The following is a 72,089-nucleotide window of genomic DNA, read 5'->3' as shown; positions in this document are numbered from 1 at the left end:
GATCCACGCCCAGCCTGTCTTGACCGCAGATGTAGGCCGTCTGCTGAGGTGTGTCACCTTTGACAGGCCATACACATCCGGCCCCTGTGCCCGATGACACCCGCTCTGCTCAGGGCACAAACTGCCACTCATCCAGGCGAGACTGTCAGCCTAGTGACAGAGAAGACAGAAATCAGAGGCCTCAGCTGGACCCAAGCCGGGCCAGAGCCCCTCACAGCCAGGAATAGAAGTCTTTACTGGGATTAGCCTTGCCTCAAAAGCCCCAGGGGTCCAGTAGGGGATAGTGAAGCAATCAATCACGCCAAATTAGCGTAATTATGTGCCCTGCAAGACCTGCCGCAAGCCCTGGGCACGTTACCCCCACAAAATGGCATTTAGCTCCCTAATGGGGACTGCCCTCCCTTCCTATCAGTAGCCTGTTAACAATTCCGTAACAACAGTGATTAGAATGAAATGCTGGGGCAAGAGAGACGACTGGTGTTTTAACATGTATTTTAATAAATAAATGAATGTTATCTGTCTGCTAGCTAGAAGTGTCTAAACAGTGTTCGGGAGACCTATCAATCAGCTCTCTGGAGCCTGAGATGTGTTGAGCTCTCCCCCAGCCCTGAGGCCCTCGGTTGCTATAGCAACCCCAAACCAGGAGTGGTAGCTGTAAACTTAAAAAATATGACTTTTCCCCTGCCAGCCACGCTTCTCTATCAATACCGGAACCTTTGCCTGAATTCCAAGCAAGCGGGGGATTTTTTTTCCTGTGGAATCTATAGCAACCAAAATTAGACTATAAATCATCTTAATGGTGCTTTTCAGAGAATTCTTTACTGGATCAATTCAGATCATACAAGGTGGCAAGCTTGTGAACCCAGTCACTAATAATGGTCGTGTCAGAGATGTATGGCAGGGAAGAAAGGGATCGGGGTGGATGCTGTTGGAGCTAATCCCCGATGATTGGCCACCAAGCTTCCGCCAAGTAGTCCTTGCCTCAGCTCAGCCTGCCTTTCAGCTGCGGTCTGGAGTCATCTCTCCACCAGCTGCCTCAGAGTCTCAGAAATAACAGAGCCTTACAATCTCTGAGATCCTCCAGCACATCACATGGTTGTGGGGTCATGAGACAGCCTAACCCAGTAGTCAGGAAGCCAGGCTGCTACCCAGCTCTAGGTCTGAATCCAACACTTAGTAGCCGTTTGAATTTGGAAAGTGGTGGAACCTCTTTGACTTTCAGTTTTCTCATCAGTGAATAGGAAAAATAACAGTGTTTGTCTTCTGTGCTATTTGTCAGGACTAAACAAATAATATTTGCCAAGCACCTACCAAGTGCTTGGTGTATAGTAAGTGCCCAAACAATGTTTGCTATTATTTGAAAAATATAGGATGTAAAATATTAACAGTTGTTGAATCTAAGTGTCTATTGTATGGACCTTTCAACTTTCCTGCTTGTTTAGGAAAATTTTATAATAAATGTTGGATGAAAAGAAATATAGAGTCAAAATGGCAAGAGGGTAGCCCTAGCTGTTTGGCTCAGTGGTTAGAGCGTCGGCCTGTTGGCTGAAGGGTCCCAGGTTTGATTCTGACCAAGGGCATGTACCTTGGTTGCAGGCTCCATCCCCGACCCTGGTCAGCACGCGAGCGGAGGCGACCAGTCGATGTGTCTCTCTCACATCGATGCTTCTCTCTCTCTCTTCCCCCCTCCCCCTTCTACTCTCTCTGAAAAGCAATGGAAAAAATATCCTCGCGTGAGGATTAAAAAAAAAAGGCAAGAGAGTAGACTTTCAGTTCCTCAGATATGGTGCTGACAGCTTACCATGTTCCAGGCACTGTGCAGGTGCTAAGAGGTGACAGGACAGGTGAGGTCCCTGTCCCCATGGAGCCAGCATTCTAGTGGGGGAGACAGAAAGTAAACCTGAAGACCTAATGCACTGTGTGAGAACTATTCCCTGAGTGACAGGAAAAGTACTTTAGGAGCACAGGTGAGGGACAATGAACTCAGACTGGAGACAGATCTCTCTAAACAGACTTGAAGGCTGAGTGATGAAGTGGGTCAGCCAGTGATGGTGGCAGATGGGACAGTGTGTATAAAAGGCCCTGGTCTGTTTGAGGACCTAAAAAACGCCTTCCATCCTCTCCCAGCCCTGCCCAAATGTGACCCACCTTTCAAGGTTCAATTTTATTCCTCTCTATTCAATAAACATTTACCCTCCACTCTCTCCCAGGCTCTGTTCCAGGCACAGGGAATTGAGTTTAGTGGATGATGGGTCATATTAGGTTCATCAGGCTATAATTTACTGATCCCAACTTTAGAGCATATACAGTGCCGTTGAAGTACATTCCATGCGGCAGGGGAATCATCTTTTGTCTGTGAGATCCTCCTGGGTAGATGAGCTAAGGGCCCTCTCACTCCGTACTTGTCCCCCAGCCCCGTACACACTGGGTGGTCTGTCTGGCGAGTTTGTCAGCCATATGCCTAGATGTCCGGGGATCTTCTTCTCTGTGTCCAGTCAAGATTCTGATTTGGGTTAAGGAGAAGGTAAATATTAAGTGCATGCTACTTGGACCAGCCTTTTCTAAAGAGTCCAGCTTTGTGGTATTGGGCATTGGCCCAACTAATAACAATGCAGCTCGTTGCTTCCATTTGGCTGAAGTCCTGCCTCCTGCAGGAACTCCACTGAGAGAGAGAATAAAAGGTGAGCCAGAACCGGGGACATAATTGGCCCCCTATCACCAAAACAGCATCAAAATGCACCTTAAACCCTAATAATCTATTCTGTTCAGCTTGATGCAGTGTGGGGAGGAAATGCTTGGAGAGCACTATCCATCTGAACGCGCCACTCGGGACCCTCCCTTTCTGAGAGGCGGTTCAGCTCATTCCTGGGACTGCGGAGGTGATTAGCCCTCTCCTCCCAAGAATGCTGCTGATTTCCCAAGGAGGAGGCTGGGGGGCACCTCACAAACTGGCTGAAATTAGTGGCACCTCCTCATCAGAAGATCTGCTCCCTGCAGGCCTGGGAGGGCTTGGCTTCCAGCGTTGGATCTGCCAGCACGCAGACAGCTCCTTGGAAGTGAACTCATTTCCCTTCGAAAGTATTTAGAAACAAGCTGTCAGGGAGACCACCCACGCCCTCCCGGGCCTGCTGCAATGCTTGTTTTTCTGAGCTTGTGTTGGTTGACCTCCTAAAGGCTTCATTTCCATAGCCTCCCTCACTGTAAAGGGGAAGATTGGAAAGTTCAAGTGTCCTTTGAGTCTGGGTGGGGTCACGATCGCTTCCAAATACGGGGGAAAAGTCCAACAGTATCTTCTTTTGCTGGTGATGACAGTAGTGATCTTAATAAGCAATAATGCCCACTCTGTGGATGAAAGAGCAAGTCAATATGCCCAGCCCAGAGATGTTGGGCCCCACTTGCTGTCTGTGTGTGACTCTGCTCAATATGAATGGACTTTGCTCTGGGGAAGCAGCCACCAAGTCCCATCTCTACTCTGTCTAACCTACCATGTGAGAGAAGTAAGAATAAGGACTTTTTGAGAACCAATTATGTGCTAGACATGGTGCTCAGAACTTTAAATATTTCATCTTCACTTTAGAGGAATACTAGACCTATACTACAGATGAGAAAACAGAGTCCTAAAGAGGGGAAGTGGCTTGCTTAAGGTCACATAACTGGTAAGGGGAAGGAAGAGGTGAGCCCAACTTTTATCTGTCCACACAGATTAATTTATTTTAATTGGGGGTTACTTGAATCTAGTGGACAGAGACCAGCAACACTGCTCAGTATCCTGCAATGCACAGGATGGCCCCCCACAGAGAATCATCCAGTCCCAGAGTTCAGTGGTGCCAAGACTGAAGAAGCCCCCCGTCAGCTGAAACATCTCAGCTACCATTCTTTGGCCCACCTCTTTAATGTTGCATTAAATAGAGATGCCTTTAGGTACCACTAAGAAGATTTACCTGAGGGAAGTGAGCCCCCTCTGCAGTGGGCAGGGAAGGTGCTCCTGCTCTGGGTGGGCACATTGGTTCACCAACCCCCCCCGGTTTCTCTTCTGTCCTACCTTACAACATGGAACCTGGGCAAGATGGTCCCTGCTGGGGCGGGTCGTGTGGACATGCTCTTATGTTTCTATACGCACATGTGAGCCAGGACAGGGAGGGCGCAGAAAAGCTGAGCCACTTCCCAAAGTGACCCATGGTGTGCGAGGGAACCCAGCTCCACACCCTGACCTTCCGATGTCGATTCAGAGCATTACCCGACCCGCCACACTCACTCGGGTATTTTGAGACCTCAGACCAGAGCATGTGACATAGCCTCTGTCTTCTTCTTCTGGTGACCCCCATCTGTGGTTATTATCCTAACGGCCTCAGGTTCACATCCATACCTTCATGGGACCAGGGACATTTTACAGATGGAGATCCTAACGCGCAGTGAGGTTAAGGACTTGCCCAAGATCACACAAGCAGCTTGAAATCCAGGACTATCCAGCTCCTCTGTGGTACATCCAGGGTTTTTAGACGTCGGTGCTGCAGACACTTGGGGATGGATGATTCCTTGTTGTGAGGACTGTTCTGTGCATTGTAGGATGTTTTGCAGTATCCCCAGCCTCCACCCACCAGACTCCAGAGCATCCTCTCTCCCAGTTGTGACAACAGAAATGTCTCCAGATGCTGCCTAATGGCCCTGTGGGGGCAGAAATGTCCCCAACTGAGAATCACTGCTCCAGACGATGAGACCTGAGGTAGCATCCTTGCCCCATCTCACGCTCAGTGACCAGGTTTTTCCAGGCGCTGGGATTTAGCTCCCACTCCCCTGAGACAGACCTTTCCATGTTTGCTCTTCCATGTCCTGCTCTTGTGGGAAGGACAGTCGCTCACCGCACACAGTATTGTCTTTCCTCAGATGTGTTAATGCTGATGATTTAATGACACTTGGGAAGCTATTCCCATGGCTCACTCCTTCCTCTCACCACCAAAGTCTTTAAATAGCTCATCTCTCCCGAGGGCCTCCTTGCCTTCAGGTCCTTGGTGGATCACCTCTCTCTCACCCCCAACCCCACTCACGTTCGTCACCCCCTCCCACAGTCACCGGATCTCTCATCCCTCACAGAGTCTAGCACAACGCTGAGTTATCGACCTAATCACACGGGTCTTTAAAATGTTTAAATCAGACCACGTCGCCTCTCCACTTAAAACCCTCCAGTATCCTTCCGTGCGCTCAGAATAAAATCCGATCTCCTTCCCACGGCCTGAAAAGTCCTGTGTGGGCCAGGACTCCTGCCCTTCTCAGACCTCATCTCCCACTGCCCACGTTGCTCATCAGTCATGGTCTGTGCAGCTTCTCCCTATCCCTTGGACACGTCCACCCTAGTCTTTGCGCCGAGGTCCCCTCCCTAGGGCACTCTTTTTCTAGATTCTCTGCTTAAATGTCACCTCCGCAGACAGATCGCACTCAGTCCCCAATATAAAGTAGCCCCTGGCTGGTCTCTACTGCACCTCCTGCTTAATTGTCTTTAGGAAATTTATTGACCGTAGTCCGTTCATTCGCTTGTTTATTGCCTGCCCATTCGCCCCACTCACAACCGGCATTTCACCTTCGCAGGAGCAGAGGCCTCACCTGTCTCACTGACCTTTGCACCTCCTGTACCTGGAGCAACACTGGCTCCGGGTTGGAATTCAAAAAAATACATGTCGAATGAGCCTGTCACGTCAGTTTAGCACGCAGACTTCACTCACCGGCAGTACCCGAGGAATTTGAGTTGTTGTTATGGGTTAACTAAAGCACGCGAGTGCATACTTGGCTCTCCCTGTCCAGTTTCTTTCCAACACTTGAGAAGCAGCATAATATATTCTGATTTTTTTTGATTGAACTGTCAGCATGATTTATTTCATAGCATCTTCTTCCCTCTCCCTTTGTAAATAACGGTGCCTCTGCAGAGCCCTTTGCTAACATTTGTCTTGCTAATTTGCCTTGGGGGGAGAGGGGGCTGTTGAGGATGGTGGCATTTTTCCCCCCCTTATCGTGGGTTCCGAGGAGAATTTTTTCTTCATGGCATTGGGACTCTAAAAAAATCAAGGTTATACGGTGCATTGACTCCTCGCTGTTTTCCAAACGGGCTGAGGCTCATTTTACAACTTGAGAACAATTCACATTGGAAATCACCTTCTTGAGAACCATCAAATTAATGGTATTCCCATTACATTCCCTACCCAGCCATGTGAATGACGGGCCCGCGCTGCAGCGACCGGGATTCTGCGTCAGAGTAAATAATGCACTAACGAGAGGGCAATTTCGTCCCTCCCAGAGAGCTCCGCCGGCATTTCTCCTTCCAGAGGCTAGATGGCTTTGGTGCAAACCCCTCGGGGTTGTGCAGGGGGGCTGCAGTGAGTTTGGACCCCTGAGTTTGTAGCACACCGTATGCTTTCTTGAATTATTGTAGCCTTTCTGGACTCTCGCAGATAACTGCCGGGGGTGGAAAGCATCGTAATTGCTCATGGGCTTGTTAGAATCTCTGGCAATATTATGTGTCATATATATGTATGTGTGTGTGTGTAATATATATATATATATATATATATATATATATCTCAAGTTAAAAAAAATGGAGCGCCTCCTCCCACCTACTATTCTCTCCCTTCTCTCTTGGCTTCCACATCTCATCAATCACAGGTGTCAATTTTAGCTCCTAAAATATTGTTGTTTTGAATCTGGTCCTTTCTCTTCATCCAGACTCGACTTCCCCAGCATGAGCCCTAAAATGCTGTTCCTGCCTCTAAACCAGTGGCCTGGATCCTGGATGTGCATTGGAATTGCCTGATGAGCTTTTTGCAGATACACAGTGCCTGGTTTAATTGTTCTGGGGTGAGGTCCTGACATTGGGTTTTTAAAAATGCTTCCTGTAGTCAGGGTTCAGAATTACTGCTTTAGACCTACCTCACTTTCCACAGCAAGCAGAGGGCTCTGCCATAAAGCCCACTCATCTACCTCATCTCCTGCTCAAGCTCCAGACTGCTTCCCCGTGCCTTCCGATCCAGCTCAAGATCTGCCAGAGTGACTCCTGCCCTGGAGTCTTATTCCTCCCCTTCCCCTCATGCACACAGGATCACCCGCACGGTATCACACACACAGGACAATGCACACAGGATCGTACACACAGGATCACACACACATAGGATCGTACACACAGGATCACACATATACAGGTTCAGGTACACAGGACCATGCACACAGGATCACACACACAGGATTGTACACACAGGATCACACACACAGGTTCACACACACAGGATCGCACATACAGGATCACACACACAGGACCATGCACATAGGATCACACACAGGTTCAGGCACACAGGATTGTACACACAAGATCACACACACGGGTTCAGACACACAGGACTGTACATACAAGATCACACACACACACACACACACACACACACACAGGTTCAGGCACACAGGATCACACACACAGGTTCAGGCACACAGGATCACACACACAGGATCACACACACGGGTTCAGGCACACAGGATCGCACATACAGGATCACACACACAGGCCCATGCACACAGGACCATGTACACTGGAACTCGCACACACAGGATCATGCACACACTGTACTCCAGCAGAGTCAGCCGCTGGTCCTTTCCGAGACCAGGGCGCCTGTCCACACCTCTGTGACTGCATATGGAATGCCCTTTCTCCTCAAATCTGCGTGCAGGTGTTTAATGATCTTCCAAAACTGGCCCTCAGCAGTCTCTTTGAGTTACCCTCGCTCCTCTGTGTGCTCATGTTTTTGTTATGTCCCATATTTTGCTGTGTGTTTGAGGCTATTGTAATTGAGTTATAGCAGGTGCTGTTGGACCCTGGTGGCCTCAGAGACAAGGGCCACCTCTATCTATCTCCATGCTTCTAGTACTAAGCACTACTTTTATTCCCATTTTATGACTAAAAACCTGAGGCTTTGAAAAGCTCACAGAGGTAAAAAGGGGAAAGATGGGAATCTAAACCAGGCAGAGTTTTATTTCCAGAGCACATCCACACTCTTAACATATCCGCCACTTTCCTTCAGGGAACTGTGTCGGATTTTGTTTCGCTGACAAAGAATAATAATGGAAGCGCCACCCGACTGGTTGTCAATATGAAATGAATCGATTGTTCGTTGTATTATGTCTTCCCTCCTCATGCCACACCTTGCAAACATTTGCACGAACCGACAAGCAGCACTGTGAATTGACAATACTTCTCGTTAGTGATTAGGGCACGGTAATGTGCTCTGCTGGTAATTAGTGCATTAATGTAGCATGGATTATATTGCGCACCGTGATTGAAAGGAATGGCAAGCTCAGAACATCAGTAACATCTGAAGTTGCAGGCTTGAGGGTGCTGGTGTAGTGCGGCGGGTGGGAGAGCTGGAGGGGAATCAGAGGGCCCGGCTCCTTGGCCTGACTGTGCCACTTACGTGCTGTGTGGCTTTGGACAAGTCATTTCACCTCTATGGACTTCAGGTTTCAGGGGAAAGGGTAAGAGATCAGATTCTGGTGTGTGAAGGAGAGAGGAGAAGGGGAAGGGGAGATGCTAAGAGTGAGGACTGTGGGTAAAAAAGGGGAGAGGTTGACTCATCCCTGCTGCCACCCCTGGGAACACAGACCCCCCTGAGTGATGTATTTAATCAGGATGAGCTAGGCTGTGCATACTGACAGACCAACCCAGAAATTTAGTGGTTTGGCAGAACAGTGGTTTCCCTGTGGCTCGTGCAAATTCCACGGCGGGTGAGGGTACCCTCCAGGGCTGTCTTCCGGCTGGTGGCTCCAAAATTCAAGCGGCTGTGATCTCCTGGCTTCCAGGTGGCTGCCACAAGGGGATGGGCTGCTGCAGCATCTTGCTCTGGCTCCTGAATGCTCAGCCAGGATGTGACACAGGTGACTTCTACTCGCATTTCATTGGACGATGCTAGTCACATGCCCCCCCCCCCCCCCCCCAGCTTCAGGGGCCTGGGAGGTGTGGGGAAGCTCCGGGCTCTGAACTGGGCTCTAAGGAGTGTCCCTGATACAGGGACATGGAGCGTAGCATTGGGCTTGTGAATCTTACAGGGGAAAGAGAGGAAATGAGCACTTACTGAGCACCTCCTTCCCGCCAAGACCTTGGTACATATAATATCTATTTGTTCTTCATTACCCCTGTCTAGCGTCATGCTCACTTTTCACATAGGGACTTTGAGTTGCAGAGAGAGCGTGAGTGGGGAAATTTATACTACTAGTAACTCGCTGAACTGGAGCTTTAGCCTACCTGTCTGATATCAGAGCCCAAGCCCTTTACACACCACAGCAATGCTTAAATGTAGTCATAGGAACCTCCTGGTCTATGTGATCACTGGGTCGCCTGGTCTGTAAAGCCCTGTACCTCTTACATCCTAAACAAAACCCCTTTCAAGAAAGAAAAACACAACTAATTTCCTCGGTTAGGTTACATCTCACTGACACGGATTGCAGCTCTCACAATTCGGCGTAGTGTACTCTTTATGGAGATTTAGTTTGTGCAGATATTTTCTCATTAACGTGAAGGACCTGCTGCCTCATCAGAATGTTTTGTGATGTCCTATAAGATTAGGAGAGAAAAAAGAGAGAAAGTCACAGCTAGGACGCATTAATCTCATTGGCAGCACACAATGGGTTAAAACTGGGGCTGGAGGGAGAGCATGTGATCGTCCCCATCGTAGAGGGATGAGAAGCCCAGGTCCCTCGTCCTTTATCTGCAGGGCAGACGGCAGTGCCCAACGTGCTAAGGGAAGAACTTTGAGATGGACAGGATCAAACGCCATGGACAACCCCAGAGATGGCAGGAGGCCGTTGGACATGCAGTAGAGCGGTCATTGGTGACTTTCTGTAGAGTGGGCTTCAGTGGAGTTGTAGGAACAAAGACCTGATTTTAGGATGAGTGAATAGGAGGAAGGGGAGATGGTGGCTTTCTGGAAATTTGGTAGTGATGGGGCGCAGAGGAAGGCGGTGGGAGCTTGAAGGCAAAGTAAGTGCTAATTCAATTTGTTGATTGAGTGCTGAGCCAGTTTAGTTCTTAGTTACTTCCTGTCCATTAGTTTGATTGCTGCTTAGGGAACAGGAATCGGTTTTTGTCACTGGCTATTTTAAGTGGTAATTTACGAAGGTCAATCTACTGAAAAAAAAACCAACCCCATATGTATCACCAAGGCCACCAAGGATTATTTCACAGTTACTCACGTTTTGGATGATGCAGGCCACTGCTTTAAATCATTAACACAGATAATTAAATGCTGGCTGTAAAAGATCAGAGTTCCATTCTTAGTTATTCATTATAGTGTCGTGGTTGAGAGCATGGACTATGGGACTCAGTGGTGCCACGTAGTAGCCACGTAACCCTGGATATGTTATCTGGCCCCTCGGTGCCTCTGTTTACTCATCTGTTACAATGGAATATTGCGAAGGGATATTGGGGGAATTGATGGGCTAATTCATAATATGAAAGGATTTGAAGCGTACCTGGCATGTAGAAGGTTCTCGGTGAAATGTTAGCTACTTTGTAAATGTTTACTGAATACCTAGTGAGGACCAACATTGCTGGTGGCACTGGGGATAGGAGTAATGACAAGATAAATGGGATCCTTGCCTTCACAGAGCCTGTAGACTTGGATGTTACCGAGAAGTAAACAGGAAATTCCAATAGACTGTGACACGTGTTGACATGGGGCGAGTGCAGAGTGCAGCGGGGCACACGAGGGCACCTGAAACAGACTTGCAGATTCAGAGAAGATTTTATGAAGGAGGCGGTATCCAAGCAGGTGCCAAGGAAATAGCAGGAGCGTGTATGGACTCCGTCCCTCCCCAGTTCATTTCCCACACCACTGAGAGGAAGTTTTAACACACAGTGTGAGCCCGCTGTGGTACTTTCGTGATTTCCCGTTGCTCCCAGGATGAACGCAGACCCCTCAGCGTGCCCTGGGGGTCCTGCCCCGGCCTTCTGCCCTCCCTGATTTTCTCTCTCCAGCTCTCTGTCTCTGGGAAGTTCTGACCATCTTTATTTCCCAAAGGTGCCGAGTTTCCTTTAGTCACATGTTTCCTCCCTCCCTGTCTCTTGGCTAAATTAGTCTTTACTCGTCCTCTGTATTTCAGACGACCGGTGCTTCCTCAGTAGCCTCTGGACCAAGGGACAAGGCCCCTGTTTTAACCTCGGTTCCCTCCCCCGTCGGGGCATGCGGCTGCTCCTGCACGTCTGTGGGTGATTCTAACCCTCAGGCCACCCGCCCGCCCCAGGGGGATGCGAGCTCCGGACAGACATGGATCTCGTATGTTTAGATCCCCGTAGACCCCGGCACTTAGCACCGTGCTGTGCATGGCGGGCACTCAGCAAGCCTTCAGAGAATGAAGAAGCCCCCTTGCAGGTGAGCATGCTCTAAACCTGCACATCCAACAAACCCAAGTTCCATCAGAGCTCATCGCTGTCCGATTGCGGAGTCAGCATCCGCGTCTGCCTTCAGGGTGGTGGGTGTGGGGCCGAAGCAGCTGCACACTCTGCAAACTCTGTCCCGGCCAAGGGGCCAGGGACTCCAGAAGGCCACGTCCTGGGGCTTCTGTGAAGGAATCTGAATGGGTTTGGAGAGCAGGACACATGAGAGAAAGGCACCTTGGGCCTTAACGACCCAAATTAATACCCCCAAATTTAAATACATAGACCCTTGTCTTATCACTAAACTATGACAAGAAGTAGTAAGAATTACGAAATATTCTGTGATGGGAAATTGAAATGTTAGAAGCTTGTTATCTTTGTGTCAAGAGAACTTCTGTTCATGGAATTCACTAGGATAATCCAAAAGTCTAGGTGAGTCTTAGTAGATAGAATGAGAACACTGGAGTCACACTGCTGGGTTTTCCTCACTCTCATCAGCCGTGGGACTCAGGCAAAGTCTTTAGCTTTCTCCATGTGCCTCAGTTTACACACCTGAAATATGCAGATAATGACATTTACTCACAAGGCTGTTGCAAGGGTTAGAAATAATATAGGTAAGTGGCTGGCACAGGACAGGCACACAGTAAGTGCTCAATAAATGGCTGGCGCCTGTTATCCTCCCCCTCATCATCATTAATTTACCAGGCTTCAGGAACTTGCTGACATAAAAAAATGTTTAGTGGAAAATATTATTGCACACAAAAAACCCAGTTGAGAGAATTTACTACATGTCTGTTTATGAGGTAGGCCCTAGGCTAAGATTTGGAGTCACAATAATGAAGGAGAAACAGGGATTCTGGCCACATAGAGCTTAGAGTCAGTGATGTCTTATTTATTTCTAAAAGGACTTTTTCAATTAAAAAAGCAACTGGGCAGATATATCTGTAAGATTTTGAAAAGGTAGGAAGAGGAATTATTAGTAGAATCACTACTTCAAAACAGCCATTGTAAACATTTTGGTGTTTTTTTCTTCAGTCCCTTAGTATATGCTAATTACTTTTACTTAAATCTGTGACAGAAGTGTATTTCTGCGTTGTTGATAATGCTCTGTGTAAGTAATTTTTAATTACTGCATAATGTCCTATATAATGAATGAATTTACTAAACCAATCACCTATCACAATACATTGTGGATAAAAGCTTTTCCCCCCTGTTTTTTGGAATGTTTCCTTAGGCTAGAGTCTCAGAACTGAAATATTTGGGTAAAAGCTACAGAGATTTTTTTTTTAAGGCTCTTGAAACATCTCGCTCAACTCTTTTTAGCAGCGCATAAGCAGGTCCCACCTATGTTTTAGAAAATATTTCTTTTAGTGTCCCTTTAAAAGGAGAGAAGATTGAAAATTCTGCAAAGAAGATACAAAGTTAAAGGCATATTAATCATCCCGGCTTAGCTTGCAATGCTAAATATTAATGTCCCTCTTTAGTATGTGTGGCGTATTATGTACAATTCATCTGAATATAAATAGTCCAGATTGTGACATTACATTATTATGATGAATCAACTGTCCATGCTCTGCGCGGAGCATCACTCAGGGATGCAGCACTCTCGCTAATTAATCAGCAGGTAGAAAATGGATTGTGTTCTTCAGGAAGAGGGAGTGAAAAGGTCTAATGTTTATTGAGCATTTATTATGTGCTAGGTGCTTTATCTAAATCATCTCATTTAATGAACAGCCCTTGAGGTTGGTAATTGATGTGCCATAGGCTTGCCTTCCACTTTCTCTTCCTTCCCAGGCTGCAAACCCCCCTCCCTCCTCTACCCTATGTCTTTACTAGCGACTTCCATTCTTCAGCGCCCAGGGAGGGGGCTACAGCATGACTGGAAGTGCATTATTCTTTCTCGTGTGATTGGGAAGGTGAGTTGAGGACAATGAGAACATGGAGAGCTTGGGAAGGAAGCAACAGGTCAAGTGATAGTGGCCAAGATAGAAATTCTAGTGGTGAGTTTCAATAAATGTTTTTCCTCTAGCTATGGCAACTCAAATAATTTCTTTTTTTTTTTTTTTTTGGTGTCACTTAGCACCAGGGACCTCTGCTGGGTGTCAGAAGAGACAAAGGGATACTGCACGGCCCAATTACTCTTTCAAAAACATTGAATTAGAGTCTTCAGAGAACTTACTTTAGTTCCTGTATACTAGAGTGTATAATCCTGTATCACTCATTTTGGGGCTTGTAGGTAATTAGCCTTCAGTCGTATGCGAAAACATAGAAGTCTGTGGAATTTTGTGCCATTTAACAAAAGACATGTTGTTGCGTTTAAAAAAAATTTTATACAAGGTCATTGCAATTTTTGATTAGTTTATAGCCATTAGGGAGGCCCTTAAGCTGAGTTGCAGAGTCTGGATGTGGCAGCTTGTACTGGCTGTGAGAGGAGCAAGGAGCCAATTCTCATCTGCTTCTGGGTGAGAAAACGTCTTCAGCGCATGATCCCTAACACGGCACATACACTTTTTACCCTATTCTGACAACCCTCCAAACTCCTTTCAATCATAAGGCTTAGGAATAGGGGAAATAAAGAATGGGCGTCCCCCAGACCATTTGGGAACCCCATCTGCATTTTGAATTGGGAGGGCTGGAACAGATGCCAGACAACAGCTGATTTAAATAAGCCTGACCTCAGGACGTGGCCAAGAACAGCAGGTCAGACTCTGGGAGTCTGTCACTGCAACCAGTCTCTGGAAGGTTTGAGGAAATCTGAGCATTTAATTGGTCCAGGTAGAAGCCTGTCTGTGTCCTCGTGTGCTGCCACCATGGCAGCGGGCGGCACTGAGGAACTGTCAAAGTGGCAGGAGACATGGGACAGACTCTGGTTTCCTGAACTCTCCGGGAGAGGGAGCCTGCTGAGCTGGGAAGCCCGCCATCCTGCTGGTGTTCAGGAGAATCACCGGCCTGTGGATGCGAAGCATCCCGCTAAACGCTGTGATGTTCTCATTTCTGTTGCTATTGCTACTGATTCTGCTACTGCTGTTATTGCTATTACAGTTACTATTGCAATCACTTTTACAATTACTATTATTTACTATTACTATTCAGAGTGATGGGGCAAGGTCAGATCCCGGCTGTCCCAACTATCGCTTGCAATTTTTGTCAAATCCCTTTCCTTTTGTTTTCTCATCTGTAAAGTGAAATAATAGTGCCTGCTGTGTCTATTGTGCAAAGATGAAATGAGTGTGGGGAGAGAGAGAGAAGTGTTGAAGGTCTTTGAGAACCTCACAGCTAAGAAACATTTGTGATGTTTAATGGCAAGATGAGAAATGTGTGCATTATAACCCAAAAACTCCGAATTTCTGCCCCATGAATTTCTGTTAGAGAAACCAGTCATGAATAAATTGCTGCCCAATAGGAACCAAAAGACCAGTCAACTTAGTCATTCATCTTGAGTCTCCAAGTTCTAAATCAATATTTTATGAGATTCTCATAAAATTAAGTATGTGAACCTCAGTCTCAGCCTCACAGCAAAGCCTTCAGAGTTCCTACTTAAGGTTATATATTGTTTTAAGGAATATTTCCAAAGGTTTCTCCATTTGAACAATGCTTTCTTGTCTTTCTGTTAAAAAAAAAAAGCCAAAGATACTGTTCACTGTTAACATTCCTTAAATAACATGGGGTAGCTTCCTATCAAGTTACCCAGGAAAAAGAAATGTTTACCCCTGGAGATATATTTGTGTGCAATCTTTGATCTGAAAGCAAGTGCTGTTGAATATACGATGTTTCCCCCTTGGCTGTGGCTTACAGGACACAACAAATCCGACCCTAAGCTATAGCTTCAGTTGGTCTCAGGGTCCTGGTGACAGCCGGTAAGCTCTTTTCCAGATTTATCCCTGATTGTCTTTTCTTTACATTTTGTTAGGCTTAAAAACACAAGGCGTGTTCCAAAAACAGGGAACAAATCAGGCTGCAGGAGTTGCTGGAGGTAATGCTTTAAGTAGGTTGGGGTATTTCAGGTACTTATTTACTTATTCGAAGTCTCAGTAAGTCCCTTAAACTTGCCTGGCAAGTGTTGCTCAGTGGTGGAGAATCGACCCACGAACCTGGAGGTCATGGTTTGATTCCTGGTCAGGGCACACGCCTGGGTCGTAGGCTTGATCCCCAGTAGGGGGCCTGCAGGAGGCAGCCGATTGATGTTTCTCTGTCATCATTGATGTTTCTATCTCTCCCTCCCCCTCTCTGAAATCAATAAAAACATATTTAATACACCTATTCCATATTTATTTCCCCTATTCCTAAGCCTTATGACTTAAAGGAGTTTGGAGGGTTGTCAGAATAGGGTAAAAAGTGTATGTGCCATGTTAGGGGTCATGCGCTGAAGGCGTTTTCTCACCCAGAAGCAGATGAGAACTGGCTCCTTGCTCCTCTCACATCCAGCACCAGCTGCCACATCCAGACTCTGCAACTCAGCTTAAGGGCCTCCCTATGGGCTATTAACTAATCAAAAATTGCAATGACCTCTTATAAAAATTTTTTAAAAATGCAACATGTCTTTTGTTAAATGGCACAAAATTCCACAGACTTCTATATTTTCACATATGACTGAAGTCTAATTAACAACCATGCTCGACAATGTCTAGTACAGTGGGCTTTTTTTAGCCCTCTAGAATTAGATAGAGATTCTAGAACAGAAGATAACTTCAAAGATCGTCTTTTATTGAGTGTTAAAATGCATGGTCTTCAAAGTAAAGAAACTCTAGGTTTTGAACACTGGCTTTGCGGTATAACAGCTGTGTAACCTTAAGAAAATTTCTGAAACTGCTTGAACCTTAGTTTCCTCATCTGTAAGGCAGTGATCCTGTCTCCTAAATCATAAGATTGTTTAGAATAATAATGATAATTTATTAATGCACTTAGCATAGTAGCTGGCGCACAGAAGTTACATAAAACACGGTAGTCACTCCAGGAAATATCTGAGGAAATATCTGAGACAACAGCGGAGTTTGAGATAAATTAATGGATGTTAAATGAATTGTTGGATTAAAATATAAATACACCATTATGAGGGTCACATGCACCTGCCTATTTTAAAGGCTTCTCAAGTTCACGTGTTGATTTTTCATTTTACTTAACAGGACAGGATACGGGGAAGGACCTTGAGCTTTCAGAAGTCATACCAGGGGCGTTATGGGTTCTTTAAGCGGGAGACAAAGTGGGAAACAAAGTTTAAAAAAGAACTTATATAGCATATATGCATAGCCCCTGGACACAGACAATAGACAGGTGAAGGCCTGGGATGGGGTGGGAGATGGGTGGAGGGCAAAGGGGGGAAATGGGGGACATCTGTAATACTCTCAATAATAAAATACATTTTTTTAAAAAGGACCTAAACAGGGCAATGAAAGGATGCTGATCACCATTTCATCTCCCATAGTTATTTGATTCAAAGACCTATTTTCCTAATGCTTTCTTACGATAATTTCAGTATATAGAAGGTTGAATTTTATAGTGAACACCCATATACCAACCACCTACTTCCTAGAATTTTATTTTACTCTGCTTGCTTTATCATATATTCATCCATCTATCATCTTTTTATACATCTATCTTTCCATCCACCCATTCATCCGCTCAACTTACATTTTTCATGCACTTTAAGGGAAGCTGCAGTCAGCATGCATAACATTAATTAGAGTTCAATATTTGTTTACAGTTCTTTGTTCTTGTAAAATTTTCATACAGTGAAATGCACAGTTCTTAAGTGTAGCATTAAATGAGTTGTGACAAATGAACACACCTGTGTAACCCAAGTACTTATGGAGACAGAGGCCTTTACTCCCACCCCAGAAAGTTCCCTGGAATCTCTTCCCCGCCAATGCCCGCTCCTTTTTCCTCCAGAGGCAGCAACTCTTCTGGTATTTTCTCACCATAGCTCAGCTTTGCCTGTTGTAGTTTCCTAGAAATGGAATCATGTAATAGCTGCGCTTTGGTGTTTGCCTTATTTCACTTAGCATGATGTCTGTGAAATGCGTTTATATCACTGCACGCAGCGGAAGTTCCTTTTGTGTATTGAGTGGTTCTCCACTGAATGGAGATACTGCAGTTTGTTCACTGATTCTTCTGCTGACAAACAAAGGCACCAGCTTTTTGGCTGGTACAAGTAGAGCTGCTACTGACATTAATGCACAAGTATTTCTTGGACATGTGCTTTCATTTCTCTTAGGTAACAACCACCTGGGATTAGAAGCGCTGGGCTACAGGATAGCTGTGTGTAGAGTTTTATTAGAAACTGTCAGAACATTTTACTTTCCCACCAACAGTGTGTAAGAGTTACAGGTCCTTGACATTCTCGGTTACATATGGTGTCTTAGTTTCTTTAACTTTGGCCATTCTGTTGGGTGTATAGTGGCATCTTGTTGTGGTTCAAAGATATAATTTTATTTCCCCCCCACATTTACTATTAGTTGGGGTGCATCTTGCAACCTGTGTCAGCACTTAAGTTGGTTTACTATTTTTTATTCTTCCCCTCCCCCGAAAAAAAGGTCTTATTATATCCATGGTGCTAGTTCCAGTCAAGAGCATCTTTTATGGAGGAAACCCCAGACTCAAACTATTGCTGCCCTGAGTTCCAACAGAGGGAATGATGACTGTGGTGTTCACGACAGTGAACCAAGGGCCTAGGACAGTGCTTGGCACACAGTATCAGATGAATGAACGAATTAACGAATCGTCAGTCTTTATGAGGCCACTTTGGATTCTCCGGGCTTTGGACTGAGCCTGAACAGCAGAATAGATGCATGGTCTTCATTATACGCCCCCAGAAGCCCTCTTTTCTAATTATTCTGTGCAACCCAGACACCCAAAGAGGCACAAATCACAAGTCAAGTCTACTGGAAGGTCAAAAGGCTTTGACTTGAAGTGAAGTCAAGCAGACTTCACGTAGACATTGGAAACCACGTCCACGTTTCTGGGAGCCAGTCAGTCAGTACTTGGAAATGCTCAAAAGGGCAGGAAACTAATCACTTGGTTTTGATCCATTAGCTCAGCTGTAATGTAGCAGAGCTAATGCAGTCACAGACAGCAGACAGCTTCTCTGGCAGGAAAAAAATAGAGATCTCCTCTCACTCTTGCAATGAAAATTAAATGTGGAAATAATTCCCTGCTCCTTTTTGGAATATTACGGTGCTATTAACTAGGCTAAGATCATTAAAAAGTAATGACATGAGGTTGCATGCATCATTATTTTAAGAGAGATTGAATGAAAATATACTGTCGGTCTTTTCTAGCTTCTTACCTCATCCCTGGCTTAATAGGCAGGGGTAAAGCCCACCACGAACATATATTTTCATATTAACATGATGGCTTTGGCCTTGGACAAGGAAATCGGGGTTATTAGAAAATGGACTGACAGCCCTCCTCACATGTCTTTCTGATTCTTTTAAATGGTGTTTTTATTAGCACAAGATTAAGAGTGGCTCTCTCTCTCAAACATTGAGTTGCTCAGAGAATGGGGGTGAAGTTTACCACCGGCTTGAAAGAAGTACACTGTCCTCATTGCTCTTTTCAGGAAAAAACAGTCCGTGGAAAATTACTTGGATCTTGTTACAATTATCGGGACCTACTTACTTGTTTCTGTAGAAGTGATGGCTTCTAAAGTCCTATGGAAATGCAAACTAAGATGGGCGCTCCGCCCAACAGAAACTTAGGAAATCTTACTGGCCACGTGGCATATCCCAAGATCCAGAATGTCTGGATGGGAGGGAGGAGAGGGTTTGCTTCTGAAGGGAAAGCTTTCATGAAGACGTTATGAGTTCGAGTGGTGCCAACTCCCCACAGCTCCCCCTCCCAGCACACCACGGTGACTACCCAGGTGACAAATAGTGTGCCTGTACCAGGAACATAATCAGGAGGGATTGCAGTGCTATCCTGAGCCCAGAGAGGTGTCATCTGTGCCCAGCCTGAATCTATGTATCAGCTGGGGAAGCAGGTGCCCCTCCTTCCTGGGCCGGGAGGAGGGCTGAAAGTGGCTCCCGGCCTTTAGATAGGATTGCTTCACACCAGCCTTCGAACTCCATTGTCTCTGAAGGAAAAGAACAGGAAGAAATATGCAAACAAAATGCTCTCTAATGGTGAGTGGGCACAGGAGCAATATCTGAAAGCTTGACTCTCCTTTCAAGTTCGCTATCAAATCTAAGTTAGACTCCATGTACGTGTTAATGTCATAACCCAGCAGGTTGTAATTGCTCAAATGTTTGTTTCCCCCTATGACAAAGGCAAATATTTTCATTGAGGAGAATTTGGAAAATTCAACAAAGTATAAGAAAGAAAATTAAAAGTCTCTATAATACCATCTATCAGCATCATTGTTAGCATTTTGGTTCGTTTATCTCCAGGTTCTCCATCCCCACACACCTTTGAGATAATTTACATAATTATGATCATACATTATGTACAGTTTCACACCTGCTCTTCTTTTCCTAACACGCTTTCATAAGAATGTTCCCGTGTCATCAAAAATTAATTCTTCATGAAATGTAAATGGTCTTTTGAACTTTATACTCTAATTAAGGAGTTTTGCATAATTTTATTTGCACACACAATTAAACATCATGTGATTTGTTTAGGATTTCAACTACCCTCTTATGGGAAATTATTTTTTCTTCAATGTGAGAGAGAAACATTGATCCGTTGCTTCTCCTACACACCCTGACGGGATCGAACCCACAACCTAGGTACGTGTCCTGACTAGGAATCGAACCCAAAACCTTTGTGTGCCAGGTGAATCTCCACTCCAACCAACTGAGCCACCAGCCAGGGCTTATGGGAAATTCTTAGCACTCACCCAGAAACCACACTGGTGACCTTTAATTAGAGAGCTTGTTCCTTACAAGTCCTCAAAGATAACCAGAAAAAAACTCTCCCGTAGAGCCTCCCCCAGTAGAATTCTTTACTTGAAAAACTGGATTTCCAAATCAGAGAAAGTTTTGGAGTGGAGAAGCAGTGGCTTCTCTGGACCCATAAGCCCAGAGGGGCCCTGGGGCAGAGCTCGAGCCCAGGACTTGGCCTCTGAGCCTGTAGCCTGGCATGGCAGGAATGAGAAAGTCTAGAAAGTGCAGTGCAGGATAGTCAGATGCAACCTGGGCACTTGGTAAAAAAAATCAACATAAGTCTTTGGGAAGACAAAGTAAGCTGCTGCCTTGATACCCAGGTGAAAAGTCACCTGCTTTGGAGTCAGAAAGATGTGAGTTCTATTTATGATTCTGCACTTACAAGCTGTATATGCCCGGACAAGTCCTTAACCTCTCTGAGCCTCACTTTTCTTATCCCTAAAATAGGGAAGATAACTGTATCGACTTCACACGGTTAAGGGAGAACTGAAGGAGATGATGTGCGCAAAGCTTTGAGGATGCTGTCAGTAACTGGAACTTGTTGCTGTTGCGTATGAGTAGGATTATCACTGTCTTCCCCAAGTTCACCCAGAGGTGGAAACGTGCGACCAGAGTTGGGTACAGTGGTTCAGTCCATAAGCTCTGGATCCGGTCTTCCGGAACCATTCTAGCCTGTACAGCACGTGCCCTTGAGGGCTTATTTCTTAGCATCCCTGAAGGTCAGTTTCTTTTTATCAGAAGTGCATATAAGGAAGAGTGTGTTGCTGTGAGGTTGTGAGGATGGAATGATATAGTCCAGAAGTAAAAGGAAGGCAGATATTTCATTTAATATAATACGTTGTGGCAGCAGGAGTGGTGCGATGTGCATGCTGGGGGCACCTCTGTGAGACTAGCAGGCCCATCCGCCCTCACAACGTTCATCCTGTTTGCAGGGGTGCAGGTCGTGTGTGTTTATATTTCTGCAAATCTGTTAAAATGTTCAGTTCTGGTGAGCTGCGCAATTTCTTGAAAACTGTGCTTGGCCTTCCATCCAGAATATGGGCACATTTGAAGGGAGCCATGGGTCACAGGCAATCAGGACATCCCAGTGGGGGCTCTGAAGGGGGCAGGACAGGATGCTGTGGGAGAACAGAGGAAGACTGGACCCAGGAATTAGATCATTGGACAGACTGTCTGGGGCCAGCAATATCAACACTGAAAACACCTCACACTCTTCCCACAGAGCTGTTCACAGCCTTAAGTGATCCTGGGGTCTCCGTTGCTTATACGGATTTTCCTGGGCACTGAGTACACTGTAATTTGGTTTGTAGGCTACTCCCTTTCAGAATGATGCATCGTTTCTGGATAAGTGTCGCTCTTTCAAGAACAAGATCAGGAAAGAGAAAAGACTTGTCTAAAACTGCAGCTTAGCCCAGGAGGAATGGCTGAAAAATAGAATGGAGTAAATATTCCAAATGAAATATTCATGGGAGCAGGAAATGGGATCTGCTCTTAATAAAATGATCGCACTAGGTTTCAGGCCCCCTGCACTTCTCTGCAAATTATGCCCCCACCACCTGTCCCATGTGGGCATTAAAATATATAATTAATGTTCACTGTTAATAATACATTTCTAATTTCCAGTTGCAAAAATGTAGCTTTTTCCTCTCTTGGAGGATCACCTATATTTTGTCATTAACATTTTGTCGTAAGGGGCACGGATGATTTAAATGGACAATTAAATCGACAGGCAAGCTGTTGCTTTGGGCTTGGGCCAGACTCCTCGGGAAAGGGCTTCATTCATCACCTGGGACTTAGCGTGGCTCTTCCGCTGATTTATGGGGAAGGGAAGGAGAGAGGATCCTGCGGAGGGGTCTCAGGCCCTGGAGGATTGGTAATAATAAATCGAGTACCCTGAGGACTAGCTGTCAGAGTCAGAGCAGCTCTGCCGAGAGAGGGAGATGTCTGGTGACTGGTCCCGTTCCTGAGAACACCTGGCTGGACAGTTCTGAATGTCCAGTGACCTCCTGCACACCTCCACTTGGGCATCTCACTGGCACAGGAAACTCAGCGCAATCGCATCGAGTGCTTTCTCCTCCAGTGTGTTTTGCTTTCAGGGTCTCCTGTCTCATCTACTTAGTTTCTCAAGCCAGAGATCTGGGAGTCATCTGATGACCTCCTGCCCCCTGCCTCCTACATCCAAACAACCACAGTTCCTTTCAAACCACTTCCCTTTCTGTGAGCTCATTAGGTCCCTACAAAAGTCTTGAGATGCAGGTGGAGCAAGATCTTTATCCCCTTTTTTTTTAATGTAAGAAATTAAGATGCCACAACCACACTGGTAGTTAATGACTGTCAGGATTTAGGAGTGGATGGGCCATGGAACGGAGCTCCAACTGTCGGAGCCACACCAGCCAGGGCCTGTTTCCTTCTTTACCCTCCACTTCTCTTTTTCTTTTTTGTGCCCTATAGGGCTTTCCTGCTGGGAGAAATTCTATTCTCTCTCAGGGAGAGAAATTCTAAGATGATCTTTTTATCCGTCTCCATCAAAACTTATCTGCTCTGCGTCCCATTCTCTTAGAGATCTGTTTTGAATTGGTTAATGTGGTAATTTAATGAAGATAAACTGACAGTGATTCAGCATATTGTCCTTCCCTCAGTGACATTTTCAGAATGACATCTGCCCAAGCCTCAAACCCGTTGACTCCAGATGCTGAAGTTTCAGTCCTGCCTTGGGAGAAAGATGCTCTTGAGAGTATGGTCAGGGAAGACCTGTGCTGGAGAATTAGATTAAGACTTATCTCAGGCACATCAGAAGTATTAGCATCTTTTGTGCTTTTGAGCACAAAAGCACAACAGATTGACATTTCAGGAGGAACTGTGCCTTTAGGAAAAGGCAGTCCACTTGGCCCAGTGGAGGGGTGGGGATCGATGAATGACCTCAGGGCCTTCCATTTTTGGATGACTCCGTTGTGCAGTGCACATTCTTGCATATAATTGCTTTCAGGCTGCACAAAACCTGTTGGTGGGACTTTAATATGGATGAATAATTTGATTCAGAGCAGTTAAGTAGCTTGCTTGAGTTCACACAACAGGTCGAAGGCAGGACATGGGCCAGAATCTGGTTCCTTGGGTCCTAGATACACAGTATTGGGGTGAGGTGCAGGGAGAAATCAGAGTTTGGGGGCACCAAAGTGTAAGAGGTTCCAAAGATGGGTGGTAAGGTTGGGACTCTAGGACAGACCAGGCACACCTGATTCTGCACTGTATGTGAGCTATGAGATCTTGGGAATGAACTATTTAATTCATTTCTCAGACTTTCTGTTTCTTATCAATGAGGTTGGGGTAGCTACATCAACAGTCCTCCTTATTTTTAACTTCTTAAGTCTATAGGGACCCCCAGTTAGTGATGCTAAGAACATGCTTGCGAACTGTTCAGTGTGATGCAGATGTCTGGGCGCAAAAACATACTTGGAGAAATTTTATTTCTTCAAACAGAGAAGCATGTGTTTGTAGGCATTTTGCAGCAATGGGAAAGAACAAGACAGCAAAGACCAGGGACTTTTAGGACTTTAAAATTGTGTCTGTTCCATTTCCTTGGCTGCACGTAACAGAATTCAAGTCTAAGCAAATGGCAGTCTATAGGAAATGGGGCACCTCAGGACGTGCGTTCAGTAATGCTTGAGAACTAAGTTGGCAGAGGCTGAGGTAAGTCTGGAAGAAGGGGTGGTGGCTGTGTAGGCAGGTGGTGGATCAACGCCTCCTTTTCAGCGTGTCTGACTCCCTGGGCGCCCATAACTCTAATACTCAAGGCTTGTCTTCTTTCTTTTGTCTCCAGGGTGGGGTCAGGAATGGTTTTAGTCTCATGCTTCTCCGGGAATAAGCATGAGATGAATTGTTCAATGATGCCTTTCGGCCTTAGTGTCCCTTTATAGATCAGCGTACCAAGCTGGGAAGGTTTTTTCCTGCAGAAAATGTTCGTCTCTGTGACATGGTTGTGCTTCTCCGGCGGGTGTAAGGACTGATGGGCCTATCTGAGTTCCCTGCATGGGATTCCTGTTAAACAGCCCATCCCATCTCCTAATGGACCGCTCTGGCCCCTGGTTGTGAAATTCCATCCCCAGATGGTCTTGTGTGGATTTTGGAGCTCTTTTTTCCCCGAACGAACTGGTTAACCCTTAAAGTGTCTACACCCCAACTGCCTGATTGGACTGGTTAGTAATCAGAATGTCTAAGACCTCCATCCTTTGAGTGGATTGTTCCAGTTGAAGTAATACCCGAGAATAGACTTATTTAGCATTTCAAAAATCTGAAACCCCAGTCTTGTGACCTCAGGTCTGGCCCTTAACTCGAGTGATTCAGATTTCCTGGAGCCCTTATGCTCTAAAGTGAAGTGTCCATCTCTAGAGGCAGAATTGCCCTAAATTTGGTGAAGGGGCCTTGTTTCCGGAAGACAGTGACTTCCATCAGATGAGCTGTCCTGCAGAGGAAGTCGTAGGATGGGAAACTTTTTTTTTTTTAACTTAAAAATATTCTTTATTTAAATATTACAGAAAAATTTAAATACACCTCTCTTTAGTAAAGCAAATTCTACTGCAATTGTTTGAAATTCTGTAATACAAGTTTTAAGACAAAGCCTATTCATGTGCATTTCTTTCCTTCGTTGAAACCTCCACGAAGCTACCCCTGTTTGGAGCTGGCTATAAAGCTTGCTGCTGGTGCTGTTGTGTGGGCTTCCTCAAAGGCTGCATCTTTGCTGATGTTGGCTCTTTAACAATTTATGCTGAAATTAACATCTTTTAGCTTAATTGCTGCTGTTATTTCCTATTGTAGATCTCGGGAGGAAACAAAACTGTGAATGTGTGTTATGATGGTGCAGCCAAAGATCTGATTCCATCTATGCTGAAGAAATGAGAAATACACCTGGTGGGCCAGGGACATGGTGCTGTTCATGAATGTACAGGGCCTTTGGGGGCTCTCTGGGGATGATTTAATATAGAAATTTATACTTAAAACTCTCAGAGAGGCTGGCAATATTTTTATGATGACCAGATTTACCTCAGCCCTTCCCCAGCCCTTATCTCTTGCTGGCTGCCAAAGTGAGCCACAAACACAAGCTGATGTTATAGTTCAAGGTTGATTTGTGTCCAAACATACCTTAAGGTTCTTCAGAAATTCTCCGAGGGTGTTCCTGGGGCAGGGGCAGTGTGTGTCATGGGTGGCAAGCAGCCTGGGTCTTGAATCCCAACTCCCTTCTTTATCCAGAGATATTCTGGGGTTTGTTTTGTTTTATTTTGTCTTAATATGTGTTAAATATAGAGATCTCTTATTTTGGAAGAATCTTATCTCAGGCTTTAAGACACAGAAGCAGACTAGCTTACTTAGGCAAAAAAAAAAAAAAAAAGGAATTTAGTAAAGAGAAATAAGGGGACACAGGAAAGCAAAAGGGAAGCTGGACAAGCAGGCTGCAGGAAGCTGAGACCTGGGACAGCTCCGGGATCTAGCTGGAGGAATTAATGGATCCACTTTTCAGGGCTCCAATGGTTCTGGGTCTTTGTGTTAGAAAGTGGTTTTGGAATTTGTGTTCAGATTTCCAGGAGCAAGAGCCTGATTGGCTTAGATTCTGAGTGTGACCGGGTTGGGTAAGTAGGCTCATTCTTAAGCATTTAAAAAAAATTAAGGTAGTATATTGATAGCAGTGATGAGACTATATTGGAAGTTTCTGAAAGAAGCAGGACCTTGAGATGCATGAAAAGTGATCAGATTATGGCAGCGTTTTGTGCTCATCTCCCGGCAACAAGCAATTCAATCTCTGCCATCCTGCCCCTCCAGGTTGACCCGCCGCCCGTCTCTGCTGGTAGTGACAGCCAGGCCTCTCCATGGCTTGGATCAGGCACCCACACCATGCTCAGGGACAGTTAAAGTACCTTGATGGACGTTGCGACCAAGCCAGGGTGGAGGAAGAGTTCACTAAAGGACGGTTGAGATGATGTCGCCAAAGGATATGACTGTGGATGCCGGGTGGGGACAAACAACCATCAGGATGACACTAGAGATGTCATGCCAAAAGGATTTTCTGATAAAAAGAAGCTTACCGACCCTGGTCTGAGTATTTATGCCAGAGGTTCTAGGCAAACCAATGGTCTTGGCCAGCGGTTCTTAAAGTGTGGCCCCTGGATCGGCAGCACCGCCTGGGACCTTGTTGGAAACGCAGCTTCTCGCTCAGGCCCCACCCAGACCTTTGGAACCAGAATCTCTGGGAGTGGGGCCAGGCCCCTGGTTTAATGAGCCTCCGTGTGATTCTGCTGCGCGCTGAAGTTTGAACATCACTGCTGTGGTCATAGCTCCGAATGTTAAGCAAATGTTCAGTAACTCTTCCACTCCTCCACTTCCAGCATTTGCTTTGTCTTAACTCACCCCCGCCCCGCCACACACACACGCACTGGTTCTGCACTCTTGGCTTCACCAAAGAGTCAAAACTCTTTAGAACATAATGCTCTCCTAACCTCACACACACTTGCAGGAGCATCTCCTGCAGGGTTTCTGTATTAAACTTACCTCATTGGCCTCAGAAATAACCTTTTATCTGGGGTAGAGGGAATACTATCGCATCTCATTTCCAAAGAATTCCATTTTTCTCAGAAAAGAGAGATGTGGACATAAGCTTGGGAATCCGGAGGTTTGGGGAGTTACTTTGATGGGATTAGTTCAAGAAGAACCACTAGCTCCCTGGGCTGAATGGTAGAGGCTGCCGAGTGGGCCCGGCCCTGCAGAACTTCTCAGAACGTTTAATAAGCTTGAGAGGGTGGAGACTCTCCAGGAAGGGAATATAGTATGAAATGTTAGCCAAACGCACTGAATCATGGAACATATTCTAGGAACATATTCTGACTTGGAGAGTATCCCCAGACACCAGCTGTGACCCCCCCCTAAATTCTTTCTGCTGTAAAGGGTGCTGAGAATTTTTCCGATGATTGTTTCTGAAATATTTAAAGGTGTCAGTGAAGTTTGACATTAAGGGTAGAAATTAAGTCATCCATTATAAATATGTAGTTCTTTCACTGCAGGTTAATGAGTGAGTTCACTGGCCTGAGAGTCAAGGAATTTGGGTTGTGCCTCAGTTTCACCAATTTGGGGGATTCATAGATGAGGCCGTTGGAGGACATCTCAAGGGCTCTGTGCAGTTATGATCCCCCAGGGATATTAAAATTCTGAAAGAGGCGATTTTATTTTATGGCATTTCAATTGCAGCAATTTCTCTTAAAACATTCAACTCTCCTTTTTTCTGACCATTACTGTTTGACATTTGGAGTGCTTTAGAACATTCCAATACCATCTTAGCGTCTTTTTAGCTCACAAGCAAATTTCTCTGGACATCTTTAATTGCCTGTTTCTATTCAGAGTAAAATAAAGCAAAATTTGGACTGAAAATGCCTGACCTGAAGGCCCCAGAGACTGAATCACCTGATGCTGTTTTTTCCATAATAAATTTCAATAGGTCATATCCTGCCTCCTGGTTGCCAACTGAGAATCTGCCTGAAGACCACACAGCTGGCTTGAGTTGGGTCCCTGTGCGACAGGACCTGACCTATAGGGACTGGTCATGCAGGTACCTCTGCTGCTCCATTTGGGGTCCTCAGAGGAGCTCTGTGGTTTTTTGCTTGTGGAAGCACTGAGGGTTGTTTGGGTGCCTTCTCAGAGATGAACTGGCTTATGGGATTGTCCCTGCTCAAAAGTCATATTGGCCTAATTTGGTACCTACATCCTGAGCACTGGTTGTGCAGAGATGAGGCTATAAGAGCATGAGCTCCAGGGTCAGGGAGACCTGGATTCCAGTCTTATCCCAGCAATTTATAAACTGTGTTACCTTAATGATGTTAATATGCCTTTGTAAGCTTTGGTGCCTGGGGAATGAGTGCTCTAGAATCCTGGAGTGCTAAGGCAGATATTTTTTTCAAGGAGACTAAAAAATTGCCTTTGCTCTCCCCCCCCCCCCCCCATTACTTCTGGTGAGGACACAGCCTTGCCAATACTGAATTTGGTTTTGAGAACCAGAAAAGCTTTTTTGTTTGTTTTAACAAAAATGTCCTTAAATGGAAGTCTATGGTTTGTCAGTGAAAGTTGTTTTGTGATTCTGATGTGTACCTTGAATATATAAAAATTAAGGATTGTAATGAGAATGGGACTTTTCAAATGTGGTGCCTGTAAATGTGTACCTTTCAGAGACTCTGGGAGCCAAACTGAGACACGTTTAAATGGCCCTGTTCTGTGTGGCCACCTTGATTCCAATAGGATTCTGTATCCTTAGCTAAATAAATTAGTTACATCTGGAGGAGGGAGGGAGAAAAAGAGGGAAAGAAGAGAGATTCAATAGAGATAGATACAGAAACAGGGAGAGGAAAAGGGAGAGATGAGGCTATAAGAGCATGAGCAAACCCATAACCCACTCCAAATGTTCAACTTACACACGGGGATATGAATACACATTATAACCCATGTAAAACTAGGGCCATATGTGGCCCTGTCTTACATACTATGTCATTTTTATTAGAGAACTTAATTGAAAACAAAGCAAAGCTTCATTCAAATTCTTGATAAAATGATAAAGGGAATAAATTCCAATTTCCTACTATTTCTTAAAACTTCTCTGTTTCCCTGTCTCAGTCTCTTTCATTCTTAAGAATGAGTCCTTACAGAATTATCTTTCCCATTTCTTTGTACTGCCCCGAATGCTTCTTGATACGTAACCTAGGAACCTCTGCTCTTTTCCCACTTCTCTTTCTGCTTTAGTATTTTAAAAATTATTTATATATAATAATCCTCTCTTATTAGCATCATTCAGATTCTGCCTGTACTAGTCATGGCTCTCCAGAGAAACAGGAGGATATATGTACCCTGTTGGTTCTGTTTATTTGGCAGAATCCAAATGATGTTAAAGATAAATAGCGATAGATAGATGATGATAGATAGATAGATAGATAGATAGATAGATAGATAGATAGATAGATAGATAGATAGATGATAGACAGATAGATAGATGATAGATGGATGGATAGATAGATAGATAGATAGATAGATAGATAGATAGATAGATAGATAGATAGGAAGAGACTAACTTATAAGGAATCAGCTCACACAATTATGGAGGCTGGGAAGTCCAAGATCTGTAGTTAGAAAGCTGGAGACCCAGGACTGCTGATGCTGTAAGTTCCATTCCAAAATCAGGCAGGCTTGAAACCCAAGAGCTTCTTTCAGTTCGATTCCAAAGACCAGAAAAAAATCAATGTTTCATCTCAAAATAGGCAGGAAGATTTCTCTCTCATTTTAGAGAGGGCCAGCCTTTTTGTTCTATTCAGGCCTTCAACTGATTAGATGGGAACCACTCACCTTAGGGAGGGCAATCTGCTGTCTACTGATTCAAAAATTAATCTCATCCAGAAGCACCTTGACAGACACACCTAGAATGTGTGACCCAATGTCTGGCCAACTCATGGCCCAGTCTAGTTTACATATGAAATTAACCATTAAACTGCCCAATAAACAAAAATCTCACAAGCTAGAGCAAGATTTCTTCACCCTCTCCCTTAACAGGCAGGGAGTGGGGATGAAACTGGCTACTTAACATCTCTTTCTCTCATTCCAGTCTCAGTGACCTTGCAAGAGCACTGTGAGAATTAGAGATGATATATGTGAAATAGCTAGTACATAGCATAAGATAGGGGCTCTAAAGAAGGAAGCTGTATGTTCAATTATTCTTGGCTCCTCTTAGGTTTGTACAGATGCTCTTATGCCGGGTGTGAGACAATACACACAACAAAAGGAAAAGAACAGCAGCAAGTCTGCTCTCCGAGACATGCCCCCTCCAGGTGGTTGTGTGCACGAGTGAGTGTTAATGCAGCTTAATGCATTCAGCTGGCAAATAATGGATTATCGTACACTGTGGGGAGACAGCCAAAGACCCCGTGGATACACACAGAGATGAGACAAAGCCTTTTCCCCGGAGGAGCTCACTTTCTAATAGAAAACGTAGTCTGGTAAACAGATTTTAAAAACAATATGAAAAGTGCTAATTAGAAATGCAAAGAGTTCCCAGCGCACAGAAGATGGAGTGACAAAATCCACTTGCAACAAAAGGAGATTTTGATCTGGGTTTTCTAGGATGAGTGTGTGTTCTCCATATGAAGTAAAGAGAAGAATAACAATTATTATTATTATTATTATTATTATTATTATTTTGCTTCTTATGTGTTAGGTACTCCCATGTTGTTCAAATTTTCATGCATAAAACTTTTCATTTAATTTATTCCTAATGAGACCCCCTAGGAAATAGGTATCAATGCCCCCATTTTACAGATGAAGACACTGAGGCTCAGAGAGATTAAGTGACTTCCCTAAGTTTACACACCTTGGAGGAGTGAAGCCTAGACTTGAACCAAGGTTTTTTCTGATTCAGTTCCTCACGTCATAGACATAGACGTGAAAAAGTCTGGGCACACCATGAATGTGTTTTAGGAACATGACCAAGGGTCACATTGCAGGAAAGTCGCTCTTTTTGGGGATGTGGCCATTGGTGACCTGGATAGAGAAATGAATTGAGGGGAGGATGCACAGTGGGCGGTTGGGGATGGGACGCAGATGGGGATGGGGTGATAATAGGTGCAGGGAGTGTTGTGGGTCCTTTGTCTCTCCTTACATAAAGTTATGGGGAAGGGGAGGTCAAGCTTATCATGATGTGTCATTGAGAATGTGGCTCACATGGGCCTTATTTTAAATTCCAGCTCTACCTCTTACCAAGTGGATATACTCAACATCTCTAAACTCAGTTTCCCCAACTGAAACATTTGGATAATTATAGTATCCAACTCAAAGGACTGTTAGGGAAAATGAGACAGTGAACTTAAATTGCTTTGCGAGGTGCCTGATTTATATTAATTGCTAAATAAATGTAGTTGTTATCATTACTGTTACTCATTTCCTTGGCAGGCTACAGACCCATTTTTCTAGTGTACCTAATCCAGGGGCCATGTCAGCGTGCGTTCTTGCTAGGTGCTGTGTCCCTGTAATCATGTGCTTTAGGTACAGCTGTGCTTTCCAAGGGCCTCTAGTAATTTATGTCAGGCTGCTGGTCTCAGAGGCTGTTTATGTTTGTTGTGCTATCGTATGAGGCCTGCCTCTGCTACATGATTATGTTTGCAAGTCATCTTCAAGACTGATTAAAACAAATCCATGTTCATCTATGCCTCTAAGGCGGATGGAGGTGAGTGCAGTCACCGTGATCACAGGCAATTCTTCACCTAGGGGTGAGGCTAAAGTTACTTGGGGGACTTCAGCAGTAATGCAGCACCAATTGCCTGGCATGCAGTCAACTAGATTGCATTGGCCGTGTGCTCAGTTTTGTGCCCAGTGCTGCACCCATGGACGTGCTTGCGGATCTTGATATGGACACTTGCTGTGTGCTCTTCCAGGGTTTCCTTAAATTCCCTAAACTCAGTTACCCTGCCTGCAAAACACGGATAATATTCTATGTCTTATAGGGAAGCTGTGAGTATTCAAATAAGATAATGTGATTAAGGCATGTGGCAGCTAGTTGGTTTTTAATAAATGGAAGCCCTTAAAGTTAGTTTGTACATCCATCCACTGCACTTTGAATTCCAAAGGCACAGGACATGTTAATAATGGTATCCTCAGTATGTATAACATTGTAGGCACATATGTGTGTATTTGTTGAATGGATAATCAACCATCGGTATTATAAAGTTGGTATTGTTTTCCCCCATTTTACAGATGAGAACACTGAAATTCAAAGAGGTTAAGTAGATTATCCAAAGTTACACAGTTACCAAGGGATTTGAACTTGATTTTTAGCCAACTCCAAATACTATGTTTTTTTCCTCTGAAACTTGAGTTTAGGTTCTGCCAGATTTTGATGAAAATTGGAGTTTAATGTCCCAATCTCTTTCAACTCTGCTTTCTTAAAAGGCCCTTAATAAGAGTATCATTTTACTTATCCTGAAAAAGGGATTGTGCTAGGTATTTTACAAACGTAACCACATTTAACTTGCAAAATCACTTTTTGATATAAATAATGATGTTCCTGGTCACTGTTTGAGGAAACTGAGGCCCAAATAAGTTACCTGATGTCACAAAGCAAGTGAGCAGCAAAGCCAGGATTCCAACGCCAGCTTGTTGAGCGCCAAGATGGTTCTTTAACTGTCTTCCACCACCTTCTTTTCATTGTCTAGGGTTCTGGGCTCAACATGGGTAGACACTTTGAGATGAAGGATTTCTAGCAGACTTGTGGTAAGAGCTCAGGTAGGCCAACCCTGAAAGGGCAGACAGTGAGTCAGAATCAGCCTAGATGGGAGGGTCTCCTTGAGAGGTAGTGGCTCCTCCCACGATAATCCCACGAGGATAGGGCTCAACTCCATTTACATGCCCGGTGACGCATATGTCCTGAAGCAGAATTACTGATTTAAACCATCAGGTGCACAGATCAGATTTCAGTTACCAGCAAAAGTACACTGCATGTCTATTTCTATAGAAAAGTCAGAGAGTAAAAACCTTGATTGACAATCCATCGTTGTTATTTGAAAATTCCCAAGGGGAATGTGGTGTTTTCCTTGACAGGATGAAATCCTCATGGGGCACTCAGAGGCAGGAGAGTACTATAATTCAGGGCACCCAAACTGCTCTGTGCTGAGAATTCAGAAAGATAATTACCTGACATTGATTTACTCTGCTCCCTTATAAAAAGAACTATATATTTTCATTTAATTAAATAAGCCATTTGCAGATTTTATAGACCAATAATTCTAAAGCTAAAATAAGTGATTTTGAAATTAATGTTTTTCCTATATTAACAGTATTAATAAAATAATTAAGCAGTTCTTATTTTTCTTCCTTAAATAACAAATAAGTAAAATGTGAAAAAATGAAAACAGAACTTCAGTTCTGTTCAAGGTAGAAATGTACCCAACTACAACACTTGATTTCCCAGATTCCCTTGAAGCCAGAAGTGGCCATATGACACAGATATGGCCACAGAGGTGAGAACAGTTTGCTGGGTGAAGTTTCTAGGAAAGCTTCGTGGTGAAAGGGAACAGATATCCCTTGAACCCATCACTCTTACTACTACTACACACACATCCACACATGTGCATGTGCACGCCTACACGTGTCCTGCTTCACGTTGCCTGTTTGGGGGATGTGATGCCTGGAAGTAGAGTGGACCATGAGGAAAACAGCTAAGACAATTGCAGAGATGCTGGCCTGAGACCATCTGACCTCTGAACCAATGTCAGCAGCCTTCTTGTTACATGAAGAGCGAGGCCTATTTGTTAGTTGGCGGTTCTGTGACTTGCAGCCGGGAGCATTCCCACGTGAATTGTATGGATTTGCGGAGGCACGTCTTATATGGCCCATCATGTACAAGAGCTTTTTGCCTGATTTTCATAGTAGATCACTTGGGTGTGTTTCATAGCTAGGGGGCTAAACAGTCTGGTCCTCATCTCCTAAGCTGGTTTAAAAGTATTATTTTTTGTGCCTTTTAATGAATTTCAGTTTAAGGAGAGAGCCAGGCTCCCTTCCTCCCTGCGTTATACATCAGGGAGCTCTGAGGTCTGTGGGCGTAGACTAGGCCCATGAAGGAGAACTCTGACCACGTCTCATATGGATGGAAAACGTAGAGATGTTTATCGCCCTATTAAGAGAGGCACATGCCCAGGGGGAGGGCATTGGTTTTCATTTGCGCTCTGAGGACGATGGACCCAGAAACCAAGCAGCCTGGTGGAATGCAGGCATGAATGAAGCCCGTCATCCCTGAGGGAGATTTAGCATAAAGACACCTTGGATTTTTTGGAGTTCACCCCGTGCTCACATGACAATCCTTTCTTAGTGCTGGGAGTGGGAGTTGTAGGGCTGCCTGAGCCAGTGGGAACCAATATGGTAATTAGAACTTGCCTTAAACGGGTAGAAATGTGCCTGTTCCGCCAGTGACTCTTAAATAGATCTGGCACATCTGTGCAAAGAGCTTTGGACCGTTCAGAAGCCCTGGCAGGGCCACCAAATGCAGGGGGGAGCAAAAGTAGGTTCATGTGGAAAATAATACAATAATTAATAAATAATATAAGAATAAACTCTGTTTCCTGTATTCATAACTGTACACCCACTTCTGCCCTCCCTGTGCAGTTGTCTGGGGTGAGCACTGCACAAGCCAGGGAGCACCGATTCACAGAATGACCATATGCCACAGCCCATGAGAAGTGCCGGTGATTTTAACTGTCTGATGATGCTCAGCCCAGCTTCTTCTCTTAATGATTGTGACTTTTTTTTTCTTTCTTATATCACTTCTATTAATTAATTTATCTTCCAGCTAAAAATATTTTTTGAGCCCTTACTCTGATCCAGACACTTTGCTAGGGACTGAGAGCAGGCCTGGCCTGTTCTTCTAAATCTTGTGCCTAATGCAGAAGATAAATGTTAAACAAACACACAAATACATGTAAATTTGCAAACATGGTTGGCATGGAAAGGAGGGTATTGGATACCAGAAAAACTTAACATACAAGGTTTTGAGCTGGTCTGAAAAGTCAGGGAACACTTGAGCGGAAGCCTGAAGGACAAATAGAAGTTACCGGGACAAAGAGAAGGAAAAGCATTCCTGGCTGAGGGAACAGCATGTTCAGAGTTCAGGGGTGGGAGGAAGTACGCTGAGTATGAGAGACTGAGAGGAAGCCAGTGTGGCTGGTGTGAAGAGGCAGGTGGAGGGAGGGTGCTCAAGCTGCAAACCTAATTCAGCTGTCTAATTTAAAAAACCTGCTCGGACCCACTTATTTACCTTCTGTCCTGTTTAAATCTCAATATTGCCTCCTTCACCTCACCTTCATCCAAGCCCCCATCGCCTAGCGGGCCCAAGCCACACTAGAGGGCAGGGCCTCACCTCTCACTTGTCCTCGAGATTCACAGGACGAGAAGCTCACAGGCCACAGCATTGCTCTGTTTGCCTGCATCCAAAGAGCCCAGGGCTCCCAGCTGAATGTTCCTCCTCCAGATGGGACCAGACTGGCTGTCCCGATAGTCTCCATTTGCCATCTCAAGTTAAACAACAGGATGCTATAAAAACAAGCGTGGCTTTCCCACTCTCACTCTTCAGTTTAGCATGTGGACCTCAAAGGAGTTCCATTGCCAATCCTTTTAGAAAATGGTCAGTTGAAAAAGCCAGGAGGGAAGAGAGAGGGGGGAGAAGAACAGATGAGCTCGCTGTTAAGAAACCTGAAGGTCGGTGGGTGGAGGAAAGGGCTGTGTTGGTGCCACACTCTTGGCGTGGTGGGCAAGGACATGGGCTTTGGTAGAGCCAGGCTCTTATCCCAGCTGTGCCCCTTTCTATCCATGTGACCCTGGGCAGACCATGCCTCTGCTTTAAGTCTGCCTCCTCAACTCCGAAAAAGAGAGCAGTTATACTTACACTTGAGAGTTGTTGAACATTAAGTCAGATAATACATAAAGCACTTAGGACACATGCTAAGTTGTCAGTAAATCTTAGCCGTTCCTATTTTATTATTATTAGCAAGTGTAAGAAGGAGAAAGACAGGCTTTTGCTTATCAAAGCAGAAAACTTAAAAAATTGCTATAGCTCATAAAAGATGATAGGACAACCTTTGGGATTGTCAGCACTCCAGACTTCAGACATTGAAATATCAGCAGGATGACCATCTGTTGGGGGTGTTGTAGAGGAGAGTCCCACTTTGAGGCTCCTTCTATGAGCAATGGCAGAGGACGGACGCTTTATTAAATATTCAGGGATGCTCCTTACTTACCTGATATTCTGAAGTTGTGCTACTATTCCAAGAGCTTACCCGCATTCTGATTTTCAGAGGTAGTTTGGTGTCATTACTTCCTTTAATCCATTCATCCATCCTCCCTCCCTCCCTCCTCCCTCCCTCCCTCCTCCCTCCCTCCCTCCCTCCCTCCCTCCCTCCCTCCCTCCCTCCCTCCCTCCCTCCCTCCCTCCCTCCCTCCCTCCCTCCCTTCCTTCCTTCCTTCCTTCCTTCCTTCCTTCCTTCCTTCCTTCCTTCCTTCCTTCCTTCCTTCCTTCCTTCCTTCCTATCTTTTTAATGAGATAAGCCTGAAAGTTCCAGAAGATAGCATTTCTTGGGCTGGTGGGAGACCCTCTGAGCTTTTAACCGGTAGAATTTTGAACCTGTTGATGGAGACCATGCCCTGATTAAGAAGCCAGCTCTTCCTATCCCTTCAGTCCACTCCCATCAGCATCGTATTGTCATGAGAGAACCTGAGCTCTTTGGGCAGCTAGATATGGGTTTGAATTCCTCTTAGCTGGTTGTGTGACTTTGAATAACTTGTTTACCCTCTCTGAGTCCTGTTTCCTTATTTATCAAGAAATAATATCCATACATGAGTGGTGTGGCTTGGAGGAGATTTAGAGATAATGTCTATGTAAGTCCTAGCATGGTACCTGACACAGAGTTAGGATGCAGGAACTGGAAAGTATACCAATAACACAATAATAATAATAGCTATTGTAGTTATTACTATTTATTCAATATATGTTTTAAACTATAAGAAGATCTGTTCCATTTGAAACAACCATACAGAAAGGCTATCCTGTAGTTAGAAAGAGAATACCATAGTGAGACAAGAGGCTTGATCTGCAGGAGTTTGGGGCTGTGTGTGTGCGTGTGTGTGTTTTATGAGATTGACAGCCCTAAAAAGAAGTTACAAGAGTAGCTACCAGGGGAGGAACCGATCACAAAGGCGAGTGTAAGCAAGAATTATGCTTTCCTTCTGTGCTACAGGAACGCTGTGCCCTCCAGGGGCTGGTTTTCATTTGTAATCTCAGTAACTCAGTGAGCTGCAGACAGCCAACCTTGTATTGATTGGGAGCCCTGCAGGGGAGCTCAGGCACCCGGAGCCCCGAGGACGACAGTTTCACCTATTAGCTGCCACTCTCCACTGTGTGTGTGTGTGTGTGTGTGTGTGTGTGTGTGTGTGCATGCACATGCATCATCGTGTGAAAATAATTGTAGGGCCTTGTGGGGCCTGGTGATGCGAACTGCTGAGCCCTCTGCAGGTAAGAACTCCATCCAGATGTGGCTTCCAGCAGCAGAAGGCCCTGCGCCTAGGACAGCCCCAGCCCCCTTTAAACACCTACACGAGAGAGCTCACTGCTGCTGGGACATTTACTGTTTGATCTAGCCAACCCCTGGCAATAGGACCCTGACCTCCTTTTCTTAGACCATTTAGTAAGAAAGTTCTGCAATTGTGAATATTTTTTTCTTACAACTCAAGTGTTTTTCTCAAGGACCCAAGAGCCTTTCATTTGAAATGAACTCTTCAGGAAGGACGGGCCTCCTCTCCCGTCGCCGTGGGAGGTGAGCATCCTCACTTGGGTAGCTGCCAGCGAGCAGGCACAGCGGCCTAATCGCATGTCCCCTGCCCAGCCCTTTGTCAGTTTTCTCTAACTCAGCAGCCTCTGCCCTGCCCATCCATTCTCCCTTTAAGCACCCGAACCCCCTCCGCATAGGTTGGGAAGGGGCTCGGCTCTTTCCCCTGCCGCCAGTGGTTACTGGATGGAATCTGTTTTCGCCACTTTAACATCTGATCGTGTTTCTCTTTGACGGTGGAAGGGCTTCCACAGAGCAGGCGGTTGTGTTCCTTCCATGTCTGGTCACTGGCAGAGGCTCCAAGGATGTTTCTCTCCTTTCTTTTCTTCTTCCAAACAAGAGACTGCCCCGGGCCGTGGCCATAGTGCCTAGATAGTAAGATCATGGGCATAAAGTGAGGACAGTAATAATAATACCTGTCTAAAGAAGTCATCCTGAGGGTTAATTAAGTTAGTGGAGTTAACGGACCTGGATTAACAGAGCATTCAGACTCCCCACCTTCCCCTGAGGTGCACCATGAGTTCCAGGAATTGCCTAAAAATCTTACAACTCTCAAGACAATGACCATTTCCTTTTGGGACATCAGAGAATGTCCAAGGCGACACTGGAAGACATGATGTAGTTCCTGAGCATTTAAATTTATGCCAGGTATTGAGCAAGGGAGTCCACAGTCTTTATTTCAGGTAGGTCTTGCAACAGAACTTCTGTTTATAAAGTCGGGGGGAAAGCAGCTTGGCAGGCTGGCCACATGAGTTTATCTTTTCCCCTCCTTAAGCCCAATTGCAGAGGAAGCAAACAGAAGGAACGAAGGAAGGTAAAAATGGAGCAGCAAAGGGAAGGAAGGAAGGAAGGAGGGAGGAAGGGAAGTATTATCTTACAAAGACAAAAAGCATAAGAGAGGAGAGAGCAGGCCAGGAGAGATTTAGATGGATATTAGAAGGTGGAAAGAAGATCTGGAAACAGCCCAAGTGCCCATCAGTAGATGACTGGATTAAAAGCTGTGGCACATTTGTACCATGGAATACTATGCAGCTATAAAAAAGAAGGAATTCTTACCCTTTGCAACAACATAGAGGGACCTGGAGATTATTATGCTAAGTGAAAAAAGCTGGTCAGAGAAAGACAGATACCAAATGATCTCACTTATATGTGGAAGGTAATGAACAAAATAAACTGACGAACAAAATAGAACCAGAGGCATGGAAGCGTGGAACAGACTGACAGATATCCCAGAGAGGAGGGGGCAGGGAGGGACTGGATGAAAGAAGGTGAAGGGATTAGCTGAAGAACATGTATGCATAGCCCAGGGACATAGCCCAGCCCATAGTGTGGTGAAGGCCAGGGCATAGGGGTGGGGGCTGGGCGGAGTGACCAAAGGGGGGAAATTGGGGGGACATCTGCAATAGTGTCAACAATTTAAAAAATTCAACTGTATGACACCATCAATGCAAATAACTAAGCTAATTATCAAAGAAACATTTTTCTGTGGATGGCTGAAAAAAAAAGAAAGAAAAGAAACAGTGATGAGAGACATCACAGAGTAGGGACAGTTGTAATCCAGGAGTCTTAAGGCACAGAGAACTGTGGCAGGTGGGGATGAGATGGGACTTAGAAACTGTTCATGGGGTTTTTGACTCTGCGACCCTTATTCCTCCCTGACATAGTCAAATAGCTACGTCTCTTCCCACTCCTCCGTGAGCCACACAGAAGTGGGATTTCCGTGGTAATATCAAGAAAAGCTCAGCACTCAGAGAGTCAACAGGGACAGCAGACAGTTGGGAAGAGAAATGGGTAAACACTGGGACTTCTCAGCTCCCTTCTCCTTCTCACCCAAATGCTTGGAGGATTTTTATCTGGAGAAACTGACAGATCCGTGAGAGGAGGCTTCAAGATCCTGAAATATTGTGGTTCTTAAATGACTAGGCTGCCTCACTGCCTCATTGCCCGACAAGGAATCCCATCAGTGACACCCTGCCCCAAGTGGATGGAACTCACAGAGGCCTTCCCAGAGGGATGCTCATCAGTCTGACCACCACACAGGGTGGGGATTCTCCAATCTGAAAGAGCAGGACCCAAACCAACAAGAAACACAGGGAGAAATGGAGAAATCTGCAGTGTTTCACTATGTGGGGGTAAGTATTAGAAGAACCAGCTAAAGGAGTGGAGAGGGGCTGCCCCAGGGAGCAGGACTCAGGAGCGAGGAAGGTCAGAACTGCTGATTTTCAGTACAAGACTTTCAGAACTTTTTTAATAAAGAAAAGTATGTATTACTTTGGCAAACATAAAATTGAATTTTAAAGCAATATTTTTACAAGGAAGGAATGCTTCCCATTGAACTGATGAGTAAACTGAGGCCCAGAAAGTTAGATGACTCGCCCAGAGTCACGTAGCAAGTAGATCACAGAGCTAGATTTAAACCCACGAGTGTCTGTGTTAAAACCACAGGATGTTTTATTTCTGGAGTGATTCCTAACTTGCTATGTAAAATCAGTTCAAGAAAATAGTCCCCTGGCAGATAATATTTCTCTTATGAGCCTTCTTTGAGGTCTGTTGGAGTGAGTCGGGTGTGGAGTAAACTCTTCACGTCTCTCGTTAAGCGAATGAGACTGGGGACCCTGGGTGAATCCGGCCACTCACTGAGTGATTCCAGGCACTGTCTCTGTTGGGGCCACGGTGTTATTGCTGAAACTCAATATGATGGCCCCAGAGGACTATGGGAACATAGCAAGGAAGGAAACAAAAACATGGCCTTAAGACGCAGTACTGATGTCTGACTGCATTGGGAACTGGGGAGTTTGGAGGCATTCTTTTTGAGATTTAAAAAAAAATCTCCTTCCCTTTAAAAAAATAAAAAAAATAAAGTGGACTCAATGCTGGAAATTCAGGCCTTTGTAAGGACTGTTGTTGCAAGTGCTAGTGGGGTTTTCACAGTTTGGGCACCCCCTAGAAATGCCAGCCTCTTGTTTTCTATGCTGACATTAAAGGCAGGAGCACAGGGCTGCTAAAAGTTTAATCTAGATGTTTCTAGAGACTGACAGATTAGGAGGGATAAAGAATTTGGAAAAGACATACTTTGTCCTACTTTTGGGGGTCTGACAACTCAAACACAGTTGGGACTGAGCTTAGGGAATCCAAGGATGGGAGGCTGTCGTTGTCTCTCTCTCTCTCTCTTTTTTTTTTGGTGGAAAGGGCCCTTGTCTGGACCAGCTTGGAAGACTAGTTCTGTTCACCGAAGGCCATTTGCTGTCGGGGGCCTCCTATGACCCGGCACCTTCCCCACCATGAGACAGGTTAGCTATCCCAATAGCCCAGCATTTGGCTCCCATGGAAGCCCGCTCTGCGTTCCCTGTGCTGGCACTCACCAGGCTTAGGGAGGATTGGCTCATTTCCCCACCTTTCCTACCTGACTGTAAGCTCTGTGAGGTTAGGGACGGCACCTGTCCCGAGCAGTAATGCTTGGCATACTGTCCAGCACAGAGCAGCCCGAATAAATATTTCCCGATAGGCCAAAGGAATGGCGTGTCGTAATTCAACAGTACCTTCTCCCAAAATGTTTATTTTTCTAAGTGGTAGGGTCCACCCTCCCATCGTATTAAAATAGCTGAAATGGGACATTCATGCCTACCATAATTTTGTTATTGTTGTTAAAAAACAATCCTGGACAACGTGCAGCTTGTGCATGAAAGTGGAGAGAGTACGAGCATATTGAGAAATGGACTCAGCTGTGGAACCATGTTCACTCCCTCATCCGTGGCCCTGGAGCCCTTCTTCGGCGTGGACTTCACATGTGTGGGCGTGTTTAACCATGTTCAGTCTCTCTTCAGCTTTCTCAGTCCCGGAAACCATGGATTGCGGGGGCCCCGGCTTCTCCATTGCGCCCTGACAAGGTGCAGTGAGCGGTCGGGCAGAGGGCATCGCTGCGGAGAGCACGGAGGCAGCCTGCAGGGGGACACAGGGTCTTCCCCTCGCCCAGGACCAGAGTCCCCCTCAGGGGGGATCAGGAGAGGACACTGGAAAGTCCACATTATCCAAAAGGCATTAGCTTCCTCTAGAAATTGTTTCCAGTATTGAACAGGACGGAGCTTCCCGGGTTGGATCCCCTCTCTCCCACGGGGTGAAGGCGTTCCTCATGCGAGACCAGTCACAGAAGGCGAAGAAGGAGCACTTTTCCTTGCACAGCTCGGTGTAGCACGAACATGTTTGCAACCCAGGTACAAGTTTTAGGAGCTATTGCGGAGCTTTCTCTTTGGCTTAATTCAGTCTGGTAGCAGAGGCAAGTGCTCATGTATGGGCGGGCCACGAAGACCCCATGGGTCCCTACCCTGAGTAGTGGGGGTGTGACCAACAATCCGTGAAGTCCTCCCTTCCTAGCACCTGGGAGCTTACACTGAACGACAACCCCACATCTCCCTGCAATAACATCACCTTGGCTCCTCACAGCCAGGCCAGTCGGAACCATGGCATCGCTCTTCAGTTAGGGAGGAATTTGAAGATGATCGAATCCAATGTCTTTATTGGGGAAACCAAGGCTTTCTGAGGCAAGGTGCTTTGCCATTGGCCACAAGAAAAGTTAGTGGCCGAGGCAAGGCTAGACGAATGCATCCTAATTGCTGGTGTTGACTGCTAGTCTGCCCTGCATTTTTCAAGCCTCCTCAATGCTAAAAGATCACACCCAAAGCAAAACCATCTGGTCCACATGACGGAAGCATTTGCCACTGGCACACAGGAGGCTGGACACCGATGGTTTCCGGGAACGCTGGGGACTCTCTGACCTCTAAGACTTGGCCGCACACACTTACCCCCTGAGCTCTGGCACATCCTAAGGAGGTGCTTTCCTAGGAGAAGCAGCAGCACCGGCACCGGGACTTGCGAAGTTCCGAGAAAACACCGCCATGTGGACAGCAGAAGCTGCGGTGTTGCCTGTCTTCTCAAAGGGAATCCACAGGATGCCAAGAAGACAAATGCATTTCCTCCTCCAAATTATTCCTCCTACAAATGCTAAGTGTCTTCATCTGGGAGGCATTTAACATTTCCAGCAGCCATTGCTGATCTGTGGGAGGACTGGCCAAGTATCAACTGTCTCCCCAAAATAACTCCCCTCACTGCTGCAGGAGCTGCCGAGGCCCAGCCCAGGCAGGGGAACAGAGTGTCTGGGGAGGCGCAGAGTCAGAGAAGATCAACTCGCCTTCCGTCCCCCGGGCCCTCCCGCTCTCCCCTCCTCAGTGGCCTGCCGATGAGGCAGCGTGCAGGTATCCGCGTCCCTCTCCTGGAAGGCCGGGTCCCCAGAAAGAATTTCACTAAATGACATTTCCCCCAGATGACAATCTCGTGTTTCTTCTGACACTTGAAACACATTCAGATACTCACAAGAAATCACACACGTTCCCTGCTAGGCCGAGTTAGAACACGTCTCCTGAAAGATGACAGGGGTGGAACTACCTACCTGAGCTCAGAATAAAATCCGACAACTTGCCTGTACCCCTTCCGCTTCTGCCCGCATTTGCCACGTCCAGTCATAGGGGAGTGAACACGGGCTCACGCCCCCAAGCCTCTACCTCGGCGCTTATCCATTTACCCACCCTCTCGTTACCTCTCTACTCTGTGGTGGGCACTGGGAGGGGCCCAGGATACCGGAGACACAGGCTCTGTCATTGACTCAAGGGGACAGGGTGTGTAAAATATGTCCACAAATGTCATGAAATCTGGTTAGAATGACATGGGAATTCCTGAAGTTCCTGATAAAAGACTATAGGAATTGGAAGATAAGAAGTCACCGGTAGCTGAGGCTCCAGGGAGTCTCCATGGTGTAGGTGGCATTTGTCCTAGACCTTTAAGCGGGGAAGGGGGGACACTAGAATTTAAACATGTGGAGATTAGTTGGGGTAAGGGCATCTCAGGTGCATAGAGTAGTAGTTTGAGCAAAGGTGAGTCAAGGTCGTAAAGGTGTCCAGAGCTGGATTTCATTCATTTATTCTTCTTATCACTCATTCATTGAAAGCAACACGTATTTACTGAGCACAGAGTATGTTCAGGGGCACAGAGCTAAGAACCAGATGGATTAAGATACATAAAACAGGACCTCAAAAAGTTTTATCTAGTGGGCAAATTGGAGCAGAGGCGGAGAAAGTACAATCCTGTAAAGGGTGACAAGAACGATGACCTTAGGACCACAGGGGGCTGGGGGAGAACAGAGGATGGGCACCTGACTCAGCATGGGAGGCCAGGAAGGATTTCCTGCAAGCGGAGAAAGCAGAATCAAGTGCCAAAGATGAAAGAAGTGTGTTTCCAGGAGAGCTGTGTGTGTGCAGGCTCTGTGGCCAGAGGCCAGAGGGCCGTGTGCCATGTGGGCAGGTGGCAAGAGAGTGGAACTCAGTTAAGGTGTCTGAATGCATTTTCTTAGCATGGGGAATCCCCCCAGCCGTTCTCCTGTTTCTGCTACCGTAATGGAAATAGCAAGGGAGTTGACCTAGCTGGTTTGGCTCGGTGGTCAGAGCATCGGCCCTCAGACTGAAGGGTCCCAGGTTTGATTCCTGACAAGAGCAAGTACCTTGGTCACAGGCTCAATCCCTGTCCCTGTCAGCACTTGAGCCGAGAGGCAAGCAATCTATGTGTCTCTCACATCGATGTTTCTCTTTCTTTCTTTTTCTTTCTCTCTCCCACTTTCTCTGAAAAAGCAATGGAAGAAATATCCTCTGGTGAGGATTTAAAAAAAAAATAGCGAGGGAGTTGATTCACACCACCACCAGAGTCCTGCTGGTGGCCTGTGATGGGTGGGAAGGTCTAGCTCCGAAAATGTTCAAAGCTACTGTCTGCCACTTGCTTGTCAGTATCCTCATCAGTATCCTAATTCCATTTTGTGCTGTTGGCTCTCTTGCCTCTCAATGCGTTGGCCTCAGTGTGTCGCCAATGACTTTATCAAGGACAGGGAGTCAGCCTCGGAGCAGCTAGCACAGGTTTGAGTTACGTAGTAGATGCCCAATGTGTGCTTAATGCCCTATTGGTGGTGATGTGCATGTGTGTGTGTGTAAGTGAAGGGGTGTGTGGGGGGGTGATTCTGTGGGTGCTGAGATATTGGCTTGTTTTCATATTTTGAGTGATTAAAATATTTCTCCATCATTGTTGGTTCTTTTTTTAAAACATTTTTAAAATTATTTTTTTAAAAGGCTCAATGGCCCTTCATCTGGTATCATTAGGCCTTGCTTATTTTTTTAAAAAATATGTTTTTATTGATTTCAGAGAGAGGAAGGGAGAGGGAGAGAGAGAGAGACAGAAACATCAGTGATGAGAGTCATTGATCGGCTGCCTCCTGCACGCCCCCTGCTGGAGATCAAGCCCACAACCTGGGCATGTGCCCTGACTGGGAATCAAACCGAGATCTCTTGGATCCTAGGTCGATGCTCAACCACTGAGCCATGTTGGCCAGGCCATTGTTGGTTCTTCATGCACCCAGTCCTTTGTTCTCTTCTGTAGGAATGACAGTCTATTGGCTAGGAAGATACTATTTTGAAAGAGGACATTTTAATATAATATATATGCTTATATGTGATCAGCATCAATGACTGGCCACTAAACGCCTGTCACCAGATGGTTAAAAAATAGAAAAGTATCCATTTCAAGTTTTTGGAACTTTAGATATTTGTAAATCCCTATGTATCATTTAAGGAAAGTTTTAATTTATACTAACTATTTAAAAGTATTATTCATTATTAAAAAGAAAAAAATTAGAAAATAAAAAAATCTAATATTCTTGTTAATATGCTAAAATGTCAATGCTTATCTTTTTATTACTTTATGTATGCATATATCGATGTGTACCTTTAAAAACTAAGATTGTATGGTTATATACTGATTTAAAAGATGCATTTAAAAATAATACAAATAACATGTAGACATTAAATCTTTTATGGAAACATAATTTCTAATAGCTGCATAATCTGAGCACCAGAGCCTTGAGGGCAGAATAGGCATTGATCCAATGATGCCACAAATAAATACAGAATTTCTGCATGGTAAATGCTGCAAAAAAGGAGGTGCTCCAGTTAAAAGAGTACGCAGCAGGGGATTTGACTTGGAGGCCAGGAAGAGCTTCCACGAGAAGGTGATGACTGCTTTGAAATCTAAACGGTAATTCCAAGTTATCGCCAGGCAGGCGTGGAGCAGAGATGGGAGGAGCAGGGACTCTGGGCGAAGATGACGGTGTGTGTCAAGTCCCGGCAACAGACAGCAGGAGGCCTGTGCGGAGCATCTGTCCTCTAGGTGATTTTCACACCATCTGGATGCCTTTATGTGACCACTGGCCATCTTGTCGAGTCCTTTTGTACCGCTGTTTCTCAGGTGACTTTGCTGGGGTTTCAGGATCTGCACTCATGTCGCATGTAGCTAATCGTAGAGCAGTCGTGGATTCAGCCGTTGTCGTGTGTTAAGTCCCATGAGAATGGCTCCGCTCCGCCTGTGTCTGCTTGTGCGTCCTCCCTGTCCTTTGGGGGCGGGCTCACTGCCCCTGGGGAGAGGAAACTGACACTTGTGCCAGCTAAATGCGTGACTCAGTGGCGTGCGGCTGCTGGCGATGCAGCTGGGCTTCCAGCCCGGTCTCAGGTTCACGTCTGTGCGTCCGACTGCGCACTAAACTAACCTAATTTTCTAACATTTAAAAAATGGGGGTGGACGCCAGGTGAAGGGGACCAATGGAGGGAAAAGGAAGACATCTGTAATACTTTCAACAATAAAGATAAAATTTAAAAAAATGTATAACTCATTTTGGCCCCTTATACCTGCGATTTTCAACTTTTTCCATCTCATGGCACACATAAACTAATTACTAAAATTCTACAGCACACCAAAAATTAGATTTTTTTGCAGATCTGAGGAAAAAAATAGGTATAATTTTGATTCATTCACACTGGTGGCTATTGTTGTGTTGGGTGTTGTCATTTTTTCATTTGACAATCTAAGGGAAAAGAGGTCAGCGCCCCCGACTAAATAGTGAGATATTGCATGTTTTAAAAATTCCAGTGGCACACTGGTTGCAAATCACTACTCTATGCTGAAAGTGAAATCACTAAAACATTTCTATCGTCTTTTATTAAATAGGGGATTATATATATACATATACATAGTACTTTATATAATACAATTTATATTATATGTAAATATTATATTAAAAATTATATATAAATGTATATTTTTGTGGTAAGAACACATGAGATCTTAACATGAGATTTACCCTCTTAAAAATGGTTGATTGTACAACACAGTATTGTTATCTATAAGCACAATGTTGTACAGCAGATCTTTAGAACTCACTCATCTTGCAAAACTGGAACATTATAGGGGTAGCTGCCTGTTTCCTACTCCCCCCATCCCCTGGCAACCACCATTCTCTCCATTCCTGAGTCTGATTATTTTAGAATTTTCCTATCAGTGGCATCATGCAATAGTCATCTTTCTGTGACTCGGTAATTTCATTTAGAATATTGCCCTCTAGTTTCATCCATGTTGTTGCATATGGAACAATTTCCTTTTTTAAGGGTGAATGATATTCCACTGTGTGTGTGTGTGTGTGTGTGTGTGTGTGTGTGTGTGTGTGTGTGACATTGTCTGGATCCATTCATCAGTTGATGGATATTTAGGTTGTTTCTACATCTGGCCTGTTGTCGAGTTTGCTACAGTGAACCTGGAAGTGCAGATATCTCTTTGAGATCCTGCTTTCAATTCCTTTGGGTAAATACTCAGAAATAGAATTGCTGTTTTTAATTCCATGTTTTATTTTCTGAGGAGCCTCTGTACTGTTTTCTGTAGCAGCTGTGCCACTTTACATTCCCAGCAGTGCACAAGATTTCCAATTTCTCCACATCCTCCCCAACACCTGTTATCTTGTGCCTTTTTGATAATAGCCATCCTAATAGGTGACAGGCGACAGCTCACCGTGGTTTTTATTTGTAAACTAACGTTTTATTTTTCTACTTGTCTCCTTTAATGCCTAAACTCCCGGAAAACCAGGGGCCCTAGTTTTGCCCAGGACTTCAGTGGGTGTGTTTCCAGTGCACTGTAGTCAGGGCAAGTGCTGGCCGTTGCTAGGTGGGAGCTGCGCTTGACAGGGTTAGGAAAGCGCTCCTCTAGTCCACGGTGTCTGCCTTTTCTAATAAGTCGGAGATGAGTATTTAATCTCATTAAAACCTTTTGGTATTTGATTATGGTCTTTCTCCTCTGACCCACCGATATGATAAATTATGTTAATAAATTTCTGAATATTAAGCGATAGAATTCTAATATGAAATCCTTCTTGGTTTCCCGGAATAAAATCTACTTGGTCATGGCGAATTATTCTTCCAAAACATAGCTGAGTTAGATTTGCTGGCATTTTATTTAACATGTTTATATCTATACCCATATGTATGACTGGACAGGAGATTTCTCCTTCTTTGGCTGTTGTCATTAGGCCTTGGCAGAGGATTCATGCCAACCTCACTGAGGGAATTAGGACACATTTTCTTTTTTATTTCTTCCTGAATGGTTGCATAGCATGGTGAGTTGTATATTATATTAGAAATTTGAAATAATTAGCATTTAGAGTAATTTAGGCCTATTACCTTCTTCAGAGATGATTTTTATATCATGCCTTGAATTTTCCCCAAAGTTAGTGATATCTAAGGATTCAATTGAGTTAATTTTTATGATTCATATTTTCCTAGAAAACCACGAATATCAAGATTTTCAAATGCATTTAGTACACGATGATACATGATGCATTGCATTACCTTAGAAATCTTAATTTGTGGTCTTGTTTTCTATTTCTCTTTGTGTAGAGAGGCTGTAGGAAGCACTAGTTAGATGTTCATCGCGGAGCAGGCTGACAGTATTTTAATCCCACTTCTACTTGCCACTTGGGTGATTTTGTGCTCACTCGTTTCCCTCTGTCTTCCTCAATTTCATCATTTGTATAAAGGGGACAACACTAGTGCCCTCCTTGTAGTATTGTTAATAGCATACTTCACCACTGCCAGGCACATACTAAGTGCTCAATAAATGGTTGCTATTATTCCATTTTCAACTTTTTAATATTTGTGTTTACAAAGAAAATAGCATTCAGATTTATATATTAACCATACAGCTTATTTATTTGTGTTCCTAAATTACTGATTTCTTAAAAGTCTGCCCTTCATTTTTTCTTTATACTTCTCTTAGTTTCCACTTGCTGCCTTTGAAGAAAATCTCATTAATGTGTCTTCCCTAATTTCTTTTCATTGTTTCTTGTTTAATAATAAAATTTTAGGCAGAAATCTTACACTATCACATTTTTGTACATTATATTTCCTCAGCTCATTGATTTCTAAATAACCTATAACCGATATTTTAATTTTCTCTTTGACCAGCATGTTATTTAGGAGAGAGAATTGTAAAGGTTTGGGTTTTTCTAGCTTGTTTCTAGTTTGTTCTTTTGTTTGTTCACTTAGATTTTAAATAGCATTTTCTATTATATACATCTAGATAATAGTATTTTTTATATACTCTTCTAAATTAGTATCTTCAATATCTGCCCATAGGATGTGACCTGAATTACCACTTTTTGGACTTTGTTGTTTTGCATGTGTCTGACCTAATATTATGTAAATTTTGGAAATTGTAATTAATCAACCTCTTAAAAGAAGTTCCATTATCTTCTTGATATGACACTTAAATATCTATTCAATCAGTCTTAATTATATTATGCAAATCTTTTATATCTTTAGTTCTTTTTGTCGACTTAATCTGTCAAATACTCTGTGTTAAAATCTCACAGAACTTCCCTGGCCGGTGTGGCTCAGTTGTTCGGAGCATCATCCCTGCCCTGGAGGAAGCGGGTTCGGTTCCCTGTCAGGACAAATATCTAGATTGTGGTTTCAATTCCTGGTCAGAGTGTGTATGAGAGTGTGTATGAGGTCAGAGTGTGTCAGTGTTTTACTCTCAAATTGATGTTTCTCTCTCTCTCCCTTCCTCCCTCTCTAAAATCAGTAATAATGAAAAAAAAAAAAAATATCTCACAGCACCAATATATGTCATTTGTTCCTTGTATTGCTAATAATTTTAGCTCTAGGTATTTAATGATTTCAACAAGTAAACAATTATAACTGTTGATCTGCCTTGTGAATTGCATAGTTATCAGTATAAAATCATTCTGTTGTTCTATTTTAAGACATTTTACTTGAATTATACAGTGCTTGACATTCATTTTGCAGCCCATGAATGTTTGCTTGCCTGTGTAACAACAGCAAAGGTTGGATTTCAATTTCTGACCCAATCTCAGGGTCTCTGACCTTTAATTGGGGAGCTTAAAAGCTTTACCTTTATTGCCAGAATACATTGGTTTGGGTTTACTGGTATCATTTTGTTTTCCAGTTTCCTCAGTTGTATTAACTTCCCCTGGTCCTTTCTTTTCCACTATGGGTGGCATAATAGTGAAGTAGTTATAAGTGGACCTGGACCAACCTCCAGCTCTCTAACTAGCTGTGGGCATTATGTCCAATAACCAGGGTACATTTTGAGACACACAAATCACTTGGAGGTCATCTAAAGACCTGTCTCCCCAGTAAAAATTGCAGCATGTTTTTACGTAAGGATTAGATTAAAAAAACCAGGCCAGGGGGAAAAGTTGAAAAGCTGCCTGCTGTATAGAAAAAGAGAGAGATTAGAGTGATTTTGTAGGGCTTCTAGATCAGAATTCTAAATTATATGTAGGTCTCAAGAAGTCAGAGCTATGAAAATATTCCAATGGATTCTGTTCCTTTGTAAAGTCGTGAGTTCCCCATCATTAGAGATATTCAAGAAAAACAGAACACACTTGAGCTGCTTCATATTTTGAGCAGAAGCTACAACTAACTTGTCAATGCCGCAGATGGTTCAAAACTCTGAAAGTCTGTCATTACTGGAGAAATAGTGACATTGATAAAATCCTAGTCTCTTCGAAATTTATAGTCTTTCAAACCTCTTAGATGGGAATTCTGATTTGGATTTTATATTTTTCCAAAATAAAGTCCCTTGCCTGAGCACCCCATCTGGATGTGTGGTTTGTATAAAGATGTATCTATATTTATACAAGTCTAATATTCAACCCTGGCTGAATATTCAAGTCAGCTGGGGTGCTTTGAAAATTACCAATATCTAGTTATCACTCAGGTTGTTTGACTTAATAAACCCTGGAGCCCAGGCATCCTTTTTTATAATCTACAAAGGTGATTGTAATATGCAACCAAGGTTAAGAATCACTGGCATAGAGGGTTTTGTCATTGATTTTCAATTGGGCAAATGTTTGCCACACTTTTGCCTCTGGCACATCTGTTTGTCTGTCTTCTGGCCACAGCCCCCTATGTTATTTGGGAATTCATCACCCCTGCCCCTCTATCCATGCAGCTTTGGAGGCGCTGGCTCCATGGCTCCAGGTGGAACAGGACTCCCCATCAGCACCCCATTCTCCAGGCCAATCAGAAAGCACTGGGCTTTTTAGGAGACTTCCTTATTTCACCTGGATTTTAACTTGCGGGAAGGTTGGAGATGCTGGGAGCCACTCTGGGTCCTAAGAATAAAGCTTACACAGGAAAAGGTAGGGTTTAAAGATGGGGAGAAACTGAATTGTGATGCATCATTTCAGCCATGCCTTTAGTTGTGCTGATGGTCATTGTCATCTTCATTTCAGAGATGAGAGACGTGAGGCCAGGTGAGGTTGGCTTGGTTGCCCCAAATTCAACAGCTCAGCAGTAGAAGAGACAGGACGTGACTCCACGAAGGTCAGACTTCGAAAGGTAGGGACTTTCTGCTATACTCCTCTGCCATCTGTAGACTGAACAGCTGTGGATTTTAAAACTGGCAGGTCTGCGTTTGAGACTGTCAAGAGGTTTTTATGCTCTTGGGGCGGTGCTGGTGTTCTGTGTGACCAGCACTTCGCGCTGTTTCTCAGTGTAATTCACGGCTTTTGTTTGCCTGCTTGATTGTTTATTTGCTCACACTCAACAGAAAGAGTCCTAGCTGTTATAGAAATGTTGGTGCATGCTGCTAAAATGGTCCTCCCTTGGAGTTTTTCTTTGGGTATATTCTTGCCGGTTCCCCAAATATAAGTGCATAGTGGTGAATAGGGAAGGTATAGGATGCTTTGGAAAGACGGGGAGGAAAGAGCCAAGAAACAATCAATGTGGGCCAGTCTTTTAGGACTATGTGTTTTATACTCTTTAGAGGAGCTTCTGGTTTAGACATCTTAATAGAATCTCAAAATAAGCATGCTGGTTATGGGGGGGGGGGAACTAGGGCGTTATAATGACACCTGCAGAACCCTTCCTGTGTCAGTAAGTGACGGGGATGGGATTTGATTTCCAAACACAGGTGTTTTCTGTTACACTCCATGGCTGCAAAGCACTTCTCACTCCATCACTGTTCTGCTTTGCTGATAAGCTGAATCATTATGAATTTTAAGACGATCAGAGTTATCTTGAAGGTTATCAACTAGATTTTCTGTTCTTGGGTTATGTTTATCAGGCTAACCTTGAGACTACTCAGAAATAGCAGACAGAGTTGTTCTCTAGAACTGGGAGCTATGAGCCAGGCCTGAGTATTTCTTAAAAAAAAAATTTTTTTTTTAAATGCCCTGGCCGGTGTGGTTCAGTTGGTTGAGTCCACTGAAAGGTTGATGGTTGGGCTACAGTCACATGCCCAGGTTTTGGGTTCAATCCCCATGTATGGGAGGCAGCCCAATTGAGGTTTCTCTCTCACGTTAATGTTTCTCTCTCTCTCCCACTCCCTTCCTCTCTCTAAAATCAATAAAAACATATATATATATTTAAAACCCCATTTTTTTAAAAGCCAGATTTCCAGAGTTCCCCAGCTTTCAGATTCATGGTGTTTAATTCCAATATGGAATCAGATGGGAGGGGGCATGTCCATATTCTGTTCCATCAAGCCCTTTGTGGGCTCATCTGGGATCCCCAGTGATAGCCCCTGACTATGACGATCCTCACTAAACATGGCCTCCTTCGAAGCAGTTGCGATTAAAAACCCAAGAGGCAAGTCGAAGTGGAAACACATCATACTTTACAAACCAATTCAATTAACCTGAGTAGTTATGGGAAACTCCATTCAACTAGCTGGCCAGCAGGATAACATGGTTAACCAAGGACAAAGCCAAGTTAGACATGGATCCCAAGGCTAGGTCTCAATTCCTAGCGGTGAGACTGCTCACCTTTTCACGTCTAATTGCAGCCATCACTTAATCCTTAAAGAGTTATGTCCGATTGGTTTCCATCTGTCTGCATTTGTAAATGCCATTCTGCCCAGCATGTGTTGGAAAGATTAGCTGTGCTTCATCGTTTTGTTAGCATGAATCAATAATGTGGGTTCTTGGCTCGCTGAATTTTTAAAGTGATCTGTGAATCAATGTAAGCTATTTGTGCAGCACCCCTTAGAACATGCTAATTTGACATCATTGGGTAAAATGCCTAGTTTGCGAAGACGGTTATTGAAAATTTTAAGGTGAACTTAAAGGTTAGCTTAAGCTATAGAAGAGAGATGCTGCGTTAGGTTATTTTGTTGATATACACACATGGATTCCATTCGTGGGGGAGGGGTAAAATTAAATTATCAAAATTAATAGTAGGTTTTGTACAGAAGCATGGTCCAAGAAAATGCAAGGCAGAGGCCCCCTACATGGAAGCTTCATAATGGACCCTTCAAAATATCCATCAGTGATTCAAAAATGCCTCACTCTTGGAAGATGTAGCAATGATGCTAGACATTACATCTTGCAAGGAAAACAAGGGGAGTGTAATGCATTTCCTGGAAATTGCACTCTAATGGAGGTTCATCTTTCCCCAAAGTAGGTGGAAAGCAAGCAGTACTTATGGGGTAATCCCACAAGGTTGTTTAATATTTTTTTTTTCCACTGCAGAAAATTCACGGTAGATTCTTTGATGGTCTGAAATTTAATATAGCCAAACTTTTTCTGAGCCCGTGGAAATGAATGTTTACATAATGCTATTATTAACCAGAAAAAGATGCTATTAAGGTATTCAACTTTATTAGTTACAAAAGACAACACTTAATTTATCAAAGTAATAAGTACTGAAAAAATATTAAAGCTGTGGGGGATGGGGTGATTTATTCCTGGGAGGTGAATAAATTTTTGCAGTCTTCTGACAAGCTATTTCATAAAACTACCTGATGACTTAAGATGATCTTACCCTTTAAACCTAGTAAATTCAGTTTTAGGGAATGTTTAAAGTTATGGGTAAAATATTTATGCTTAAATATGGCTATTGCCATGTTAATTAAAATAGCAAAGTATGTGGAAACAACCTAAATATCTAACAAAATGAATGACTGGATAGTTATAATCTCTGTCTGTGACAAATTACCCCAAATTCATAAAAGAGGGAGTTTGCAAAGAATTTATAATTTCCTGGGAAAATGTTTAAATACAATATTAGATGACAAAGCCAAGAGATAAAGTTACATGCATAATATCATCTCACCTGTATAAAAAATGCGTTTTGGAAAAGATGCTAGAAGTTAATCCACTGGGATATTAACAGTCATTCATTCAACAAACATTTGTTGTCAGGCACCACTTTGTCAGGTATTGCCCTGGACCTGGAATATACGGTAATGAACCAGGCACGTCCTTGAGCTCACAAAGTTTATACTTTAGTAGAAGACATGGGCTTAAAAAATTTTTTAAAAAAATCAAGGCACTATCTAGTAGTGCTAAGAGTGATAAAGAAAAGAAAATACAACAACATACTGGAGCATTTCCAGCAGGCAGGGGCAGGGTGGAAGACTTCAGATCGAGTGTCACAGAGGCTTCTCAGAGGAGGTGGTATTTAAGCTGATCTTGAAGACAGGGAGTGAGAAATAAGATGATCTGGCTGATGAGTGTGCCAACTAAAGGATCGAGGGCAGTTGGGAACATTCTAGAAATGTAAAGAAGAACGGCTGGAGTCTACTGACTGAGGGCTGAGTAGGCACAGTCCAAAGCAAGCAGCTCTTGGAGGCTGGAGTGAGGCATTTAAATTTCAAATGTATGCAGTGGAAAGCCATTGGAGGGCTTTGAGCTGCAGAGCGACCTAATGTGATTTGCATTTTTAAAACACCCCTGTAGATGCCTTTGGAGATATAATTTAGGGGTCAAGAGAGAAAACAGAGAAATCAGTTAAGCGGCTTTTGCAAGTTCCCTTTGACTTAGCAAACCTACTTCTGGTAATTTATCACATGATATAATTGCATGGATGAAAATACCATATACAAAGTTATTGCAGTATCGTTTGAGATAGAAAAAGACCAGAAATGACCCAGTTTTCAAAGGATGGGGTACCGGTTAAATAAATTCTCTTGCAGTCAGAGAATGGAACACAGAGCAATTAAATAAAGAATGAGAACACTGTCTCCAAGTATCAGGAAAGATCACCAAGCTCTGTGGAAAAGTGGAAGGAGCAGAACAGAATGCACCATGTGCTAACATCTCTGTGAAAACAAGGGGACCAGCCCCGGCCAGTGTTGCTCGGTGGCTAGAGCGCCGGCCTGTGCACGGAAGGGTGGCGGGTTCCGTTCCCAGTCAAAGGCACATACCTGGCTTGCAGGTTCAATCTCCAAGGGAGGCAACCAATCGATGTGTCTCTCTCATATTGATGTTTCTCTCTCTCTCTCTCTCTCTCCCCCCCTCCACTCTCTCTAAAAATCAATGGAAAAAATATCCTTTGGGGAAAAAACAACAACAAGGGGATGGGGGAATATATATTTTATATTCAGGTAGAGAGACTCTGCAAAGACACCCCCAGATAACTAAAATTTGGTTACCTGTGGAAGGTAGGGGTGGGGATGGGTCAGAGGAGAACAGAGACGTAGGTATTTTGATACGGTTTGATATTTGAACATGTGTGCCATCTGTTCAGACAAAATTAAAATAGAAAATGGGATTTTGCAGCAGTCCAGGGAAGATGAAATAGAGATGCTGGAGCAGTGGTATTGCAGGTAGAGAGAAGCTGATAGAATTGCGATGTGTTTTGTAAGCTAAGCCTATACAATTTGATTGGGGGTTTGGTTGTGAGCTGTGAGAGGAAATCAAAGATGGTTCCTAGGATTTCGTGTTGAGAAAATGGGTGGCTGAGATAACTCCCGAGTTGGGAAAACTGGCGTAAGAGGCAATCTTGGAGGGAAAATCAGAAATTCTTTTAAACCCTGTTAAGCCTGAGATGATGAGACGTCCAAGTAGAGATTAGGTAAGCAGTGGAATGTAGGAGTCTGAAGATGAAGGGAGACAGTGAGCCTGGAGATATATACGTAGGAGGCATAAACATACAGATGGTTTTTAAAGCCCTGGGATTGGATGTGATTACTCATGGGCTGGGCAGTGTAGTTGGAAAAGTGAACGCTTCCCAGGACTAAGCCCTGTGACACTTAATATTTTAAATTGAGCGGACCAAGAAGATCCAGGAAAAGAGACTCAGAATCTGGGCTATGGAGTTGGAAGGAAAACTAGAATTTTGTGGTGACACAGTAGTTGAGAGGGAAAAAAGGTATTTTGAGAAGGCAGTTGTTAGCTATGTCAAATGTTACGGAAAGATGAAACAAGAGCTCAGAGAAGTCACCGTAGAAGTTGTCAATGTGATGGCCGTTGTTGATTTTGAGTAGGGCCATGAAGGAGGGTCTGAGAGAAGAATGTGAAGTGGGAGGTAAAGAGGTAGAGATGGTGATTAAAAATCATTCTTTCAAGTCCCGAATATGCTGACCTTCTGTTTCTTTGTGGTAAGATTATAAATCCTGGGAGGTGTTGGTGTACCAGTGGGAATGGTGAAGTAGAAAGAGAGATGCTGATGGTGCAGGAGAAGCAACCATAATTCCATGACCTAAGACGAGACAAGTCTTTGAGAAGATAGGATTCAGAGCCAGGTGGAGGGGTTGGCCGTGGTAGGACCCCAGCTCTTCTCCCACTGTCAGTGTGGTTGTCACGGGAAGGTCAGGCTAATGGGACTGTTGTGGCCTCAACTCTCCTCACCTAAAAAGTAGTGAAAATGTGGCACATACCTTGTGAGATAAATAACAATGCCTGGGACATAGCGTACTCTCAGTAAATCTCAGTCATTTCTGTTATTATTTTCATTCTCTGCGACTTCCAAATATTTCACATTAAGTACTTGCTAAAATAATGTTAAAATGTATATTAGTGTCTTGTCTTCTCACATTCCCTGGTCAGTGTCAGTAATGGAAATGCGAAAGGGACCCAGAAGCCCTTAGCGCTTCAAGACTTATTCAGCACCAAGGACAGCAAACTAAATAAAAATCAGCGCCCGCCAGATTTCAGCCTAGGATTGCCTAGGGGCCAGCGGCTCTCATAAATACATAAAGCGAGGGGGCCGACATAGCGAGCCTTGGAGTGAACCCTGTGGGAAATTCCACTTTCTACTTGCAAAGAACAAGGCAGGGCTCTTTCTTTGTGATGTCTCTGCCGCTTGCCCATGGTGCTGACATTTTGCGAGGCACTGCCCCCCGTCTTCCAGGAACCCGGCATGTTTATGCGGGCTTAGAGGACAGCGAGGGAGAGAGGGGGAAGATCTGAACCCATGTTTCAGAGACTGGCTTCCAGGACGCCTGCCATGCTGGGAGAATGGCAGATTGCACTGGGATGCAAGGGGGGCTGGAGTCCTGGATATGTTGACTTTATCTTTTAATAATGCATTTGATTAGGAACACAGGCGATTGATGTGCCGGGCAAATAAAATGCATCCTTCACAGGCAGCCTCTTGCGTAGTTGCCTAAGCAGAGAGAGAAGAAGCAATGCTGGAAGGCTGTTTCTCTTATTAAAAGTTTCCCGCCTGTGGCTCTGGGGAGGGGGTCAGAGCGGGGAGTGAGGGCAGGAAGAGAGCCGGATCCCACCAGGCCCCTGTGTGGAGCCGGGCGCTTTACAAAGCTTAGCTCACCTACCCCCTCCGCTACTCCTAAGGTAGCCGTGGGCCCTGTTGGTGCAGGGAGGAAGCTCTGACAAGTTTTGTAACATAACACAACTGATGAGCAGCCTGTTACATTTGAGCGCAAGGCTTTCTTCCTGTGTTTAGGACCCTTTCCTTGGCACAGCGTTTCTCAACTTCAGCACTATGGACATTTTGTGCTGGATGGGGTGTGTGTGTGTGTGTGTGTGTGTGTGTGTGTGTGTGTGTGAGCGCGTGCACATGTTGGGGGAGGGAGCTGTCCTGCGCATTATAGGATATTTAGCATCATCCCAAGTGCAGTAGCACCCACTCCCCAGCTGTGATAACTAAAAATATCTTCAGATATTGCCAGATGTCCCCCATAGGGAAATATCTCCCCAGACTGGGAACCACGAGTCTCTATCATTCTGCCCAAAGACTTCTACAGCTCACAGCCCAGCAGCAGTTTTGTAGACTGTGATCATAGCTCATATTTGTGTGCGCGACATGCATTCATTCTTCCATTCACTTACTCCTACTGTGTACCAATAGTTACCGTCTACTGTAATCTGGGCACTTTACTAGCCATTGGGACAAGGAGATGAATGATGCATAGTCCCTGCCTTGGGGCACATAATCTGATGGGGAGACAGACAGACACAAGGCAGTAGGACACCTAGGACAATGCCAGTGGCAGCTCAGAGGAAAGAGATTTATTTAAGTGTGGCGATCAGGTCTTTGAGAAAGAAGAACCTACTAGGTAGGCAGGATCCACTGGTTGACTTAATAGGTAACCTTATCTTTATGGGCTTTTAGCTTAGGGATAATTCTGAGTTTTCGGTGAATAAATCCTTAATGATCCAGCTGATGAGATTTACTTTTAAATATTTTATTGAGATAGAACATACATAGAGCAAAACACACATTTCTTACATGTAAAACACAATGAATTCTCATGTATGTTCACACCTAGGCAACCACCATCCAAGGTCAAGATACAGAACACTTCTGTCACCCCAGAAATTTCCCTTATGCCTCCTGGTCAGTAGAATGATAAACAGTAATACAACTGCTATTACCATAGATAGTTTTGCCTGTTCTTGAACTTCATATAAGTACAATTATTACAACATGTTTTCTTTAGTGTCCGTCTTACTTATCATTACATTTGTGAGATTTATTCATAATATTGCATGTTGTCGTATTTCATTTTATTATTGCCATATAAAATTCCATTGAGTGAATATTACCATAATTGGTTTATCCATTTTCCTATCAATGAACACTTAGGTTGTTTGCAGTTCTGTCTGTTATTAATAATGTTGTGTGTTTTGGTGGACATGAGCACTCCTTTCTGGGGCATATACCAAGTAGGTAAATGCTTAGCCTTAGGAATACTGCCTGGCTTTTTCCCAAAGAGGCTGTACCAGTTTACACCCCCACCAACAGTTCTTGAGAGTTCTGGCTGCTGCCAGGTTTCTTAAGGTTTCACGGGTTCACATCGTGCATAGGTAAGGCAGGTATTTTAACCCTAACGTTGCAGGCAGCAGGGGATGGGTTGGAAAAAAGAGTGACATTTCTTTTGTCCCACTGGCCCGGCCTCTGTCACAGTTCCCACACCTGGCTACCTAGGTGCTGAAAGAGGACAGTGGATCAGGCCCACCAGCGAGGAGCTGGATGAAGCTGCTCCCCTGCCCATGAGACGCTGGTGGACAGTAGCCTGCACCATGGGGTTTAAGAGAGCAGTCAGGCTGAGAGCATCCACCAGTCCAATTCCTTTTCTATAAGAGGCACGCAGCGAGGTTGGTTATCTAATACAGCCAAGACACAAAGCCCTTTGGTGTTGTACAAAGAGCTCCGGGGGTCATGTCTCAGTTCTGCTACGGGACCAAGGAGAACCACCCTAAACTCTCCAAGGTCATTTCTTCATTCACAGTACGGGTCTTGCCCACCTTCCAGGGTGGCGGAGAGACCAAATGATAATATGCACCTGAAGACTAGTGTGTGCGTGAAGAGATGGCTCCTTTCCCAAGGTGTCGCCTGGCCACCCCTGCTGCTTGTCTTAGGGAGCGGGAGTCAGGGAAAAGCTGTATACAATGTAGGAAAGATATGGGGCTGGTGGTAGCACCCTCAGTCACCACTGGGGGGGTGTCTAGGTTACTCACTTCACCATTCTGGTCCTCAGTGTCCCCATCCGTGAAAGCATGTCTTGGACCAGATAATCTCTGACGACACTCTACTGGTGGAGGCATTGGGGGAGTGAGAGTATAAATGAACTCAAACCAGTCCCCATTATTTGCTTAGACCTCAGTAGAGATAATCTTGTTGCTAACTTTTCTTTTTAATATGTTTTTATTGTGTGTTTTTTTACAGAAGAAGGGAGAAGGAGAGATAGAAACATGAATGGGAGAGAATCAACATCAATTGGCTGCCTCCTGCATGTCCCCTACTGGGGATCGAGCCTGCAACCCAGGCATGTGGCCCACCTGGGAATTGAACCAGCAGCCTCCTGGTGCATGGGATGACACTCAGCCACACTGGCTGGGCCGTTGTTGGCTAACTTTTATTGAACACCAGGAACTTTACATGCATCCTGTTGTTTATTCCTCACAGCCAACCTTATGAGAAAGATAGCATTATTATTCCCATTTTACTGATGAGGAAACCGAGGCACAGAGGAGTTAAAGAAAACTTACCCAGAGTCCTACAGCTGCTAAGTGGAAGCAGTACCTCAGCCAAGGCAGACTGATTTCCGGGTCCAATTATTAAGGCTGTGATGGGACACTTGAATGTGTGGCTTATCACATGGGAAGGAAGGGAATTTAGAGTGACAATTCATGAAGCAGACATACCCCCTTGTCATTGGCTGTGTGCTCTCAAGAGAGTGCCTTAAACTCGCTGGGCCTCAGTTTCTTCAACATTAAAATGAGGATAATATTTCCTGTCTCACAGGGAAAACATGTAGGGATAAATTGGTGCCCAAAACAACACTCAATAAGCATTAGTTCCCCTTTCTATATCACAATGTAAGTCAAGGTAGAAATGAAGAATGGTAATTGGAAATGACCTGACCTCCCGCCGCCTTGCCACAAAAGAATGTTCTTGTGCAATGTAATGTAACAGAGCAGGAAGGAACCATGAGTCAAATTGGACTTTTATTTTTTGTTAAATTCCACCACCCTTCCTGCCCTGTCATAAAAGTAAAACTGCTTATTTTAAGAAATTGGAAGATATAGAAAAATAAAGAAAAACAAGTATCCATAATCTTGACACCATGGCACAACTGCTGTTGATGTTTTGTTTCCTTCCTTATGCTTGCTTTTAAAAAAATAGATGAAATCATATTAGCTATAAAGTTTTGTAGTTTGCCTTTCTGACTAAATAATACAATATAAGCACTTTCCTACAATAATGGCAATCTCTTTGTAATCATCATTAAATGCCGTGTAATGCTCCATTCTGTCTGTCATGATTTACTTACTTCCATATGGTTTCTAAATTTTCCACTATTATAAAAATGCTAAGATGACCACAATTCTTTTAAAATATTTTTTATTGATTTTTAGAGGGAGAGGAAGGAAGAGGGAGAGAGAGAGAAGCATCAATATGAGAGTGAAACATCAATCGCCTGCCTCCTGCACACCCCCTGCCAGGGATCGAGCCCATAACTCATGCATGTGCCCTGAGCAGGAATCGAACCAGCAACCTTTGGGTGCAGGGGACGATGCCCAGCCAACTGAGCCACACTGTCCAGGATGACCACAACTTTAAACACAAAGCTAACCCCCGTTTCTAGTTGTTACCCTAAGGCATAGATATTTTTAAAGGCTCATGATATACATTGCCAGATTGCTTTCCAGAAAATTTAAACCAAGTCATATTCCCACGAAGAGAATGAGATTTTTCCTTACAGCCATGCTCATAATGAGAATTACGAGGCTTAAAAGCTTTGTTAATTAGATAGTTAAAATTTTTATCTCATTATTTAAATTTGCAATTCTTTGACCCAAATGTTGATTATTTATTTGTATTATTTTATTTTTTGAATTTTCTTTATGTCTGAATTTATTTTTCAATCTTATTGTGACATATATCAAAAGTATGTGTATGGATAATTTAAATCACTATTATAATAATGCGATAAACACTAATTTATTCACCACCCAGTTTATGAAATAGGACATTTCTGCATCTTAGAAATCCCTTGGGTGGCCCCCTATGTGTGCTTTTCATCTTCCTTCTGAGGTAACCATAATTCTGACATTTGCGGTAATTATTTATTTGGTTTTCCTTATAGTTTTACCACCCATTCATGCATCTCTAAAAACCAAGTTCATCTAGTTTTGAACTTTATATAAATGGAATAATGATCTAAATATACTTCTGTGGCTTATTTCATCCCAAATTGATATTCATCCATGTTAATGTTTATACTGGAATTCATTCCTTTTCTCTACTGAATAGTAGTTCGCTGTGTTTCTCCAGTGGGATTGTTGAGTGACTGGATAGGTACAGCTTCACCTTTACTGGGTAATCCGTTCTGTTTTCAGTTCACTTTAATATATGTTTTAAATATACCTTCCAGAGTACTTAGTTCCTAACTTTATGTAGCACCTCTCTGACAATTAGAAATGTTTATTCCAATAGATGATTTCTTTCTTTTGTGACTTCATTGCTTCGATATCTGGAAAGTTCTATCACCTTTAAATGGAACTTTCCCTCATTATGTTATTTGTTTTGCTGTTGTTGTTTTTTGTTTTCGTTTCCTTTCTGTGTTTGAGCTCTTATGTACAGTGCGTGTTTTACTCTTTATAGCATTTGGAATTTATTTTGCTATATAGCATGAAGTGAGAATGTCTGATTCTGCTCAGTTTCTAGCCAACTGCTTTTTAAAGCATTATCAAATAACCCCTCTGTGCCAGGTGTTATTGTCTGCTGACCCTCAGCATCCGTACCTGTTCTTGCATATTCTCTATCCCAACACATCTGGGAGCCTGACAGCTACACTTCCCAGAGGTCCTTGCCAGCTGGTTTAAGTTTCTGCCAACGGGAGGCAGTCGCATGGGGTTAACAGGTAGGAAAAATGTAAAAGCTATTTTTCTGCTTGTGGCAACAGTACCAGCAGGAATGCAGAGTCCTAGGCTCTTGTGGCAAATCAGAGACAGTCACCCGCACGCACACAGCGCCTCCCCCACCGTGGGCGGGCAGGCAGGCATGTCTGGGGCACCTGAGATCAGTTATCATCCAGCCAGTGGCTCTTCTCTGCCACCTGGGGGTCACCCTCCTTGGAGAAGAGGCTGCACGACGGTCATCTCTAACAATGAAAGGGGATCCTATTTTCTCTGAGTCGGCCTGGCTAACCACGTCAAGGTCAGAAGAGAGAGCTCCTGCAAGACCTTGCCATTTCTCAATAATCCTGTTTGGGCTCCTTGGGTGAAATGGCTGTGGGAAAATGACCTGATCATTATTTTAAACATGAGGACAATCAGAGCAGGAGATGCCCCTGAAACATTTCTGCTTTGGTAGCTACCAAAAGGAAGAGAATTGGAGAAGGCAACTTGTAGTGCATCTCCTTTATTTTTTTTGTAATAGAAGATGCTCCTGACATTCTGAAAATACCCCTGAGATCTCCCCACCAGGCTCTCCTCATGCTCTTCTGTTAAGCCTGGTTTGGTTGGCGTCAAGGGCTGCCCTGATTCTGGAAGCCCGAGCCCTGGGGAAACCTCTGGCACTCTCCCCCACACAGTTGGCTTTGTGTATCAGACCACTTTGGACATGAAAGCCTCTCTGAGACCCTCAAGGCTCAGTGCCCTGGAGAGTCAGGCACATTGATTGTGAGGAGCAGTGAAACTACTTTAAAGGGAACCTGGGGGCTGTGCCAAGGCTGGCCTGGTGGGGCAGGTGGGTGAAAAGGGAATGATTTTGCAGACTTGGGGCAGAGTAGGAATCCCACCTGACCCCTACCTCCACCATGAACTTTAGAGTCAAACTTCCTGGGTTTGAATTCTGGTTGCTTTGCCTCCAATTAACTGGGTACTTTCTGTGCCTTGGTTCCCTCTTTTGTGGAATGTTAAAAATAATGGTGACTGTGTCAGAGACTAGATAAATTTAAATGAAGTGATCAATATATGGGTTTGGAATACTGCCTGAATATAATAAACAATACATAGCCCCATCCCCAATCCCCCTCCCCTTCAACCTTAACTCGTAGGTGGTTAATTGCCTAGGCCTGGGAACCAAACTGCCTAGTTCATAGCCTAATTCTGCTAATTCTGAGCTGTGTGACTTTGAATGAGTTGCCTAGTCTCTCTGAGCCTTACTTTGCTCATCTGTGAGTATTTAGTTAATTAATTCACGGTAAACACTTAGACCAATGGTTCTCAATCAGGGGCAAGTTTGCCTCCCAGGGGACATTTGATAATGTTTGCAGACATCCTGGTTGTCACAACCAGAAGGAAGTGAAGGAGGGGAGCCATGTGGATATCTGTGTTCCAAGTAAAGGCACTGGCTTGTGCAAAGGCCCTGAGGCAGCAGCCTCCCTCGCATGTTTGAGGATCAGCAGGAAACCAGTGCAGTGGGTGAGGACTTGTACTGAAGTGGGAGCAGTAGCCAGGCCAAGGAAAGTCCTGGATGCCCCGTAGGGAGGATGGGTTTTCTTCTAAAGGTGACAGATTATCCTCTCAGCCACCAGGGAAATACCAAGATATTTCCTATAAGACCTTAACCCTGCCTGAAGCACGTGACACTTTTTCAGAATGAACAGGCTGTTTTCTGGGTAGCTGTGTCCACGGAGTGCTGCTGATTACCCAATAGAAATACTGGTACTCACTTGCCTGCAGGATGCGTTTAACACAGGAGGGTTCTCTTATCCCACTCTGGTAAAGCTTTGTGGTGACAGCTGAGCCCCTAGTTTCAGTACCAGCTACGTGGCTTCGGGCACATCACTCTAACTCTTTGAGCCACAGATTCCTTACCGGAGGAATGTGCAGATTCAGAGATCACTCACTTCTGTCCCAGCTCCAGTTGTCTATGGACGCTTCGGAGCTCTTCATGAAAGCCTGTAAAACAGTTGCTAAAACTTGTGGAACATAACTGTACACTACGCATCGCGCTGAACATTTCACATACATTGGCTCAGAAAATGCTTGTCATGACCCTGGCACAGAAGCAGTGCCATCTCCACCTTAGAAATGAGGCAACAGAGGCACAGAGGGGCTGAGTGATGTGCCTTAAGTTGCATGGTTTCTGTGTAACAAGCAGTCAGGCTCGATCCTGTCTGCCTGCAAAGCCCGTGCTCCGCAGGCTCCAGGAAAGAGAGTGTCAAAGGCGGATCCGAGTGAGGCTCCCGCAACGTGCAGCAGGCGCGGGGAGCGGAGAGTCCCAGCCTTCTGCGTCTGCTGCCTCCACTGTCGCCTGCTGGGCTGATGCACCCGAGGGGCTCGGCAGACTGGTCCTGGATCCCTCGGTGGGGTCTTTTCAGCAAATTCCCAGCCAGAGCGCCCCGTTGTTGACTAAGGGCTGACGCTTTATCAAGGACTCGCCCAGGAGGCAGCTTGGAGCTGTAGGGCAGCTTGGAGCCTATGGGGCTGGCTGCAGGGGTCACCCCGCACCCCTGTCGAGGGTCAGGTGGAGCCAGACTTCGGCCTCAGACACAAGGAGACTCGCACCACAAGGTGGAAAACACTGCTGACAGGTCGCCTGACTGCACATGGTTGCCTAGCAACCACAAGTGACAAGCTGCCAACTAAGTGATACAATCGCAGCAGGGAGATTAGAGTCAGCCAATTAAAAGTTGTATTTATTTAGTTATTTATTTGCACTTTCTTTTTTTTGTTCTTGTAATTTCATTTAGTCCCGACTGCCTTTAAACATGGCTTAAGGAGCTTGCCAGGGAAGAGTGGAACCTGTGCGTATGACACAGGCCATTTCTCTCCTGCGTAGTCAGAAAATATGCTCTTCACGTGCCAGCCATGGCGTGGACGGTAATTTTATTAAAATGTAGGTTTGTGTACCTGTCTCAGAGTCTTAGCTCCACTGTGAAATTCAAAATTTTCCTGGCGTTAAGGCCAAACCTGATTTTTATTGCTGTATGTCAGGGCTTCCCTACCTCCAACTCCAGTGGCTCAGAAAATGCCTGTCACATAGTAGGTGCTCAGTAAATGATTGGCTGGCTGAGTGAGTGAGTGAATGAATGAATGAATGAATGAATGAAACAAACCCTGGGGAAAATTGTGAAGCTCACTGACAGCCACACAGGTGAGTCTGATGTCGCTGAATTATCAGATGATAAATACAATCTTAGTGTCATTCACAAGATTTTTTTTTCTTTTATCATTTTGTCTGTCCTATCTGCTCAGCTTTCCAGATGGATTGTAAGTAGCAATACAAAGAATCTGATTTGGGACATGAAGGCTGTGTGGGAGTCAGAAAGAATTCCTGATTCCTACACCATATCTGTCCCCCTCTCCTCTGAGCTCACTTTCCTCCTGCTCCCTAACACCCTTCTGCCCTGACTCTCTGGGTGTTCTGTCTCCTCCACCCATTTCTTGTCACACCATGCAAACAACATAGCTCTTCCTAAGGATCCCAAAGTTGCACACTTTTACCACATAGGTAATTTATTTACAAGTGTAATCTCAGTAGGGAATGAAGGTTAAGGAGATGTGGAGACTTGGGCCCTGATTCAGATATATTTATTTTTGTGGGGAAAAAGGTGGAACATACATTGGTCTAGGATATAAAAAATTGTGGTCCACACAAGACTCTTTCCCTAGTCCCCTGTGTGACCCTTGGGCAGTTCTCAGCATCTGGGTCCCTCGGTGCCCATCATAAGATATTAGATGGAGAAGATGTTCCCTGCAGTTTTAGACATTTATGATTTTAGAAAAATGTTTCTTAACCTTTTCTTAAATTATTTTTCTCCCATGCCCCAATCCTTTTTAGACATTTTTCCTAATTGTCTCCCATGAAGTTTTAACACCATTGACATACTGTATACCCGTTTACGTACGGTATGCATACCTGTGCTCTAAGCATTAAAAGGGTAAGATTGTTTTGCACCTCCCCACCCCCAGATGCAATTTTCACACCCTTGGGGATGATACAGTCTCCTATGAGAAAGCATGATGTGGAGTAAAGGCCTCTATCCTTTCCTTTGACTTCCGGAGATCAGTAAAATAAAAAGTCAGTCTATGCTTTAAAAGACAACACTGATCGGAAAAAATAAAAATAAAAAAAAACAAACTTTTTTTTAGAATGAGGTCATTATAGCCTTTCTCTGGTACCACTTTAAGAGGTTGAAATCTTACTGGGAGGGATTACCTTCTTTATTCTTGGACCAGCTTTGTCTGTGTGTTCATATGTCATGCCCTGAGCCTGGGACTTGTGTATGGAGACTGAAGGGATTGTGGTGGCTAATTTTATGTGTGGACTTGACTGAGCCATGGGATGCCCAGATATTTGGTGAAACGTTATTTTGGGTGTGTCTGGGAGGGTGTTTCTAGGTGAGATTAACATTTGAATCGGTAAACCCAGTGAAGCAGATTGCCCTCCCTAGTGCGGGTGGGCCTCATCTAATCAGTTGGAGGCCTGAATAGAATGAAAAGGAGGAATAAGGGAGAATTGCCTTTTGCCTAACTGTTTTGGGGCTGGGACATGGGTTTCCTCTTGCACTTGAACTGGAACTTACACCGCTGGCTCCCCGCCCTCTCAGACCTTCAGACTGGGGCTGGCACTATACCAGCAGCTCTCTGGTCCCTAGCTTGCTGATGGCAGAGCATGGGACTTCCTAGTCTCCACATTCATGTGAACCAATCCCTTATAATAAATCTCTTTACATCAGTTCTGTTTTCTTGGAGAACCCTGACTAATACAAGGAGCTTGGGGAGAGATGAGGGTGGAGAGGTCTGCGGGGGCTCCATCATGCTGGCCTTGCAGGTCACTGTTGTAGCAAACATGTCTTGCCCTCCCACGTGCCTTTTAGTGTTCTGTGCACACACCCTCCAGCTTCTCTGTGCTCTGCTGCTAATGGCTGGCATTTGTGGCCTTCATCAGATGGTAACTCTTGGCCTGTTGGAACTACCACACTATCCTGAGAACTGAGTTTACATCCCCTTGGGTGGCCCATAGCCAATGACTGATTGGTGGGGAGCACAGGCCCCTAGTCTTGTCTGGCAACAGAACAATCTCTGAGGTGCGACTTACGTTCCACAGCTCCCTGCAGGGTCAGGCTGGGGATAGGACAGACATGACCTGGAACTTCACCCTCCCTTATCTCTTCTCCGTCTCTGCTTCTCCCGTCTCCTGAAAGCTCTCCCCTGATAACATGCACTAGAATCCTGGACTCAAGATCTGCTTCTAGAAGAAGCTGACCGAATACGGTCATAATAAGCAATGGAACTCTCTCTCAAGAAAAGTGGGAAACCACTGAGTATTTTTAATCCAAGAGTGAAATTCTCAGACTTGAAAACTTCATGGTCTAATTGCATCATTGTTCGTGGCTGAATTAGGCTTCTGCTTCCCCTCTTCTGGAGTGAGTGGACCAACCCTTGACTTTTCCCATATCTAGAGGCCAGTTGACTCCCTGACACTTAGATTCATGTGTATTTATGAACTTGGGTGACCTACTCCTTAATTTGGTCTGTCTGTCTCTCCATCCCTCCATCCATCCTCCTTAGTATATATATGGCACTGCTCCCTGTACATCTAATATTTTGACTTCTTGGTCCCCCAAGCTACTTTCTGTCAACCCTCCTAGTATCTGGGTCCACACATGGTTCTTTATATCTCTTTTTTGATTATGGTCTACAGAGAATTCTAAGTATACTAATAACGTAAAATAGAGTTTTGACAAAGCGGTTCCATCACACCCATAATGAACCTTCCAGGTGCCTCAGGTAGACCTCACATCACTTTTACACCTTGTAAGCGGTTGTGCTGTGGGACTTTGCCGAAGTCATATAACCAAATGTCAGAAGGAACTTTTCTCTGGATATCACTGAAAGGCAATCTAAGAATAGGCTGTACTAATATACCACCAGGGTGCTCAATTTATGTTTGTTTTGTGCTACCAAAAAACACACCTCTCTAAAAAATTGCTTTGTGAACTCAATGGTGGGTTGTTGTTGTTCATATTAGACTTCAAAGGCATTGTGTGAAATACGTTTATAACTGTTCCAAGATTTGAAATCCTTTGGCTATGTTTCCTGCATGAATTATAAGTATTTTTTAAAAAATTTCATTTTCTGTAAGGTGAATTTACTTCTCACCTCTCTCCAGCGCCACCTCAGTATCCTGAAATGATACGACAGTAATCCACAGTAAATATTTCCTCATCAGACGGTAGATCTTTCGCATCCGTCCTGACTTACCCGGCCCGTCTCCCTGTGAGGGGATTTAGGAACCGAGGCCCTGTCTAATCGCTGCTCTGTGCTGCAGTGCTAGTAGCTTCTTGTTTCTCAGGGAAGAACAAAGCATTAGGGTGACAAGGCATCCTGATAAGAGTTGACAAATATCTATCAAGACCATGGGGAGAGTGAAATCTCCCTGACAACTCTATTATTTTTCTTTATCTCCAAGTCTTTGGGGGGTAATCTTTCCTTCAGGGCGATCAAACTCTCCCTCCTGCTCTGTGTGGGACTGTGGGGGGAAAACTGGATGATTTGTGAGAATCTTTTCATGTATAACTTTTTGCAAGTCTGCGAGATACACCATCTAAGAGAAAAAGATCCTGAGCTACATCTTTTTAACTTATAAAAAACTGCATATGCCTGCAAACAAGGGGCAACCATACGGATGGTGATTTCATTTTCTCCCTGAGAAGATTCTCCAGTCTCCAAAATTTTTAGCTAAATTACACTAATAACTGACATTGTGGGATGTAGATAAAATTGTCTCATTACCTAACTAGAATAATGCATTTATTGTTTAGTTACACGAATATTGGAAATTGCATGTAGAATATTAATTTAGAAATAAGGCTCCTTTTTAGTCGCGTTTCAGGAGACGATTTCATTCAAACTTTTCACTTGCATTTCCTGCGTGATGTTCTCTGGCGTGACAAGAGCCACGTCTACATCATTTCACATTTTCCTGAGCATGTGTTTTCCTTCCCCCCGAAGTCCTCGATATATAGTAGTTTTTGAGTTCGCATATGGTGCTACAGCTCAAAATTGTATTCTAAGCCACCAGGCCTAATTTGCGCAAATCCGGGACACTTCTTCTTTTATTGTGAAATAAAACCAAAAAAACACACACGTGTAAATGGTTCAGTGGATAATTATAAAGTGAATGCTTTTGTCACAGCCACCCAGATGGAGAAACAGAATACTTCCAGAACTCATTTCTCCTCACCGGAGGTAACACTGTCTTAAATTATGTGATAAGGAAAGCCTGAGAAGGTTTGTTCCTTAAAAAATATTTGTCCTGTGTGTGTGTGTCTGTTGACTGCACAACCCGGGCTCTTAGTCTGTTTCATTCTAAAGTGGCCTCATGAGTTTTATTTACGATGCTGAGACCTTTGCCATGGTGAGGGCGCACCCCCAGGAAGAATTGCAAAGTGTGTGTTAAATTTCCTTGCTCCCTCGTTTACTGATGCTGCCACAGGACCTCTGTACCCCAAAGTAGCACTGATTGAGGTTGTTTCAGGAGAATGTGTACTCCCCCAGAAGTACCTTGTTCTTTAAATAATCGACAGACGTGTGCCATAACTTAAGGAACTCTAAGAGGGCATGTGTATAAAGTGACACACTTTTCTGAGCTATAATTTTGAGTCAGTATCTTCTATTGATGCAGGTCTATGTGGCATTTTTAATCCAAATTTTCTTTTATAATAAAGCATGTCAAATATAAAAAGTGAAAAGAATATAACATGCACCTATGTACTCAGCAATACACAGATGTCAAACACGATGCTATTATATAGCAAGTTATTTTTTAAAAAGTAGAGAAGAGAACTTCTAAATAGTGGGTGTCCTTGTGATAGCGCATGTGTGTCAGCTTGAATTGCATCGTGTACGTTATTTGGGGCCTAGCTTTTTATCTCTCTTACGCTGATTTTGAAATTTATCTATATTGTTACATGTAGACATAGTCCCCTCATTTTAAATGCTGTAGCATAACCCACTGTAGAAAAACACTATAATTTACTTGTCCATCCCCCATTGCTGGACATTTGGGTTGATTTTGTTCCAACATCGCATTGATGAAATTTCGAACATATAGATGAAGGTAAGGAATTGTGCAATGAAGAAGCTTCACCCAGATTGTATAATTAAACACTCTGTAGTATTTGCTTCATAGCTCCACATCCCCACAAACACACCCATAACCTGATGATACGGCTTTGTTATTTTTTCAGTTGCAGTTCCCTCAGCAACTTTTCAAAGGTTTGTGGCTGATCTGTGTTCCCTCTGGTATGAGTTGCTTTTGCCATTGTTTTCTACTCAGTTTTGTCTTTTCTTTGTTGACCATAGGAGCTCTTTATTATATATTGTAGTTTTATTCATTGCAAGCATCATCTCTTATAGTCTGGATTGTTTTTGTAGCTCTCTAATTGTTTCTAACAGACATGAAATTAACCCATGCCCTGACTCTGTGGGATGCTTTCAAAGGCTTTGTTACTTCATTACATTCCCGAGTCAGAGGAAATGGCAAATTGAACCAGACCAGGAGAGCAAAATATAGCACACGTGTGGCACCGTGTCCCATCCTTCATCTGTGGCAGACATTACTAATCCATCGTGGAGCTTAACCCAGCCGTCCCAGAAATCATTAATTAATCAGAGTCAGCAGGTGTGATCAAACTTTTTGACAAATGTGACTGCTTTGGGGGGAGATTGTTTGATACTTTGCTCTGAAAATTGCTATTTTCTTCTTGAAAATTCTTTGTAAATGTATCTGGTAGATACATCAGAAAAACTGTGGATGGTCTTACGCGGCAGTGAGCGTTCTTGAAAGTGAGCGGATGTTCTACCACATCTCCGAATCACGCCCTTGGCAGGCACCCCTGATCCATCCCACCATACTTTCCTCAACTGGCCTAAACTCAGCGTTGGATCTTTCCCACCGCCACACGGCGGGCAACACTCACAGTTGACTTGACTTGACCTGCCACGTGGAACCCTTGTCATCCTCGAGTTACTGGGCTTTGTTTTGAATACTGTGCTTCCCCTTCACCTGTGCAGCTTTCATCCTTAAAAGCAGCGGCAACCAGTCTCCTCTGAAGTGAAAATGGGAGCATCCTTAGGGGTATACGAAGAATTGACCCCTTTTTGCCTTCAGTAATGTTCTGCAAAGTCATAGTAAGTAACTGCGATGGAAAGAAAGTCGCACACAGGTACTAGAAACAACCAAAGGCAGCAAAATCTAATTCCCAAGGATGGGAGTTCAATAAAAGAACAAAATGCGATTGGGCACAGGAAAAAAAAAAGCGTGCCGTCCCTTCTCAGGGGTGAGGGCGGTGGCCCCACACAGACATTAAGAGGGCACGAGGCATCTGGGCGCCGGAGCTGCGACA

The sequence above is a fragment of the Miniopterus natalensis genome, chromosome 3 (genome assembly GCF_054644295.1).
Source record: "Miniopterus natalensis isolate mMinNat1 chromosome 3, mMinNat1.hap1, whole genome shotgun sequence".
Taxonomy (NCBI): Eukaryota; Metazoa; Chordata; class Mammalia; order Chiroptera; family Miniopteridae; genus Miniopterus; species Miniopterus natalensis.
The sequence above is the reverse complement of the archived record's forward strand: the minus strand, read 5'-3'. Positions refer to the sequence as shown.